General features: G+C 35.8%; 3 protein-coding genes and 2 pseudogenes across 3 annotated transcripts; 3 read left to right on the top strand and 2 right to left on the bottom strand.

Annotated features, from left to right (window-relative positions):
* Positions 1 to 20,758: 20,758 nt before the first annotated feature.
* GNG11 (G protein subunit gamma 11) lies at positions 20,759 to 25,484 on the bottom strand. Its single transcript, XM_016160873.2, has 2 exons — positions 24,949 to 25,484; positions 20,759 to 21,203 (listed from the first exon to the last, which is right to left on the bottom strand). The coding sequence occupies exons 1-2, from the start codon at positions 25,042 to 25,044 to the stop codon at positions 21,078 to 21,080; spliced, it is 222 nt and encodes a 73-aa protein (XP_016016359.1). The 5' UTR covers positions 25,045 to 25,484; the 3' UTR covers positions 20,759 to 21,077.
* Positions 21,349 to 21,467, top strand: LOC118610975 (annotated as a pseudogene).
* Positions 25,485 to 29,622: 4,138 nt separating the features above from the next.
* LOC118611004 lies at positions 29,623 to 29,741 on the top strand (annotated as a pseudogene).
* Positions 29,742 to 31,652: 1,911 nt separating this feature from the next.
* GNGT1 (G protein subunit gamma transducin 1) lies at positions 31,653 to 35,180 on the bottom strand. The gene is made up of 3 exons (XM_016160839.2): positions 35,139 to 35,180; positions 34,941 to 35,043; positions 31,653 to 31,781 (listed from the first exon to the last, which is right to left on the bottom strand). The coding sequence occupies exons 2-3, from the start codon at positions 35,034 to 35,036 to the stop codon at positions 31,653 to 31,655; spliced, it is 225 nt and encodes a 74-aa protein (XP_016016325.1). The 5' UTR covers positions 35,037 to 35,043; positions 35,139 to 35,180.
* Positions 35,181 to 47,611: 12,431 nt separating this feature from the next.
* Positions 47,612 to 51,839, top strand: TFPI2 (tissue factor pathway inhibitor 2). The gene is made up of 5 exons (XM_016160874.2): positions 47,612 to 47,854; positions 48,122 to 48,304; positions 49,240 to 49,419; positions 50,647 to 50,817; positions 51,166 to 51,839. The coding sequence occupies exons 1-5, from the start codon at positions 47,767 to 47,769 to the stop codon at positions 51,246 to 51,248; spliced, it is 705 nt and encodes a 234-aa protein (XP_016016360.2). The 5' UTR covers positions 47,612 to 47,766; the 3' UTR covers positions 51,249 to 51,839.
* The last annotated feature ends 20,250 nt before the right edge of the window (positions 51,840 to 72,089 follow it).

Genomic DNA, 72,089 nt, shown 5'->3' with positions numbered 1-72,089 from the left:
CACCTACCGAAAATCAAGCAAATAGACAATTTATTTAAGATTTGAACTTGGACTATTCTGACTCCAGATCTTTTCCTCATCCCTTTTATAGCACACCGTACCAACTCTTCTTCAGAAATCTGAAAACCTCCAGAAAATTAATGGAAAGCACAAAAGCACTAGGGGGAATTTATCCCTTTGAGGAATTTATATTAAATCACTTTTGTCCCGAAGTCTTTATAAAAAGATGTAGGTATTCAATATCACCTACTGGTGATGGCAGTGGCCTGGAGGTACCTAACGATGATGATGATTCTTATGATGAAAAATTAGTCTTAGTACCAAAAACAACAACAAAAAAGGAAGCCAAAGTTCTACTCCAACAATATAATATTGTTCACCTCAGTTCATTATACATTGTATATGCAAACTTCAGTGTGTTCTGTAAAACAGATCTGCTACTTTAATGGTCAAGCATTATCTGGGCAAGTGAAAAATTTATTCAATTTAGTAATAAAACATCAGATATTGATTCAGTGCTGTCATTAAAGTAACACTATACAATCTAGTAATTTGTTTAAAAGTTGTTTGTAACTTTTTACTTATTTATTTTTTAGGCGAGGCAACCCTTGGTCGATTACACAGATTACAAAGACCTTTTCAGCTTACAATCCCTTATTATTTTTTTATTTTTTACACCTACAGCACCTGGGCTTCTTAGGTGGTCTCCCATCCAAGTACTAACCAGGCCCCACTCTGCTTAGCTTCCAAGGTCAGACAAGATCAAGCTTGTTCAGGGTATCATGGCCATAGACAACTTTTTACTTTGACATTGAATGAAATATCCTTAAACAAGAAAAAGGTAAAATAAATTTAACTTAAGGTAGATATACTGAACCGAAAGATATCAATGCAGTCATAGTAGAAAATATAAAGGAAATAAATCATATTTATTTATGTTCTTTATAGACTCAGAGGTAAAAATGAAAACATTTATATTTTAACAGATGGCTAATTATTAGTCTAATAGGAACAGCATTTATGTCACCAGCATCAAAGTCAGGAAGCCATTATCTTAACAGCAATGTCCAGTGTTGTTCTGTCCTGTTACACCCAGTAGTTTTTATTTTTTCTTAACAAAGGAAACTAAAAAGGAATTAGAAAAGCAGCTATTGCTCCCAAGGGTGGCTGCAGGCATAGCCACAGGGTCTACTCATGGAAATGGTGGTCTGCTGCTGTCCAGACAAGCTGACGACTCATTCTCAGACTTGCCCTCTGGATAAAATCGTAATTACTGAAAAACCTCACGATTTCTGCCTATGCTGTGAATAATAAGAAAGCACAAATGTATGTTTAATGAACAAATAAAAATTTGTTTTGCTGGTTGGAGTAACCTAATCTAATGCTTCAATCTTTTGATCAACAAAAGATTAAAATACCTTCCACTAACTCTTTAAGTAGCAAGGAAAGGAAATGATACTGGTAAGATATGTGTTGACAGCAAGCTTTGAATAAAGGCCAAACTAAGGTATATTGTCCTTACTTTTCCTTCTTTTTTCCTTCCCTACTTGCCTTATTCATTCGTTTAACAAAATCTTTTGAGCACCTATCAGGCGCAAGGCTAAGTCTGACTAAGTGCACACTTCCAGAGGCTAGGGCACTATATTGAAATAGGTGACTAAAAGTAGGGGAAATTATTCCAGATACTGAAAATGTCAAAACAAAGGCACAAATTCATAAAAAAAAAAGATCAAGGCAAATATGGTAATCAAGAAATAATCCATTTGTCATGAGCCCAAGCTTTAAAAACAGACTGAACCAGGGGTGTGGAGGCATTTGGCTGTCAGATAAGGAGCCCAGTGCCCACCAAATCAATAATGGTCATCTCGTGATGTTAAACAGGCGATGGATAGTATCAAAACAGTGGTTCTCAGGACCTTATGCAAAGTGCTTTTTTTGGAAAGAAAACTATAGCAGCTGAAACATGAAGTTGAATAAAACTATTTTAGGCTTCCTGTTTTGGGGTAAAAAAAAGACCTTAAGCAAGATAACAATGAGAGCTGGACGAAAGAATGGGCCCAGGAAACAAAGTGAAAGACTGCAAATAAATTTGACATGCAGGATATGCAGCAGATGGAAGTTAAGGCTAAGAAGTCTCTTGAAGGTTGAAAGTAATTGGAAAAAGAGTCACTAATTAATGTTCAGAAGGGGATTTAAAATGTGAAACTAGCATCTAGGACAGAAAAACCTGGTATGTTCATATTAATTTAAAAGTCATACTCAAAGAGATGATAGCTAAAATTTTCAAAGCTGAGTTTTCCAAAGAGAAGAATATAAAGAGAAGAAAAGAAGGTCAAGGATAAGCCCTTAGGAGGGATATACAATGTTAAGGAAGGAAACAAACAAAAGACAAGCAGAGACTTAATTTTCAATTTTAATTTGGCCAGAGATGCATGTCAAGAATGCTTCTGAGAGGACAAGGAAAGTGGAAAGCATTTGGCAAATTCTGAGGGTTTTTCATTTCTTGCAAGGGATTTAAAAGAGGTTGATGAAAAGAGCTCAGTCTCTGAAGAACTGTGGTTAAAGGGAAACAAAGTTATAAGATGTTAGTTTAAGGAGGAAGTGGAATTCGTGAAAAGTTTGTGTATTTGCTTATTTTAGACAAGAAAAACCTAACAGCATATTTATATAGTGTGGAGGGGCAATTATTGGAGAGAGGAGACATAATATACTAAAGAAATAATTAAATGGTAAACATTTGGAGGATGGAAGAAAGTAAAGAAATTTAAGAAACAGGGTAAGTTAAGCTACTAGAAATAAAAGGAAGGACTTCTTGTCCTTCTAACCATTGCTAAAAATTGGTCAGTTGTGAGGGCTTGAGAATGATGTGCTCAAAAGTCTATTCAAAATGGATAAGATAAAGTTTTAGGGCACCGTTGGAAAAGAAAGATAAGGGAGGAATCAGATCACCTGCAGTTATGCATCTCCTAAAATGGCTATGAACAAAATAGAATAAAAGGGCTGCCAAGATAGTTTCTCAGCATTCCTTTTGAAAAGAGATTAATGACAAGTTTTGTCCAAATGATTGCTGTATCTGTTATATTTATAAAATCCTAAACCTAAGAAGGCAAATAGGTTTAGTCTGTCATGTCAACTCCAATTGATTAGTAAACCTGCAGTGCTACTGAATTCTGAAGCCTGTTCAGGAAGAGAGCACCCTGTGATTGATTAGCAATGCCTACTTTGCACCAAGCATAGAACGTTGATAGATTTGTTAAGTCTGAAACCATAATTATAAATTCTTTAGTTTAATCTTCTGATATACGGATGGGAAGTAAGACATCATTTGAACATTTGTCACAGGTTTATGTGAAAGTGGAAACGGCAAGCACAGCAAACCTCCTTTAAGATTCCTTAACTGAAAGATCTGGACTTTGAAACCCGGGTTTTGAAACCTATAGCATTCAAAAAACCTATCGCAGAAATACCAGACGCCACTTATTTCTTTAAATGGTTTTCAAATTTCAGATTTACTCTTTCCTTTCAAGTTCATCTGAGACCAGTTCGTAAGCACATTTCAACCTTATGTTTAAAAAATATAACCAAAATTTGCACCACTATCCAAGACTGGCTGTCCGATATTCTTTTCGGTAGAAAGGAAAGCTATTCTGGATCAATAAGTTGTCAAAACGTACTTTTTGTTTGTTTGTTTGTTTGTTTGTTTGTTTGTTTAGTGGAGAAAGTGAGAGAAGATGGGAGGAATGGCAGAGAGCAGTGATATCTCTACACGCAGAGAAGTCTTGGCAGATGAGGCAGGGGAGATGAAATCACTGTGACAAAACACCTTCTATAGTGTCAGCCTCTATCAATGAACCTAATGTTGTTGGTCAATGGGCCTGGGAAGAAGGCAGCATGTGGGTAGGTGCAGGAGTCCTCTTCATTTGCTTCAATACCTCAATTTAAACTGGAAATAGAAATTAGCTACAGGAAAGAAAATCAGAGGGTCCATCATTTATTAAAAATATTTGACAAAGAATAGAAATGCTGATATATTTCTTGAGTGTAGTTAACTTTTTGATTAACGTTGTCGAAACAAATGTATGTATTTAATAGTTGCATTCTTGTTTTCTACACTTGTGCTATAAAATTCCTCTGCTATTATGTAGTGCATTGTTCGTGTGAAGCTGTTTTTAAAGGAAACACAGTTTTGTCTTGATAACTATCAGGAAACTGCCAGATGTTTCCTACTGTCTAAGCCAAACCAGTCAACAGTATGATCATGTTTTCACAGACGCAGCCATGAACCATATACCACTCATAGCCTCCCCTATAATACAGAATCCAGTGCTTTAGCACACAGCAAAATGTGCTATTTAAATAGTCAGAAACAAACAAACAAACAAATAAAAAACAACGAAGAACATCATTCTAGTATTTTACCTTTCTTACTAAAAAAAAAAAAATGCAGTAGTCATATTCAAACTCTTAATCCAAAATAGGAACAGTCTTGCTTTCTAATATCATGTGACGCTTCCATAAATAGAACAAAATTTACATTTTTTTCTCTTCTGAAAGTGAAGGATAACTTAAAATATTAAGAGAAAATAAGTTAGCTTGCTGTTTAAGTTCAATGTGTTAATGTTTATGGTATTTATTGTACACAAAAGTTATTTTTTAATTAGTCAGTCTTACTAATCTCTGTCTTTGGTATTTACACTTAGAAATATATTTCTTATTCCAAGATTATTTAAAAAATAAAAAAAGAATAATATATTAAGAAAGGATAGTTGTTAAGCAAGTTTCTTATTCTAATAACCCGGAAGTGGTTGTAGTGCCCTTGCTCAGTGTGCATTTGAGCCTCAAAGCCACCTGGATAGGGGGTGAGGTGGGAAGGAAGACAGAGTTTCAGAGTAAATGGCATATGCAATGCAATGATTGGGAGGAAGAAAAGCTTAAGACTTACTTAGCTATCAGCCCGCAGTTCCCGGGATGGTATATATAGAAGAACAATGGGAGAAAAGTCTAACAAGGTAGATTCAAAACGTGGCGTATGGAACCTTGAAGCCAATCTGGGTAGTTTACACTTGTATCTGTACACAGGCAAAATAAGGCCATTGATGTTTTCTGAAAGGAGAAGTGTATTATCAGATCTATAGTGACTCCTCACTCAGGGAGTAAAGAGAGGAGTGTGAAGGGCAGGGGTCATGGCATGTCTGTGTGGAGAGCCTGGAAAGAGTTGCTACCAAACAAGTTAGAAAGCTCCAAGAAACAGGGACAGGCAGAGAAGTATGGTGGGCGAGGTTTCAAAGTCAAGGGAGAAAAAGGCCTTGAGAAAAAAGCAGCTTCCAATGATACAGAAGGTCACAAATGAATGAGAATTTAAATGCACTAGATTTGTCAGTTAGAAAGTCATGTGGAAAAAGTTGGTAGTGAAAATGGACGTGAGATGGTAAGATCTAATGGAATGGAGTCAGGCCAACGATGCAGAAAATGCTTAAAAACCAGAGGAAAAATTGAATAAAAGTATGCAGGGTATTGCTCTTACAGGAAGGAGGAAAAGGGAAAGTTTCTCCTTTTGTTTTATTATTATAATTATAATTATCGATTTGAGTAGAGAGTGCAAGTCACATTTGAGGCAGAAAAAGAGGAAAACGATCAAGGGTGGGGATTAGAAAATTTAAGTAACATGGCATAACTTGTTGACTTTTGGACATTCAAAAAGATCCAAGGATACTATGGCTCAAGAAGATAGGCTTAGCAAAAAAAAGAATATGCTTGCTTCCCTATCAAAAAAAGAGCGGGACCAAGAAAAAAAAAGATGAACATTTGACACATTCTTATGCAGGATGAAGAAAAAGCAGGGAAGCGTGCATGTGACGTTTCAAACTTTTTTACTGAATAGAAGGGTAGGACATTTGCCAGTGAGATGGCAGGCCGAAGCAAAGCTGGGCTCTTGAAGAGAAGAAAGGTGATAACTAAGGCAGTGGAGAATTCAAGCGAGAAGTAAAAGATAGGGAAAAGTGACAAGGAAATCAGCTCCAATGCAGCAAATGACCTAGGTGAGGTTAGTCGGGTTTTCCGCATTCCTAATCAACATCCTGGAAACAGATGACACTCAAATTTACAAAAGTGGAAAGACCGATTTTCATTAAAAATTAACTGAAAGTTGGTGGTGAAATAGAACGAAAAATAGAGGTTGGAGAAAATAAATGTTGGAGGAGGACTGGTTAGCAAGGCTTGGAGAGAAGGATGGCAGAAAGACAGTACTAGCGATACCTGATTCTCGACTTGAGGTTGTTTCCTCTTTTATCTTGTAAACTTCTCTTCACTTAAGTTATGAACAATATTTGCTACCTCATTCAGATATGCCTTGTGAGAACAGTTTTGCAGAAATGAAGAAAAGACTCAGAGAAGTGAATAGTGGCAGGAGGTGAAATGTGAATGGGCTGGAGGAAGTTGTATAGAATTGAGAACCAGAGGTGACCTTGAAAAAGAAAGTCTCAGGAATTCAAACACATGGGCCTTGACTTTCCACAGCCCATAGAACAGGAGAGCTGAGTGAGTTTCATTAAACTCTTCAGGGGACAGTGGGGAATTATTTGACATTGAACTGATATAAGTATGAGGTTAAAATTCTGACTACCTGGTCCAAGCTGGATAGAGGCAAAGAAACTTGAAATGTGGAAAAACATCAGAAAAAATAGAGGGACAAACATCAGGATTTATATAAGGGGAAGGGAGAGATGAAGCACAAGTTTGGAATTGAAGATGAAAGAGTTTTAAGATAAAACAGTGTTGACAAAAGTAAAGAGGAAAAGAAGATAATGAAACAAAATAGCAACTGCAATACCAAAGCAAAAAGACAATACTGATATTTTGATATTTAAGTTGGCAATTTATTGTAGCACAGGATGTGGTCGTCGTTATATTCTACATTCTGTCCAAGGTGCTGCTCCCCCTGAAAGAGGGTCAGGGTCCAGGCCTGAAGTGCCTTTGACCTTCTGGCTCAAATGATTGAGGGAAAAAGTCCTGGTTTAAATAAATTATCTAAGAGCACCAGAGGTCAGGCCCCTGACAATTTGTCAAGCTTAGAATAAGAAGCGAAGGAGAGTGAAGTGCATCAGTAATCAGCCTGCAGAGATGGTCTGGGACTTGGACAAGGTAATGACCTCTGACCTTTTATTGCTGTTTTCTACTCCCACAATCCCCCTGCCATACACTCTCTTATTCTCCATTGTCCCTCCCCCAACAATTTTTAAGATCCCATCATGGATCTCAGAAAGTACAGGATAAACTGGCTTAGGGGGAACTACAAATGACTAAAACATAAGATGCTCAACTCATTAGTAACCCGAAAAACTAGAATTAAAACAAAATTGATATCAGTTGACAGCTTCAGAGGACATAAAAGAAGTCAGAATATTTTCTATGTGATAGCAAAAAGTGTACATATCATATGAGCATATAGCACAAAGAATTTTCACAGAGCGAACACAATTGTGTAATTAGGGACTTCACCCAATACCAAAACATTACCAACTTCCCAGAAACCCCCTTCCTATTCTGCTTTATCACAACACACACCTAAGAGCAACCACAATCTTGACTTCTAGATTTGTTTTGCATTAAAAAGTTCACTTTCATTTTGTCCATATATTTAATACTCTTTGGTTATAGCTCAAGAGAGAAATTATTAATATCTCAAACTGGTAATATACCAACAGAAATACTAGTATTTTAACACTTCAAATAGCTCAGCATAAAATAGCACAGTATAATGGCACAGCAGAATGTGCGAAACCAGTATTATAATCACCTGGATTAAGGAGATTGAGAAACTCTAAGGTTGAAGTTTTAAAAGGGTTATCTCGTCATCTTAGAAGTTGGCAGATTAGGAGGAAAGGAGGAGTCTAGGCCTCTGATGTCATCAAGGAAGCAGCGAGATTAGCAGATGACTGCATCCCAGGAGACTGGATGGCAAAGGCAAGCAGTGTGAACATCAGATGTTAATAATTGAAGGTGGTCGGCTTATGGCAGTGGGAGCCCTCAAGTTCATGTAGGAAAATTAATAAAAGAAGGAGCAGCCCATTTGACTGATTGTGATAATGGGAAAAGCTAATAGATGAAAGCAGTCGGAAAGATGGGTCAGTTTGATTAGTGGGGAACGGAAGGCAGACGGGGCACAGTGCAGGACACACAAGGCTCTGAGCTCCAAGTCTCCTGGAAGTCCTGAATACAGTGAAACAATAATGTGGTCTAAATGAAAAGCCCACAGCAACTCCTTTCATCTGAGTGATTTAGGTAACTTCTCTTGTAAGGAAAAGGATCCTGACCATTTTTGCCTTATTGACACTTGTAAAATGAAAATAGTAGATTGCCTTACCAATGTTGGGGGAGGAATATACACATATTTTAAATTAAATTTCAGAAGGTTAACTGACTCCTAAAACTCATTCACATATGCTCATGTACAATACAGGTTAAGAATTCTTGGTTTATGGAATATGTGTATTTAAAAAAAAAATAGCATGCCAACTAAGGATATTTATTTAAACAGAGTAGAGACACTGTGTAGTGGAAAGAACTTTGAACTTAAACTCAGAAATCCTCACTAGATGTCTGATCTTGGGAAATCCTTTAACTCCTGGGCTTAATTTTCTCATCTCTAGGATGAAAATAAGTCATGGAGTCCTCTGGTGTTTTGAGACCAATTTCAACTTTGTGTTATGAATGGTGGGTGGAGGAGTCCCCATACAACATCAATTTTCAGATACCACCTAGGTGTCTGGGAATTCACCTCAATTCTGACACTACATACCTGGAGATAGCTTCAGATCCCATGGATTTAGGGGCAGTTCTGTAAGACGACCTCCCCTACCACTTCGGATGCCAGTTTCAAGCCTAGGTTTGTTATCTGTACTTCTGCCCAACTAGCTACACATCAGAAGTTCCCACAGTCTCTTATTTGGGTTTGATCAATTTGCTAGAGCAGCTTACAGAACTCAGACAATCATTTTACTTATTAAATTATTGGTTTATTATAAAAGGTTATAACTCAGGAATACCCAGGTAGAAAAGATGCATAGGGCAAGGCATGAGGAAGGGGCACGGAGATCCCATGCTCTCTGAGCTCAACACACTCCCCGAAGCTTGTGTTTACCAACCTGGAAGTTCTCTAAACCCAGTTATTTTGGGGTTTTATGGGGGATTCATTACATGGGCATGACTGATTAAGTCATTAGCCACTGGTAATTAATGCAATCTCCAGCCCTTCTCTCTTCTCCACAGGTCAGGGGGTAGAATTGAAAGTGCCATCCTTCTAATCACAAGGTTGGTTCTCCAGCCCCCAACCTTAGATACCCTCTAAACATCATCTCAGTGACATAACAAAAGACTCCTTTGTGGCTCTTCTCACTTAGGAAATTCCTAAGGTTTTAGGATCTCTGTGCCAGAAATGGGGATGAAGATCAAATACATACTTATTATGTCACAATATCGCATGGGGTTTAATACTCATATTGCCTACCTCTCAGGATCAAAGGAAATAATGTATGGGGCACAGAAAACATCAAAAGGGCATACAAATGGAATTCACTGTTAGTTTTATGATTATCTATTACTTGTTGGTTTATTCATCCTCAAGAATCCAGCAATCCAGCTTTTCCTAGAATACTGAACACATGAGGAACAGAAGAACATCCTTCTTGTTCCCACTGGTAGGTAAGTGAGTGACTCTTTTTATCTATAGAATGACTTGTTGAACTGACTGAAAGCTGTTATACTCACTGTTACAGCCTGTTACAGCTAAATGAGACAGATTAAAATCAGCCAAGGGAAGTGATGCATGGGGCTGAGTCCAGGAAACTTGCAAGGACGCGGTTTTCAATGGCCCTCTCCCAGTGGAATCATGGACAACACCATTCTCTCGGAAACAATGTGTGACCATATGCATGGAGTTTTGACAAGCAGAGAAACTCACTGAAGACTTGGTAACCAGAGTATTTACTGGGGCTCCATGCTCAACTGCCCACATAGCTGGCCTGTCTCCAGCCTCTATGGAAATCAAGCTGATACCACACAACTCACAGACTTACCACAAGTCACTGTGTTATACCTTCTGGCATGGCCCAAAGTCCCCAGGTGAAGAAAGACACTCTAATTAGACAGGGCATTCAAAGGGCTTAGAGGTTGCCCCTCAGAGATAGATAGGGAAGGCCAGACTTCTCTTTGGACAAAGTTAAATTCCTTTTTTTTTTTTTTGGTTTGGATTAACTTTAATTCACCACTATAGGCTAAAATATATTTCCATTTTTCTTAAATATACTGTTTATTTTCAAGATTGAGATTTTAAAAAAATTATTTATTTATTTTCAATTATGGTTGACATTTAATGTTATTTTATATTAGTTTCAGGTGTACAAAGCAGTAATTAGATAATTATATAATTTGTGAAATGATCCCACCTGGCACTATACATAGTTATTATAATATTATTGACTATATTCCCTATGCTGTACTTTACATCCCCTTGACTACTTCATAACTATCAACTTGTACTTCTTAATCTATTCAATTTTTTTCACCCAGGCCCCCAACCCCTCTCCCATCTGAAAACTATCAGTTTATTTTCCACATCTATAAGTCTATTTCTGTTTCCTTTGTTTATTTTATTCTTTAGGTTCCACATATAAGTGAACTGATATGGTATGGTATTTGTCTTTCTCTATTTGGCTTTTTTATTTTACTTGGCACAATACCTTCCAGGTCTATCCATGTTGTTGCAAAGGGTAAGATTTCATTCTTTTTTATGCCAAGTAATATTCCATTGTATGTACATACCACATCTGCTTTATCCAATTTTGTCTATTGATGGACATTTGGTTGCTTCTATATCTTGGCTATCGTAAATAATGCTGCAACAAACAAAGGGGTGTTTCTCTCTTTTTTAATTAGTATTTTGGATTTCTTCTGATAAATACCCAGAAGTGGAATTGCTGGGTCATAAGGTAGTTGTATTTTTAATTTTTTGAGGAACTTCTATACTATTTTTCTATAGTGGCTGCACCAGTTTGCAATTCCAACAGTGGACGAGGGTTCCCTTTTCTCCACATTCATGCTAACACTTGTTTTTTGTTGATTTATTGATGATGGCCATTCTGACAGGTGTGAGGTGATATCTCGTTGTGGTTTTAATTTGCATTCCTCTGATAACTGGTGATGTTGAGCAGCTTTTCATATGTCTATTGGCCATCTGTATGTCTGAAAATTCTTTACTATATCCTATCGAGAGTTGGACTTCTAGCTCTAACACTAGACCAGCAGCCTTTAAACTTTAATTGACTGATACCTACAAAAAATACATTTTACATATTGACTTGAACATATGTAGGTTTTATTAAAAAGATACCCTTTTACTGGAATATATTCTGGTATATTATATGGAATATTATATGGAATATATTCTGATATTTTAGTTTATTTGATTTGACTTTATAAAAATATCGGTAATATTCCAATATATTGACCACTAATGGGTCCTAATAAGCAGTTTGGCAAATACTGATCTAGAATAGGACCCTGTGGGCCAAATTCAGCCTGCTGTTTGTTTCTATAAGAAAATGGTTTTATTGGAATACAGCTATATCCATTTGTTAATGTATTTTATTGTCTGTGGCTGCTTTCATATTGAAGTAGTCGCCACAGACATAGTACAGCCTGCAAAGGCTAAAATATTTACTATCTGGCTCTTTACAGAAAAAGTTCAAGGACCCCTGATCTAGTGTATCATTATGATTTATGACCTCAGCAAAATACATTTATAACTTACCTTACATCCCTTCCAATTTATGACAAATACATAACCTTACGCCCATTTTTTTTTAAATTTATACAAATGCATGATAATGACACAAATTTTAGATTCCAGGCTCCCAATTAAATTTTGTGAAGGAGACCCTCTAGTATTATTCTGGGAAATATCTGCCATTTGGGGATATATCTGTCTAAAAAGGATGAAAAACCCTATATTACTTGGGTTAGCTAACAAGTCAATGTACGGCATCGAGGTTGTGTAACCCTTTAAGTTCACGATATGTGTGCCCTCAAACTTGTGATTTTGTTACTCATCAATCAAAAAAGTGTTCGCAAACTCCTTCCCTCCCAGATAAGCTGCATTTGTTCAACTACTGCAAAGTATGAGGAATCGTGAGAAACGTTTGACGTAGTAAAAGAAATCAGAAGCCTGAGAAACTGTGATTGAAATGAAAGAGAAAGGGAAATGTATTATGCCAAGAAAAAAATTCCAGCACAGACATACAGGCAAAGAAATATCAATAGGAGTCACTCTAAAATCCAAACTCAGACAGAATGTTCAGAGGAATTAAAACAAGAGCAATTTGGGAGGTGAGGAATAAGTTAAATAGCAAGCCCAAATTCTCTGGACATCTCCCGCACCTCAGCCATCTAAGACTGAGTATTAGAAAAGTCTAGAAAGAAATGCAGCCTGCCCTAGAGGGTGAGCTAGAAGCAGCGCAATATTATCAGTCTCTGAAATATTGGCAGAATTGACTTATTATAGCCTTTACCTTCACCAGACTGACCAATCAGTGTTGGGAATAGAAATAAAAGCTTGTAACTTCAAGGCATTTGGCTCTATTAAAAATGAGTTCTTCTGCATAAAGAGGTTACCCAGTTGCAAGAATTTGTTCTATTTTTATAAGATGTGAAAAAGACATAATCAGAACCTGCAGTCTTCTGCTTTCCAGAAATTGAGGTGTCCATAAACTAAGTTAGAAAATTAATTTTCAAGAGACTGCTCCTTTTCTCTGAGGTGCAGTTTGGCTTTGCCAAACTAGCTGTGAGGGCTTGTCAGATTACTGAAACTCTCTTAAATTCGTTTTGATACTGCTTTCTCACAACAGATTTCTCATCTTTCCCTCTCACCTTTTTGAATTACTATCTGAGTATATGCCTTGACCATCCGTATAGTTTGCCTTGAGCATCAAAGTCTCCTGGTTAATCCTAATGGAACTTCTCTTCTCACTTATCCACGGGTTATTCCTGCCGGCTTCCTGCCCAAGGTTGAGATTAACAGCCTCATCCAATGAGGTGGATGGATTGCAAAATGTCCCCAATTTTTCACCCTTCTTTGTTTATCTATCCCCTTTCCCATGTGACTTTGCAGCTCCCTCACTCAAGAACGGGCATCTGTTTTCCTTCTCTTTGAATCATGTGTCTTGCTTTGTACAATTGAGTGTAGCGGAAGTGATGGTGTGCTCATCATTCCCAAGTCTTGCAGATCCGTTTTATACTTCCACTCTCTTCTTAGAATCCTGCCAGGCTATGACAATAAGTCCAGATAAGTCTGTTAAAGGATGAAAAAGATATAATGCAGTCGCTAACTTTGCCCCAGGCAACTCCTAACCAACACCCAGCTAACCAGTAAGCTCCCAGCTAATCCATCAGGGGACTGGAGAAGAATCGGTGAAATCAGCCAAGCTCAGTAAAGCCAAGCCTAGATATACTGACTGGCAGACTCATAAGCAGTAATAAATGCGTTGTTCTGAATCATTCAATTTGGGGTAGTCTGTTACCCACAACAGCTAAAACAGCATTTAAAAGATTTTTTACTAATGATAGTATACCCCTTTGACTATAGGGTCCTTTAACTCTTGTCATATAAATTTGATAAATGCTTTCTTGGTCTGGCAAGCTGCTCTTAATGAGTGAAAATTTCCCCTCTTAGCTTAATATTTTACAAATTCTTTTCCTTTACATAAACTACTGTGTCTCCTTCCATAAAGTATCCCCCCCAAAAGGTAGAAAATCTCCTAGTTTTATTCAAATCATTCACTTATTAACCCATTTTTTTTCAAACACTTAATCCACTTTCACTTTGTACCTAAAATTGGTTTAATTTTAATTGAACTTGATAAATGTCATTACCATTCGTTTTGACTGCCAATTCCTAGAATGCAGGGAAAATATTGGCTGAACTTGTCCATAGCCTGTCATGTGTACAGGTCCTTAGTCCATTTGCCAAATCAAATGAAAACAAATGGTTTTTAAATGTCGAAATTACTTCCTGCCTCAAATTGAAAAGCTCAAATATTAATAAAGATTCATTTATTCTACCTTACATCTGCGTCTATATTAAAATAACATATGTAAATAAAAATCAGTTGAAAACTCAATTGCATACAATCTTTCAAAAATTAATTTAAAAAAAAGAGAAAAAGCAAGTCTGGATATTGGTAATTAAAGATCACACATATCCATGTTTGATGTTCCTCATTAATACATGAATTTAGTTATAAAGAGGAAACATGTAGCAATAATGGCCTTTGAATTGTTTTGTCTTTAGTGAATTACATCAATATATTTATCAGAGTTTTCAGATTGTTTTTGAATTATTGAGTATAGGTTTATATGTTTCTTTCTTCTTCATTCTTTCTCTCTTAGATTGAGACACATACAGGTTTTAATACTATTTCAAAACACTGAAGAAGGCAAGACCAATTCCCTTTCCTTTCTTCCCTACACAGTACTAAACAGAGCTGTGAAAGTTTAGTGAACACACCCATTCTGGAGAATAGACATATTTTTTATATATTTACATCTAATCTTATTACTTCCAAAAGGGATTTGAAAGTGTTTACTGATAAATACCGATCAATGCCAATACATGAGGATTTAAGGAGCTCTACTTATAGCCTAGATAATCAGGTCCATTAATTCCCAAACTAACTCTGTGAAGTAGGTCATTAACAACATCTGCCTCAAGTTGGCTTAAGAAAAGACTGAGCTGACACTAGCAAATTCTATAGCAACCTTTATTACAGAAAACATACAAATTTTTGTACTGAGTTTGATCACTTCTTAGAAAAGATTTTTCGATACCTATAGGCATTTCTCTAGGGCTGACTGACAGTCAATTAATTTGATATTTTCAAGACAGTCCTTACAGAGTCTGATTTATTTTTTTTAAGCCCTCTCCCATCATTCAGGCAGCTTCTATTAAATAAATTCTGGTATTAGACTGAATGATTATATTATTCAACAAATAAGCAAAAACTCTTTGATATATAACTAGAGTTTGTCAGTGTTATAATAATTTAGAGCTGTGATATAACCTTTATTAAGAAAGCAAAATGTACACATTTTGTATAAGTTAATATTATATTAGGCAGAGATTACAGAAAATCAACCAACCAATCAACCAACAAACAAACAAACAAATAAAAGCAACTAAAATAGGCTACCATAAAATTCTATGTCATACTCCAGAGCTAAAAATTTCTGAGGCTATCCTAGCTGTCTATACCTATGCTAAAAGCCACTCAGAAAACTATGAGCTAATAGTTCTTTTCACTTTGCATATGTGTTGGCTTGTAAGAGAGGTAGTGTTGCATAATATTTAAGGCATATTCTCTGTTTTGCCAATTACACTAGCCATATGACTTTGTGTGAATTATTTACCAATACATAAGGCACTTGTGAGAGTTAAAAGACACAATCTATGTAAAAAGCTTACTCCAGTACCAAATATTAAGCACTTCAGATGTATAAGCTATCATCACCATCACCACTATCATTTATCATCAGCATTATCATTTAAAAATATAAGAAACAGTTTCCTATTTTTCCTAACTTATACATCATAATATACTCTGTAATTTCCACTAATATCTGATTAATTATAATTTCTGTAAATTCCATGATGTTAAGGACCTCGTCTAATTTACTATTATATCCTTTAGGCCTAAACCAATGACTAGTACATACAGGGACTCCAAATATTTTTACTGTTGAATAGATAAATGCATACATATATTTATATTTATGTGTCGATATAAATTATTTTTCATGACTGGAATTTTACAAGAATCTTTTTTCTTAATTTTAAGTATAACTTTTATACAATAACTTTGGGTCCAATTTTCATGTCCAATGAAATTATGCACTCTTTAATATCAGTTTTTTTCTTTTCTTTTTTTAAGAACAGGAGGTCATCATTTAATGTGTGTATGACCAAAAGGAGAAAAGAAGAATGGCATCAATAAGTCCTACGTTCTCCCCAAACTGGCCCATGGTTTTTAATGGTCTATGGATTCATCTCTTCAGACTGAACACAGCTCAGATGAAAAGGGTGCTAATGACACCCTGGTCTTTCCTGGTTAGGCTAGCCCAATGCACCGAGTAGGACATCGGGGTCCATCTTAACAGGAGAGCTCTCACAGCATTTTGCTTCTGTGACCATCTCATTCCTCTCTATTAAATCGAAGACTTCTTCTCATTAGTCCCTGCTCTCTTAGACTGTTACATTAGAAATAGGGGCTGGTTTCTCCTTGACTATCATCCTAAGACTCAGAGAAGTGTGAAATATAACTATTACTGACTCAATAGCTTTGTTTTACTTGGTAGTATAAGCTTAATAGATCAAAGTATACTATTTGTCAAATCATGTTGACTATACATACATTTCTGATTCACAGGACATTAATACCAAAATATACTTACTCTCCAGAGCCTAAACATAGCAATATGAATTTTGATTGTATTTTATTAATTTTACTTTTTAAATAATATAATACGTTCACAGTGCCCAAAATAAGAACTTTATAGAAAAATGTACAGTGAGTAGTTTCGATCTCATTCTTTTCCACCTGGCTATACCTAACATTTACCCTAACAGGTAGCAATTTTTATTAGTTTCCTATATAACTTTTCAATGTTTCTGTAAATAAATAAAAACAGATGCAAATAGGTACACGAAAAGGTACTCAGCATCACTAATCATTAGGGAAATGCAAATCAAGACCACAATGAGACATCACCTCACACCCATTAGAATAACTATTATTAAAAAGGTAAGAAATAACAAGTATTAGTGAGAATTTGGAGAAAAGGGAACTGTTGTGCACTGTTGGAGGGAACATAAATTAGTGCAGCCATTATGGAAAACAGTACGGAGTTTCCTCAAAAAATTAAGATTAGAACTACCATATGACTCAGCAATTTCATTTCTGAGCATTTATTAGGAGAAAATGAAAACACTAATTCTAAAAGATATATGCACCCCCATGTTCACTGCAGCATTATTTACAATAGCCAAGAGATGGGAACAATCTAAGCGTTCTTTCATGGATGAATGGATAAAGAAAATGTGTGTGTGTGTATATACACACAGAATGGAATGTGTATATATATGTGTATATATATGTATATACATATATATATGTATATACACACACACACACATACACACACACACTGAAATGGCACATGCGTGTGCGTGCACACACACCCTGAAATATTATTCAGCCATAACAAAGAAGGAAATCTTGTCATTGCAACAATACAGATGGTCCTTGAGGGCATTATGCTGAGTCAAGTCAGACAGTGAAAGACAAATACTGTGAGATCTCACGAATGTGTGAAACCTAAAAAAGAAGAAGAAAAAGGAGGAAGAGGAGGAGGAGGAAGAGAAGGAGAAGGAAAAGGAGAAGAAAAATAAAAACAAAAGCAAACTCACTCATAGATACAGAGTTGTGCTTGCCAAGGTGTGAAGTTGGGGCAGATGAAATGCGTGAAGGTGGACAAAAGGTACATAAAAATCTGACTGTAAAATCACAAGAAATCAAAGAAATGCAAATTTAAACAATAATACCAGTTTGTATCCAATATACAGAACAAACTTTCTTAAAATACCAAGTATACTGAGCTTATAATGTACATGCTGCCTAGAAATAGAAAAGCCATTTTGCTAATTTAATACGAATTCATAGAATCTAAGTCCCATCCACAAAGCATAGTAACTAATCAAACACCAAATGATTGCGTAACTACTGTATATACTTGGGAAAAAATGAACACAATTTAAATTCTATCTAACAAATTCCCACTCAAAAAGGTTACTTTTATAACATATTCAAATATACAGTTGCCATATTTTTCATTTTCTTCATAATGCGAGCTATTAAGTTTTTAGCAGATCAAGAGAATTTTATTATACTTCTGTAAGTTTGCTGAGTTACTATGATGAAAATTTAGTGAGAAAAAAAGAATTCGATTTTGCATCTACAAGATTGGATATTTATTAAGGAAAAATGTGAAGTGGGCTAATTTGTTGAATGATTGAAAGCACATAAAAAGCAAAAACTAGGACTTGGAGGTACCCATGAACGGGTAACTAAATGTGGCTAATAGAAATTCAGGGTACAGTCTTATAATCTACAATTCTCAAGAAGTTAAATGTACTCGCTTGGCCCTCCATGAAGGAAACACATCATTTAATCTGCTTTACCAAGAACCAGAATTGATATTTGCTTTATTGTACAACAGAAAAAAACTTTATGACTTGAAAGAAATAAAACGGCTTATTAAAATAAAACTTAGAATGTACCAAGTTACTAAAATTCCATGCCACCTTAAATGTTAAATGACTAATAATAGCAACACATCCCAAATACAAATTGTTCTATGGCCGTTGGAAAAAAATTACTTACCTGGCTGTTCTTAAACCTCACCTTGGAGTAGAAGATGCGTTGGGCTAAAATTATCCTTGGGCTCATCAGTATTTGGAACAAGGCAGGAAACTGAAGGAGATAGTCCCTGCTCTTGGTTTGCTGTAATCTACTGTTTCAAAAGCTGGGTGTCCTCTTTTGTAGAGGGAGAAAGGAAAGTAATTTTGGAGTGAGGGTGCAGATATACTTTAGGAAGCTGCTGGAGGTCACAGGCACCACTCTGGCTTGGTAAAGTATACGTATGCATCTAAGCAAGAGAAGAGATCTAATCGAGGAGAAACCTCGGCTTCTGCTTCTACGTGTAAAATTTCAGGGCAAATTAGTAACTAAGCCCATTGAGCTAAAGTTAACCTGTAAGGTCTTTGTCTTCTAGTTCAAACATGGAGCAATTTGCATCCAAAGAAAAAACAGAGAAATAAGGAAAGTTTCCTTCCTTTGAGTCCCAAGCTACAGTTACATAGTTAAAGGCCAGAGCAGGCCACATACTCTGGTGGGTGGCATTCAAGGGCTAAAATGGCGGCAGCTTTTCACAACAGTGATCCTGCTGTAAAAATTTACTCCAGAGAGGAAGAGATGGTATTGGCCACACCTGTCACTGACAAAGAACGAATGGCCAGAATATATGAAGAGTTCCTACAATCAGTGAGATAAAAAAAAAAAAAAAAAAAAAAAAGCCTAATTTTAGAAATGAGCAGATTAACTAGTCCCTTTGGAGGAGAAGGAAAAGAAGCATGCTTACATTTGCAACAACATGGATAGACCTAGAGGTATTGTGCTAAGTGAAATAAAACAGAGAAAGACAAATACTGTATGATTTCACTTATATATGGAATCTAAAAAACAAAATAAATTAACAAAACAGAAACAAGTTCATGATACAGAGAACATTTTGATGGTCCACAAATAGAAGAGGGGTTAGGGGGCATGGGAGAAAAAGATGAAAGGGTTTAAGATGTACTAACTGCCAGTTATAAAAAGTATTGGATTTATAAAGTACAGCATAGAGAATATAGTTGATAATATTATAATAACTGTGTACGGTGTCCGGTGGGAACTACACTTCATAAGGCATAAAAACATCTAATCCCTATACTGTATACCCGAAACTGACATAGGGAAGATGCTTGAGAACTATATAAGTTGACTTAATGTTAAACCAGGTTTCATTCAAGCCTACAACATGTTCCTGCTAGACTACAGGAAACCTATAGAACAAAGGACAATTTCTGCTTGGATTACTAAGAAACTATTTACCTGTACAATGAACGGAAAAAAGGAGAAGTCTTTAAATCGTACCCTACACAGAAGAAACTGACCCATTCATTCCCTAGGCCAGACCTTGGGGAACCCATAGAACAAAGACTGAGATTACTAGCACGCCCTTCTTGCTGCATACTCTTACTATCAAAGAAAAATGGGAAAGAATCACATATAAACCCACTTCCTCAAATGCTCGGGGACTCATTCTCTGTCTCAGAGAGGAGACCACATTCTGTCTACAGAGCATTATTCCTTCCCTAATAAACTTTCCTTTTGTCTCTAACTCTGGCATGTACTTGCTTTCCTGGGTTCCTTCAAAGACCCTCTTCTCTCTCAGTGCAGACTTCGGTCTCCACTTGGGGTGATTTGTCCTGGCCTGCATCAAAATTAATATAATATTATATGCTAACTATAAAAAATAAATTTTAAAATATAGTAATCTGAAAAAAAAGAAAAGAATTTAAAAAAGAGAAAGGCGTACTTGTCCAGGCCTTCTGGAAAAGGCTTGCGGTAGTGGGTGCAGAGCCAAGAGTCTACAGTGCCACAGAACTGGAGGGTCACCACCCCCAAGACCTGGGAATCCCGTGGGAGATACAGCTCCCTGGAGAACAGACAGAGCTGGCCCGGGAAGTGCTGTTCCTCATCCCCAACCCCACCTTTCCCAAGGTCACCAAGGCTGCAACACTTTGAACAAAATCTGTGATGATAAACTGGGGAAGTCCTAATGTAGACGTGGCTTGGCCTGGTTACAGACTCAAATAATTTGTCTCCAGTCAGCATCAGGGATTTTTACTCACTCAGTTCCCCAATAGTTAGAGCGAAAAAAATTCCAGAAGTCAGAACTGGGCACTGTAAACCTCCTGAGAGGTTTGAAGCAGAGAGAGCTGGATCAGAGACCTGATCTATCAAACCACTCAGTCTTTTGGTACATGTTTCAAACGCTCAAAAGGTTATGGGGAGAAATATAACAGTGAAGGCAAAAAAAGAAACCTTTCTTAAATCGCCAACACTTATTTTCCAGAGATAAAACTTTATTTGAGGCATGAAGCAATATACTGAAAGAGGTGAGTCATGCACAAATAATGTCCTTATATTCATAATTTACATTTGATACTCTCTGCCTTCTTAAAAACGGTGAGTAGTGAGCAAAGATGAGAAGCAAATAGCTTTTACACAAATCATATCTATATAAGTGCTTAAGAAAGTCCCCTTTACATCTAGTTTTTCCTTCTTTAAAAGGCGTGTCAAATTTATTTCAGAAAACTAAAACAAGCTAGTTCTTCCACTGAAGATGAAGTTTCTCCCCAGAGTTATTTATGAAATAATACAGCTGCCTTTTTCTTTAAAGGGATTCTTGTCTTCTGGAATTCCTTTCACAAGAGGATCCTCTCCAGAACGTTCTTCAATGTAGTTCTTTATTTCTTCAGAACATTTAGAGACCTTAATAAAAAAAATGAGTTAGGTTAAGATTGTTCAAACTTTGTCACCACCTTTTAGTGAAGTTAATGTAATTGGATATAATCAGCATTTCAAACAAATGACAGAGAATAAAAATAATTGTAAAATATAATTTAAAAATAATTCTGTCTACCGCCATGCCACCCTGAACGTGCCCGATCCTGTCTGATCTCAGCAGCTAAGCAGGGTCAGGCCTGGTTAGTCCCTGGATGGGAGACCACCTAGGAAGACCAGGTGCTGTAGGCATAAAAAATAAAAAAAAAAAGAAGAAACTGTAAGCTGACAAGGTCCTTGCAATCTGTGAGGTCAACCAAGGGTTGCCTCGCCTAAAAATAAATAAATAAATAAATATTTAAAAATAAATAAATAAAAGAGACTAAAAATTAGAGTGCAGTATAAAGTATATATGATATAGTGAATGGTACAATCTATGGAAAATGTATTTCTTGCTATGATCAGGGTCAAAAGTTTGAAAGTCACTGTATTAAATAGACCATCCCCAGCAATTTCTATCCATTGTGCCTCATGTGATTTCCTTCCTCTGCTAAAACACAGAAATGACATCTCCACAATATTTGAGGAACTAAAACATTTCCCGCTCTCATTAGCATGAGGTCTTTCCATGCTAATGAAAAATTGCAGCAGTAAATTTCCAAATGCTTTGGGGTGCGTCCTGCCAAAATTCTCACTTATTATGGGTATGTGCCATGTTCTGCAATTTCACAAAATGAAAGAAGCCCTGGAGAAAGTCTGACTCTGAATGGCTGCCCTTGCCGAGTCTCCATTCAGAATTCCTTCCCGTTAGTTGCTTATGGGCAGTGATCATAATAAGACTTACAAGGCCTATTATGCTAATCTAAGACTCTCATGTATGTATAATTTCATTTTAAACTTTATCTGCAATGGAGAAAGGATTAAATAGTTTCTTCAAAAAGTCAATCTTTAGGAGATAGGTTGCAAGAGTGAGTAAAAGGAAAAAGACTAAAAAGAAAAGGGGGGAAAAAAAAGGATTTGTGTCTTAATGAAGGCCTGCATCACTAGTAAGAAATTAGAAGTAAAAATTATAGAAGTTCCAGCAAATTCCAATGGAGACGTCTTAAAACTAGGCAAATGTTACCAAGTTTATAATCTAGATTAGTAATCTTCGACTTGTTTTAATGGTGACCACTAAAACATGTTTGCATGTGTATCATGAAATGTATATAATGATTACTTATAAATAAGTGCAGATATTACTGTTAATACATTATGCATAATTATAAAATGTAACTTGGAAATTATTTTTAAAATGAAATTTAGAACTAATCCAAAATAGAAATTTTAATACTTTATTCCCACACCCCAAAGATTCGTTGCACACCATTGTGGAGGTCATTGATCTTACATTTAAAATGAGATGGTGCAGTTATCTGGCTTGAAATGCGGCAAAATAAAACCTGTTAAAAGTACCATTCTCTCAGGTAACACCTGCTCTCCATTTCTGCTGATACTTGTAGTTTGTGCACTTTAAGTGAATTCTCAGAAGTGATGATGCAAGTGTCGAGAACATGGGTTTGTGGCCACAGAGAAATTTATGAATAAGATTCAAGTTCATCTAAATTGTATCTGTTCTTAGATTTCTTCATCAGGTTTCCAAAAAGATCTGTAACCTACAAAGGGAAAAAGTACTCCTCTGATGCATTTCCTTCTGTGATAAAGAGGATATGTTTGAACGACAATTAGCTGGGGCCAGAACTCAGCCTGGAGCCATAATTCAGCCTGTGAATTTTGTGTCCTTGGTCTGAGCAGAACACAGGGCTCAGACACAAACAACTGACTGACAGAATAATGGACTCAGTATCATAAGATTTGTGTTTTAGTAATTGCCCTATCATGATCTCTGGGGTCTCAAACAAGGAGCTAGTTAGCCTCCTTGGAATTCAGTTTTTTTATCCCTACAAGTATGAGGGTTGAATGATCTCTAAGAGCCATAGTGTTTGCAGCACTAATGTTTTATAACTCAAAGTGCATACTAAAATATGTTTGAATATTATTATTAGGACTTGATGCCTCTCCCTCTCTCTCCCAAGGCTATCTCTGAAATTTTCTCTCCTTTTGGCATATACTGGAGTTTCTGAAGTTGGAAAGCTGATCCAGCAGGGTGTGTCCTAGACAGGGAGGCTGGAGAGCTGGCAGGGAGGACCTGCTAATAAATGATACCTTAATTTCCACACAGTCAGCTGCATCCAGGTCCTGCCCAATTTCTAATTTGAAGTTTTAAATTATTTGAAGACACTCGTCTTTTTTTCTCCTATACTTTCTGCAAACTGATACCAGATATTAAGATATTCCAACTTTGCAAACACTATTTCTTTTCAGTATATTCAGTATATGGAACTTTAATATGTAACCTCAGAGGTTCACTGTGCACACGCAGTACTGTGGACTTTGCCATACACAAAATGGGTCTCTTAAAGTTTCAAAAAATGAGCTTATTTGTTGGGTCCCATAACTCCTCCCCTGTTCCTTAAACACAGAAGAATTTTTAAAGATACAAAAACTCTCAACATGGATAGAAAGGACTTTGTACTCCAAAATTTAGGAAGAGTAGGGATTTGGAAGTGAAAGGTTAAATTTGAGAAAGCAATATGTAAAGAGTAAAACTCAAAAAAGCCTGCGTCTTCCAAACATCGCTCAAAATGTGCATCTTGAGTAACAAGATTCTTGTCATGAACAGATTCACTATCACTGGAATAGGAAGGTTAAGTGAGCATATTTACCATACCTGCTTAATTTCCATTGTTTTTCTTAATTTTTTTTTTTGGTAATTAAACTATAGAGAAATAAATCAATTTAAATTTTTCTTGCTGTGGAGAAAGGACTAGATCTTTTACTTTAAAAAATAAAAGATATCTATCCAAAAATCTATTCTCTTACTGCAGGTGGCCTAATTGAGGGAAGAAAGAAAGAAATGAAGGATCCTAATACCAGTAAGAAATTGAAGTAAAATCACAAACTCTCCAACGAATTTCACTGGAGATTTCCAAACATGGGCATATATTTGCACTGAATTTGTAATTCGGTTTGGAAATGTATAAAAATTTTTCATCATGATCACTAAAAAGAATTTTCATATGCACCTCAATATATGTATAATAATTTATAAGTAAATATAGATACTACTGTATTAGTTCATTAAGCCTACTTATGAAACGTAAACTGGAAATTATAAAGGGATGAGAATAACAAATAACTAAAGATAGCAATTCTAACGTTTCATTTCCAAGCCCCAATGGAGTGCTCATTGCATACTTTTGAAAGCCCTGGCGAAATTGAAAACTAGGTTATCTCAGATTTTAAATTGTGATTTTTAGAAAAACTTTTCAAATATCATTCTTTCTCATAATTAAAAAGGTCAAGGAACTAAGTAACCATCTGCCTTTTCCCTACTGCTTGAGTTTTTACAACCAACAGCAGGCAAAATTTCTTGTCTGTTTCCCCAATTCTAGGTTCCTCAGATGTTCAGACATTTGGCTTTGCTCATCTGATCCCTGCTCCCTCCTCCACCTCCTATGATTTCCCCACACCAAGCGGCAGTTCCCAGGCACCACTTCAAGAAGAAGCCCTACTGCAGGGAAAGGCGCAGAAACAAAAACAAAAACAAAAACACTTTGTTTTGCTGTAACAAACCAGGAAAAGGTGACTGGTTCATTTCAGAGGAAGAAGTATTCTGGGACAGCCAATTTACCTGTTGTCTCTGCAACTTCACTTCTTTGCGAAGCTGCTCGACCTCCATCTTCAGCTTTTCCTTTTCTGGCAAATCTTCGATGTGAAGGGCCGGCATCTTCACCCCAGAACTGGGCTTGGGGACTGCTCTGCAAGTGGAGCGACTGGAAGTGCTTGCAAACCAGGGCGCCTCCCAAAATAACTGCTGTGCCTGCGCACCCCGCCCGCCCGCGCCTGTCGGGACCGCCTTCCTGCGCGGTGGTCCCAGCGCCCCGAGGGCTCAGCTGCCTCCGGCCAGTGCCCTCACACCAGCTGCCCAGCGGCCTAAAATCTTAAAACCCCTGGTTTCTCGCTCTCTCTCTCACTCTCTCTTCTCAGGTCTCCACAACCCTGGGAGGCCTGTCCCACGGATCCTGGGGTGGGGTTTCAGTTCGATAGGCGTCCCAAGGACCTTGAAAAGCTTCGCGCTGCAGGGTCTCTCGTGGGGACGTTGGCCTGGGGCCTGACCCCGCCACACCCGCGGGGGACCGGCCTGGGCTGGGGCCCAAGGGTTAGGGTTGCATTAGCCCACTTTCCTGGAGAAACAACAAAAGTTTTACTTTTTGTTCCTTTTTTTTTTTTTTTTTTCGTTCCCAAGTCATATCCGGGTTTTGTTTGTAAAGCAAGAAAAGGAGGACACAACCACGCAGGAAATAACGGCCCTTCACCTTTCCAAGAGTTTCAAAAATATACAGCAAGTAACTTTCCCCCAGTTATATACGATTATTGTGGGAACTGTGGACGCCTAAATCCCAAGAGGAAAATGAAACTGAGCTGAGATCTCAGAAACATCCACCACATCTGTTTATGTCTGTCCATCCAGTGTGCTAAATGCTTGGGAAAGAGTTACACATTTGTGGATTAAAAGGGATTGGGATGTGAATATCCTTTACAATTTGCAGGACCATTGTCTGGCATTAAACAGTCATCTACATCCTCAACAGCAGAATTTGTAGTCTTTTTTTCAGGGGTGGTTTTTTTTTTTTTTTATTAAATGATTGGCTAATGAGTGATGATACTAGAGAAGACAGAGCAGGAATCTTAACATTCTTACCAGATTTTCTCCGCTCCTCATCTGCCAAAGTTTGAGTGACACTTGATACCAAGGGTTTTGAATTCCTGGCTGGAGCACCTTTTTTGCATGAAGGCAGTGGATTCATGTAGCATTGATTTCTCCATTTTCTGGAAAGCAATATTCATCTAGCTGCCACTTTGTAAAACTAGGAAAAGTGTCTGATGTGAAAAACTAAAGCCCTGTTAATGATGCTTAAAAGACTAGGAGAAAAATAAAGCACGAATTTAAGAAACATTCCCCAAGCAGTGAGGTGTTTCTCTTTCTCTCCTGGGCTTACCTGCTGCCTATAGAGTCAAATTTAAGAGTGGAGACATTAGCTCAATATTTCAGGATATCTGGCCTTAGATACCCATAGTCCCCGTTTTGTAAGCAGAGGTTTTGTTTGTCAAAAAAACAATGAGCTACTTGATGAGTACTCCTGGGTGCTGGTCCCCACTCTGACACACTGGCCATCACTGGAAAAGTCACTTTTTTCTGGATTTTGGTTTTCTAAATTGTAAAATATGTGATGGGGCAAGGGAGGGGTGAATTAGCTAAGGTATATTTAGATTCTCATTGTATTTATGTATCTACATCTGATAAATCACTTTCACAAAGAAAAATGTTTAGGAGGCTCTTCTTCTGTATTAGAAATTATACACATCCCCAGATCTCCCAGACTCAGGAAGTTGGATCATATGCTGTTTTCTCTGTTCATCAGTGGTGAACCAAGACAAAAGCTCACATCTGTCTCTAGAACCCTTGAATTTTTTTTTGATTCCCCATAGCTTAAATTTAAAAGGTTGGTTAAAAATAGCTTAAGTGAGTTAGCGAAAGTACTTACTGTGGCCTAAATTAAATAAGCTCAGTATTCAAATTAAATAAGTTGGTTAAATAAATTAATGAGAGATATTCCAAATCATAAAAATAGAATTATTTTGGTCTGGAAATTTCTTCCCTGTGAAATCATCTAGTCACGTGCAGTGAAAAATATTTATAAATCCATAATGGTTCTTTAACTTCTTACACAGTATTATGAGACTTAGAGGTGAAATACATGTCTATTTTTTTTTTTAAGTTTTATTCTTAAAATATAATGCATGTGCTAATATTATATTAAGTAAATCAATTAAACTCCAATGAATTGGGAAATGCTAAAATCTCATGATGACACAGCATTCTGAAAAATGTTTTGTTTTTGTTTGGTTTTAAATGATAAAATGATGAAAACACAACACACACACACACACACACACGCACATGCACGCACACACATGTAGTCCACTATCCCTACGCGTGGCATTTACTGCCCGGAGAGCAACTATGGTAAGCAACCGCTCATACATTCTTGCAGAAATATTTTATCAACAAAACTTTTCGGATAAAGAAATTTAAAAATCCCTATCAGTTGTATCCAAATGTTAGCTTTTTATATATATTTTATATACTACCTATAATAAAAGTTATTATGCAAAATAGTACGGGTAGAAACCATTCTGCAGTGAAAATGACGAGTGTAATGAGAAATTAACTTTTATCATCCCATCGTCTTTTGAAATTGACAGTTATAAAAACAGTCACAGCATATAAAGTACAGCATAGGAAATATAGTCAATAATATCGTAATAAGTATATATGATGTCAGATGGATGTTAGCCTTATCAAGGTAATCACTTTTTAGGTTATATAAATGGCTAATCACTATGTTGTATACCTGAAATTAATATATTGTATGTCAACTGTAAGTGAAAAAAATATATAAATCATTGGTTACATTTTAAAAATAAAAAAAAGAAATCTGCTTAATAAAAATAAAATTAACATGTGGTTATTTTCACTTTTAAAGTATAGAAAGCAAAGACCATGAATAGTTACCTTAGCATATAAAACAAGAAAAAACAATTCTTTGATAATTTTTTTGATGTATGAAGTAAGTTATTAAAAATCTATATAAAGAAAACTCTAAGAAAATTTTGAGAGCAGTCATACTGGAGTTGATTTAATACTAACACAATCTCAAAAAACACCAGGATTCTGCTTTTATTTTATCTAGTGATTTTTGCAAGACATGGATTCTCCTTATCTTTATTTTGTTGGTGTAAATAAACTAAGTTACCTCCCAAAATCTGCTTCTATAAAATGTATAAAATAAATGGTGACTTTTTAAGGCTATTTTAATAATGTTTTCTTTAAGGAAAATATTTAGCACACATCTCATGTATTCTTGTTTCATTTTATATCTGGTTCAATTTATTACAACGTGGAAACTTTCACAAACTCCTCCATTCCCTGTAACTATGTACATAAGATTCCTTTTTTGATGGAGTTAATGTGAAGTCACAAGGTGACCTATATCTTATTCTCTGGTTTACTTAAACAACTAATAATTCATGGTATCAAAATGATTTATCAAATCTGTTCATAAAAGACTTTAACTTCCATCACATCTAATTGGTCATTCTCATTACTCGGTTCATTATTTTCCTCATGTTAATACATGTAACTAAAATCAAATTAACCCAAATGAAAATAACTGTGAGTTTTTTTTCTTGCTAAAGCTTAAAGTCACCTATGTATACCAAACACCCTCAAAGTGCATGTGTCTCTAATGATATAGTTGGTATACTTTACCCATTCTTACTAATGATATCAGAAAGTTTTGTTGAAGAGCCAAATGCTAAGGTAATGCCTGGAGTATTTTTTTGTTTCCCTGTAGTTTTTATCTCATTCTATTTACCCTAGTAATCTGTGGTCCTGAAATAACTTCTGGGGGAAAAAACAGGGTCACTCGCTGCCACTTGTAGTTGTACAGGCTGTGGGACAGTTATGATTTCATTTCCTTCTTCATGGATCATCTTTCTCTATACTTCCTTCCTATGATTTTTATCTTACTCAAAATTCTGCAGACAAGCTGTATTTTTAAGCAAAAGGAATTGTAGCCTACTGTTGATTTAATTAATAAGCCAATAAGATTTCTGAATTATCCAATATAAAAAGTGCTGTCTTTGCTTTTAATTGAATTAAACACTTATTAAGTCGATTAAATTGTGGAGACAATTAATTAGTTGTAATGGCAGTTTCAAAGATGAACAAAACTTTTGGCTTAGGAAATTTACAATATAACATTGAGATTAAGACAACCATACAAATATAATAACAGAAAGTAAAGTAATGTTTAAGAGATAGACAAAATACTCGGTTGGAATGAGGGACAGAAGAGATTGTTTTTTAGTGAGCCTCAGAAGAGGAGTGGAATTTCAAAAGGCTGAAACGAGATGAAATGAAGGGACATTTCAGGCGAAGAGATCGGTATGACTATACTCCAGAAGGTGGGAAGATGAGGCTTCATGTCAGGGATTTTTTTTTAACACTTAAGCTTTTTGACTATAGGAAGTCTACAAGGTTTATAATAATAGAGAACATTTATTAGGTTTTCTTCCATATGCTCACCTTTGATCTAAGTGATTTTTAGTATTCATATAATAGTTCATCCTAACCACCCTTTTATGCATGAAAAAACTGAGGTTTAAAGAGTTGAAATTACTCATCCAAAATCCTCAACTAGAAAGCAGAAGAATCAGGGTATTAATTCAAAATTGTCTAGTCTACACTCATGCCACCCTGAACGTGCCCGATCTTGTCTGATCTTGGAAGCTAAGCAGGGTGAGGCCTGGTTAGTACTTGGATGGGAGACCACTTAGGAAGATCAGGTGCTGTAGGTGTTAAAAAAAAAAAAATACAGAATTATCTGACTCCAAAATCTATTTCCAGTTGTTAGATGAAAGCTAGGGATGTTGGTCAAGACTATACGTATTATTAAATGCCATAGTCAAGACTTTGTAATTTTTTTTAAATCAGAAACAAAATGATATATGGAATACTTAATAAACACTAATTGCACATGGAAAACCCCTGGAGACAGACCACAATTAAACAAACAAACAAAATATATATTATGCCAGATGGTGATAGGTACTATGGAGGAAAATAGAGTGGGAAAAGGAGATAGGTAGAGCTGGGGATGGTTAGAGAGGGTTTTTGTAATTTTAAACAGAGAGAAATCAGCTTCTGAGGAAAAAGAACTAAGAGATTCCAGTAGTGTGTCTTGGAACCTCTTAAAACCCAAAGCACATTTGGTACGTGGTAGAGTGGTAGAGTTGATAACCATTCAGCCGGAGATCCAGAGTCCAGACCTGAGAAATTTTCCAATTCACTTATGAGCCTTAATTTTCTCAAAATGGGGACAAGGGGTTAGACAAGAGTCAGTAGATCTTTACTGAGCACTTACTCTGGCCGGGGTGGGAGGGCACTGCGCCAGGAGCCAAACTTGAGAAGATCTTTAGATTGTCTTCTGGACCAAATAATAGATAACTCTTATTTTGTTTTTAAAAAGATCACAATCAATTAGCATTTCTAATCACTAATATATCCCAAATTTGTACTGTGAATGTGAGAGAGCAACAAGAAGACACTAACAACAAAAATAGTTCTCAAGTTGAGATAACTAACATTGGTTACTTATTACAGAAGCAGAGGCAAGTTATCTCTTGGTTATTAGCACAAAGATAGTGAAATCTAGCTTACACAAACTCAATAAGATGCCAGGAAGATACTGATTAGCAGGCCGATATAGGTAATAACTATTTTTCTATCTTTTTACCTTTAAACTGCTACAGAAAAAAGGACTGTACTGGTAAGAATCATCATGGAGATGGGGTAGAATAGCACATGTCTTATTAAATGATTCTTGATATTTTGTATAGTTTCTTTCCCAGTAATAATACTAATGAACACTTATTAGATCTTACTATATGCCAAGCAATATGCTAAGTGCTATAATCACCTTTACATAATATTTAATTCCCACAAAACAGGAGACAGAACCATTATTATCCCTACCATACAGTAAAAGAAACTAAGATTTAGAAACATTAAGTAATTTGTCTGAAGTCAGGCAATAAAGTGCCAAAGCCAGAACTCTCTGGCTCCTCAGAACCTTTATTCTAGTGTTGGTTAAATTTACTGTGCTCTGCGACCATAAACTGAACCATAATCCAGTTGGCATTCTGAGAAAAGTTCACATTATTGGTGACAAGTAGATGGGTAAGAATTTAGGAAGAGGTTATGTTAAAACTATCACCACTGACTGGGTGTTAAGAGTGAAAAGGAAACAAAACATCAGTAACAAAAATCTTCACAGCACATATTTTGCTAAGACAGGTCTTTCATGATTAAAAATAGACTTCCTAATCTATAAGTAAGACAAAAGTTGGGAAAAATATGTCTAACCATGAAATTTCCAGGTAGAGTATTATGAGTGTTTGAAGAGAAGTAAAGAAACATAAAACATTGACTGTATTCTGGCAAACAAAATAATATAGACTTATTCATAAAACATAGTAATTATTCTTAAAGAAAGGGGCCAATCAATATTTATTATCAATTATGTGTTAAAATCCTGTGCTAAATCCTTAAAAAAAAAAAACAGACATGCATTATTACATTCCAATTTTTATTAAAAGTTTGTGTTTATAAATTTAAAAATTCATGTATATGCTCAATAATATTATTACACATGACCAAAAGTTAATATTGTCATTAAAGCTCAAGATATTCCAAGGATTTTTTTTTTCTTATGAAATCACGCAGCCTCCTTTAAGCTCTTTGAAAGGATTTTTGTCTTCAGGGACACCCTTTACTAGGGGATCCTCCCCAGATCTTTCTTCAACGTAATCCCTTACTTCTTCACAACATTTGGATACCTTAAAGGAAAGGAGAAAGAGATGACTCATTTGGTTTAATATAGAAACTTCAGGATCCAAGAATGTATTTATTATAATAATTTTTTGTGTTTTATATTTTTAACGTGATTCTGATTCCTGATAATGCACATGTACTTTCTAGGAGAAAAGACAAACTAGCTGTTCCCTCCCCTGTCCTCCTGGATATCTCCAGGCAAAGGATAAACAGTCGGCCACACTCCCGCTAAGAGTTCCCAGCAGATACTGCCTCCAGCTTCTTAAAAGGAGACAGGATCCAGGGATCAAAACACAGCTGGCAACACAAGTCAAGAATATCACCAGAGGGAACATTAATTAAACCTTTTCCCTCATTCCAAAAATGTGACCTGTAAAGGTGGAAGAGAATGAATAATTGTTAAGTTCCAGGCTTATCACCACTCCTGGATTCTCGGTAGTATACACATGTAGTTTTATTTTAAACTAGACTACAATGATCGATTATGATAGTGCACTAGAAGATGAGTGCCAGAGGGTTAGGGACCTTTGGCTGATTTGTTCACGGGTATCCCAGGCATCTAGAACAGAGCCTGCATTTAGTTGGTGCTCAGTAATAAATACTTGCTCACTCGTCTATACCATTATAGTAATGACTTAGTGAAAAATCAGGCTTTAGTATTTTAAGGGACTTAGCCAGAGCCTATTAATGTATATTCTATACATATATAAATATCAGTGTAAAAGTTTCATTCAGGGTTACATGGCATGGTGGAAAGCATCAACACTGGATTCAGGACACTCCAGGTTTGAATTTTGGCTCTGCCCACTGACCAGTTATGTTTTAGTTAAGATAGCTCATCTAAGGTTTAGTTGCTTCATCTGTGAAATAGCAAGAGCAACACTGGCTGAATTGAGTACCTTACATACAAAGATGCACAATCGAATGGTAACTATTTTTAGCTACTATTCCAATGATTGTCTTTGTCTTTGCCTATTACATTGACTTCCAGTTGTTGCAAATCTATCTGCCAGCTTTAGAGACTGCATGCAAAGAGATGTTTTACTCTGACAATAGTACTGCCTTGACAGCAAAATAAATTGAGACATATTATGAACCAGTCTAGCTCATAAATATTAATAATATTTTAAAAAATAATGGTACAAAGCACTTGCTATGTGCTAGACATTGTTCTTAGAGCTTTGTATATATCATTTATTTATTCCTCACAATTGCCTTCTGCATTAGATATTGTTACTATGCCTGTTTTAGAGAAGAGGAAACAGGCACAGATATGTTAGATAACTTATATGAGTGTTACATGTGGAGAAGATTGTGGAGCCAGATTCTATAACAGAGCTATGGTTCCAGAGTCTGAGATCAATTTAGTTTGGCTTCCCAGAGCAAGGAGATGTTGAGTAATAGAGAAAAGGAACCCAAAAACCTGAAAGATGGTGACACATATAATGTTTACCCAAGGTAAATATTACCAGGTGAACTTACCACAAGTAAATAATAAACACATGAAGACAACCAAATTGCCCGCAAAACAACAATCCTGAGTATATAAATTATAAAAACAATTTTTAGATGTTTCAAGAAGAAAAATTAACTCTTCTTTATCCCAAAGTTATATTTTATTTTCCACAAATTCTAAAGATTTAAACTTTTCTGGTTGTGTGGTCTAAGTTTTTTTGCTATTTATAAATTTAAATTTTATCTTTATAGCAAAACATGTTTTGCCTATATGAAAAGGGCAATGGGGAAGTCTGAGACGTTTATAAACATAAAAGAAGCCAAAATTCCTATTTTTATTGGGAGTAAGAGTTTTCAGCAAAGTATGAAGATAATACAAACTCCCTTTTTTGCTTTGGCCAGATAAAATAAGATTTAAAAAAAATTAATATACTTTTATCTCTTGTGGAGGAAACTTTGTTTCTACTAACTTTCCTAAACAAACAAAAAAAAATCTAAAATACTTATCTATGTTTCCCAAGGTTCAGTCAGTGTTTGTTCAGTAGAAACTTTTTTTCTTGTGCCATTTCTACTCCTTCCAATGACAAAGAACTCTTGGCAATCATTTCCAAGAACTGTCAGATATATTTAAGAGGAACCAATGAGTTCTTCTACTTGAACTCTTTTATTTGCAAAGAAGGGATAGAATGTACTCATTCATTACTGGCCATGACAGTGCTGGAGTGGGTGAGGTCTTGGCTAAAAGTATTTGAACAATATCAAAGTATTGTATTAAATAAAGAAAAGTTTATCATTTTAGAAAGGTAAAAACAAAATGCCTATATATATTGCTTCATTTTATTGCTTAGCAATAACATGGTCTCTTGTCTCATATTCTATATCTTATTTTTCCTTTTTTCCTTTTAAACAACTCTAAAAATGTAAAAACATTTTTAGTTTAATGATCAGACAAAAACAGACTAAGGTTTAGATTTGGCCCATGGCAAATAGTTTGTTAAACCATTGACAGAGTCTGCATCAAGAGACAATTATGATTATTAATTTTCTTAATCTCTGATGAAGTTTTACCTGAAAATTTTATTTTTAACTACATTGAGTCTCTTCTGTGAATGGTGTGGAGCAGGAAAAATAATTTTCCCTCTACTTTTCTAGGTTCTTGGCTGAGAATCCCTTGTAATAAAAGAGCGGATTAACAGGAGAAAAACAAACAGAAATTTTAAGACATATATACCCTCTCTATACATGGGAGATAACAAGGAAAACTAAAAAACTCCTTGAAAAGACCCAGGACACTCCTTAAAAACCATTGCCAGGGAAACACAAAAGAAAGATGGGGAGGGGGTGAGGGACATTTATTAGAGGTTCCCAGGCAAAGCACAGAGAACAATGGTAAGGCTGTTAAGCAAGTTTTAGTCCTTTGCCTTTCCCACTGATAAGAGTTTCTAGAGATTTAGTCATTCTCTTCCTGGTACAGAGAGGGATTTCCCTTATAAATATAAATATCTTTTACAAAAGGGTAACTCCTGATTGGTTTTCAGAGCTTCTCCAGCATCTGCTGTATCTTAAAAGTAATCAGCCTAAAATAATTCTTATATCAAAGAGACATGTTTTGGGGTAGCGAATTCTGCATCCTTTCAATTGTTTCTAATCTGGTAAATCCTACAATATCTCTAGTGTAAAATAAAATTCAAAAGAAAGCAGCAGTTTACCAGCATTCTTTCCAGTGTCACTTCTTTTTTGAGCTGATCAACTTCCATTTTCAATTTGTCCTTTTCTGTCAGATCTTCAATATTGATCACGGGCATTTTTTGCCTGATGAAAAGGTAGAAAATTAGTTCGCACACCAAAATTCCTGGGCTTGGCTTCAAGTCAATGATAGCCAACACTTTCCTCAGCTCAGAACTTACTAAGTGAACTGTTTCTTTCTTGTGTGTTTGTTTTAACTTCCTGTGATAACCGATTTCTCACAAATGCTCTCTGAAAACTTCTAGCATTGATCATTAGCCTTGGGATTTTAAAGCTTCTTTATAATCTTCACTAATATGATTAAACCAAGCACTTGACTCAAAACACCTGCTAGGTTTATGGAGGAGGTCAGTTTAGTCAGTAGATAATCTTAAATACCCAAAGCCCCTCTTTTTCCTGTTTATTTTATTTTATTTATTTTTTTTGCTATGTAAAACTTTGGATTTCTAACCCTCATCTCTAACTCCAAACCCCTCCACCATATGATTTATACCATTTAAGTTAGTTTGAGGTCATTTTGAGGACTGCCCATTAATCCCCTAAATTGCTAGAGTATTTAATCTGGTATTAACAGGGAAACATACAAAAGGTGTCATTATAAATTCTTTATAAGTAATGGATTGAAATATGCAATGATTGAATGGAAAAACAGCAAACAAACGATTTTGTTCATCAGAAATTACTAGCATATTACTTCAAAGTGTTTTTCCAAACAATACCTGTAATTCGTATATAACTCCCAGCGAACTGGCTATCAGTGATACTCAAATGTAGCGGGTTAAAGGAGACATGGTGAGTCTGATTTACCAATGTACATTATAAAAGTATAGATTCTACTGCACTCTTAACAATTGCTTCGCCTTAATTAGATCAGTGGGAAATGGGAAAGACGGCACAGTACCCAGTAGTATTCTATGAAATTTCCTGGAAAATATTTCATTATAGCCAAGTGGTATCATGTTTATAATCTCTACTTTTTTGATCCCCTTTTTTCTCTTTTGTCTCTCTGGTCTAATTTTTATAATGACATTTTATGAAATTAATCATATTCAGGTCTCATGCTATTTCAGAGGACAACTTATCATACGTCAACATAAAAATACTCTGACCAAATACCAGCAATTAACTTATTTCCTTGTATTCATATTAATGTTTTCATTCCCAAAACCTTTGAGGAAATATTATTTATCTTCCCAATTTTATGAAATCCTGTTCTTCTCTGAAAAAGAGGAAGTTTAGCATATTTTTAGGGATAAATGCCTACACAGGCCAGCACAGAAGTAAAAAAGAACACCCTATCGGTACCCAAAGCCAATGTTTCCTATACTTTTCATTTTTTCTATTCTGTTCTTATTTTCAAAAAACAATGTGACAACAATTCTTCCTGTATAATTCATGTTTGATATTCTAGAGCCTATTCTCATCTTCTTTCTCATTCCTCTCAGATGCTCTACAAAAATTCACAACCACATCTATTTTCTGCTGATCATTTTTACCTGTTGACATTATCCTTTGCACTTTTCTCTGTCTTGGAAAGCTTATTCCACTTGGCAATGGTTCTGAAACTCCAATGTGTATAAGAATAACTTTAGGAAGTTGTTGAAATATGAGCCCAATCAAAGAGGTTTTTGATTTGGGGTAGGGCTTAGAATTTCATTTTCTCTGTTCCAGAGAAGCCCTACCATATTATTGCCAATGAAATGGTCATCTACTGTCACTTGCTAGCTGTGTGACTAAGACAAAGTTACTTAATTTCTCTGTGTCTCAGTTTACTAGGAAATAGTAGCAATATTACCTACATTGCAGATTTCTTGAGAAGAATAAAGATTGCAAAACAATGCATAGCACAGAGCAAGCAATACGCTTTAGCTGGGTTACTCTCACTTGTACCCCTGGACTTTCAGACTGTGCTGTCTTATATGTCACTTACTGATAGTTGGCTTTTTAAGTGCTTTTAAAAGATATCATGTGTATATGATTTCTCTCCTTTAATACCTATAGTAGATACTCTTGGTGCCCTGTCCAAATCTCCCTGTCCAGAGTGGGTATTCATCCTCTCAGCAGCACAAGTGTTGATTGCCAAAGGCAAACCTTCTGTATAAGTTTGTCCTTGGCTGGTGGGAAACACTTCAACCAGTGATGTCTGAGAGATTATGGCCCCAGCTGATCTCTGTAGATGACCTGCAGCAAATGGCTGGTTGAAGTGGGATCCTAATAGCCCAGACCACTTACCTCTGGGCTGAAAAAGCTTGGTGTAATCAAAAACCTTCCAGAGATCCCCAATGGTTCAAGATAAAGCTAGACTTCTGAAACCACACATTTGCCTAACTTTTTCTGCTTCATCCTGCTTTCCTCCTTCCTTCAGATGTTTCTCCTGAGAGCTCACCCTGGATAAATCATTAGGACAAAGATCCTTGTCTTCGCTCTGCCTCTAAGAAATCTAAGATGATATGGATTGTAAGGACCTTTACAAGAGTGTCCATATCTTTAACTTTTATATCCTTACTACTGCCTATTGTTCTGTATATCGTTCAGTATACAGAAGAGAATCATGAATTGGTGATAAATCACTTGCAACTTCTGTCATTAATATTCATCTAGACATAGAGAATGGTGCAAGGTATCTAACTTCACTTTATTAACAAATGATTTCTTAACTTTAAAATGCTGTGATTCACCATGTTTAATAATATTTTAAGCAAAACATACTTCATTTGGTGGAGGTGAATCCTAGAGGTTTCAAGAATGCTTGCCAAATTCAATGCCACAGGTCTTGCATGAAAAAATTTAAAGTGAGGATTAAAACCCTCACCTTCCTCAAGGACACCCAGACATACAGAGAAGGGAAGTGTATATTGACCACATGAAAAGTCCAAATGATCAGTTGTACTGAGGTCAAGAGTTTAGAAGGATTCCAACATCTTTTAATTTACTCTCTATCTCATTTTACATCTGAAACAAAGGTGGTCCAGAGAATTAAAATGTCTCAAATCACACAATGGGTGGTGACAGAGCTGGGGTTATCTGGTGTTCCAATGTTGATTTTTCGGCCTGGGGCGTTTACCACTCCAGCACATTTCTTTCAATTACCCTTCTTCAAACTAGTGTAAAAGAGTAGATTTGTTTTTCCATACTCCAGAATTACATAGAAAAAACGCATCCCCTCAACTCCCCATCACCCATTCTTACCTAGCTACATGAGCTGCTCATTTCTAAGCTTTTGGGATGGGTCGCCTCTCTGTGTAAGTCCCAAGTCGGCCTAGATCAGATTATTGGCCCTATTACCAGGCATCTCCACCCTCATCTTCACCAGAATATAAAGTGAGGACTGAAAACTTATAGACCAACAAGCTAAGGTAGCAATGACCGCTAACCCAGGGGAGAAGAATGCTGCCATAGAAGACATTTGCCTTTTACTTCTTCCTCCATCTTGTACTACCATTAGAGAAGCTAAGCTCCAAAACAGAAGAGGAGGGACAGGATGCATCTCACAGTGGTACCCTATCCATGGAGCGGTGATTCTCGACGGGGGCAATACTGCCCCCTAGGGGGACTTTTGAAAATAAGTCAGGTTTATGGTTTACACTGGTTTTTGTGGGTTTGGGTGAGGGGTGTTGGGAGGCTAGAACTATGTAGAACAGTTTGTCTTACCAATGTTTTTCAGAGTTTCCATTAGGTTTCTCACTAATTTATTTTAGAATTAAAACTGTCTATTATGAAGCTCAGAGGGTGCTTGTTTTCTTTTTTAAAATAGATAAGCACATTTTGAAGTAAGAAAACTTGACAAATAAAATATCTAACTTATAAGGGTTACATTAGGGAAAATTTATTTAAATTATTTTTAAAAGTCTTTTCTTTTATACAGAGGATCGGTCATAGATTCTTTGAAATAGAAATGTTGCTAGCACACTTTAAATATTTTGAGTTTATAAACATTCAGTTTGACACATTTTTCAGAAACAAATCTGCAACTTGTAATCATACGGGTATAAATTTTCTTATCTTCTACTATTCTTTTTCATCCTGAATTTATTCTTAAGATTATAACTAATAACAGCTAACATTTTATTTATTCATTTAACAAATATTGAGTGCTAGTATGTGTCAGACACCATTCTAGGTAGAGAAAAGAAAAAATTTAGAAAACTTTGCCCACAAGGAAAATATATTCCAATGAAAGAGACAAGGCAAGGAACATGATAAAAGAATAAACATACCATATATCGGATTGTGATGTGCTAAGGAGCAAAACAAAACAGGGAAAGAGGAGGAATAGGAAGAGTCAAGAGAAGTGTTTCAGTCACTGAGTGGCCAGAGAAGGCTTCTCTGAGACAATGCTAATTGCATGAAGTCCTTCAGGAAATAAAGGAATGTACCATGCTCAAATGAGAAGACTGTTCCAAGAAACAATAAGTGCAAAGGGAGCAGTGAGCAAGAATGAATGAGGAGAGTGAAGCGAATATGGGGGAAGGATAATATATGATATCAGTGAGCACGTAGGTCTTGTGGGCCATTGTAAAGACTCTGGCTTTACTCAGAGTGACTTAGGGAACATTGGAGGGTTTTGAGTAATAGAGTGACATTATCTCCATAAATAGACTCAGACATTTTGGAAGGCTAGGACAGGTAATGAGAGTCTGAATATATTTTAAAAGAAGAGATAATAGGATGTGCCGAGAGACCAGACATAGAATGAATAAGAAACAGAAAAGTCAAGATAACTCCAATGATTTGGGCCTGAATAACTGGAAGAAGGAATTTGCTATTTTCTGAGATTAGGGAGACAGTGAGAAGAGGAATCCCAGTTTGAGATACCCATTAGACAGTTATCTGAATGGGTAATCTGGAGTTTAGAGGAGAGGCCAGAGCTTAGGCGAGAGCCATGAAGACAAATGAGAAAAACCAGTGTAAATAGGAACAAGAAAACAAAGGCCTAAATGCTGGAAAATTCTAAAGAGAAAAAGATGAGATAAAATTAACAAAGGAGAATGAGTTTGCTGTGATTAAAATTAAATGAGATAATATTAGCTAACAACTTTTGAGCATTTACTGTGTGCCAGACACTGATAAACATATTTACGTAATCCCTTTATCACTTTATACCTATGTACCTACTCTCTCCTTTTGTCTTTCTACTAGGGCCAATAAAGTGATACCAGATAACAAGTATTCATTTATTCATCAAATATTTATTGAGTAACTACCATGAGCCAGGTATTCTTCTGATTGCTAGGGGTTACAGCAGCAAATAAAATCAGCTTTCTTATTTCTTACTTCATCACTTTATAATTCATTCTTTCCAGTCGAGTTTTTTTTCTGTCACATCGAAGGTAGTTTGTATATCTGTTTTTGTGAATCTGATCTTAGGTTGATCACACATTTTTATCATATTTAGTTTTTGAAAGCCAGTTGCTTTTGTATCTGTTGCTTTTTTATTACAGAAATACTATTTTCTCTCAACCTGTTAGCTTATCTTAAAGTACAGGTGACTTATAGACATTCGAATGTACTCTATGATAACTCACTTTCTTCCCCAAAACAATTGTTTCTCTGTTTCTACTGAGCAAGTTGGGTTCTATAGATACTTGAAAAGAAGAGGGGTAGTGGTAATAATAAGTAATCTGTTCATTCCACAGGCATTTATGAGATCCTACTTTCCAGGTCTTTTTTTTAACACTGGGATACAATGGTGAATACAACAGGTAAGTTCCCTGCTGTCACAGAGCTTATATAATAGTGAGAAGATCAAACAGGTAAAATAAAACTAATTAAAATATTGATTTCAAATGATAAATGCTATGAAGATAGTTTATGAAACCATAAAGTCATAAGGAGTCACTGGGATGTGGAGTAGCATCATATAGACTGATCAGAGGTGGTGAAACCAAGACCCAACTGCCAAGGAGACAGTGAAGTGAACATCAAGAGATGAGCATTTCATGAAAAGGGAAGAGCTAAGTAGAGGGAACAGTTCATGGAAAGGCCCTGAGGTGAGAATAAACTTTTTACATCAAGAGAATAGAAAACACAGTGTAACCGGAGTATAGTAAGATCAAGGAAAAGTAATGGGATGAGGTAAGTAAGGGTGACAGGGATCAGATTACATAGGGTTAGAGTGTGTGATCTTGCATGGTGAGGAACAAAATGAGAATCTAGTGGATATGTCAAAGATACTCTGCTGTGCGGGGTTGAGTGGGGAACAAAAATGGAAAGTGAGAGTTTCAGTAAGAATCTAATGTAACGGTCCTTTAAGAATAAGTAGATTTGAGTTATATTGGTGGCCATGGATATTAAGAGATATAGGAAGATTAAAAATGTAATTTGGAGGTAGAATTGACAGGACTATTGATGAACTGGCAATGTAGGAATAGGAGGTGTTAAGAATGATTTCAAAATTTTTGGCTTGAGAATCTAAGTAGAAGTATCATTTGTAGAAAGGAGAAAGATTGGAAGTACATGACCAAGACTTCAGTTTAGTACAAATAATGTTTGAGATGTCTATTAGACATCAGGTGTAGATGTTAAGTAGATATAAGTGTTTGGAATTCAGAGGCGAGATCAAGACTACACATAAACATATTTAAGTGTATTGATGTGTGTGTGTGTGTAAAGTTTATATGTGTATATACTTAAAATCACATAAGAAGAGAGTACAATTAGAAAGGTTGAACATTGAGTCAACTCAACCTTTAATGGGCAGGCATAGGAGAAGGACAGATTGATTGAAAAGTAGTAGTCAACTAAGCAGGAGAAAACCAGAAGAATGTGTTATAAAGAATTAAAGAAAAGCGTTTCAAGAATGAAGAAGTCTTTGAAATTGTTGAATACTGCTGAGAGGTTAGACAAAATGGAAATGGGAAAGTGTGGTCTTTGGTGACTTATGGAAAGCTGCTTTGGGTGTCAGATGTATTGAGAAGTCTAGTAAGATGTGGCAACATGATGAGTTGCCCTTGACAAGAACACTTCCTGTTCTTCCTCTTCCTAATATGGAAGTTTAACTGGAGCAGAATGCGGAAAAAGAGGAGATGAGGAAATGGAGGCTGATAGTGAAGATAACATTTCTGATAAGTTTTACTGGAAAAGGAGTCCCAATAGGAAAGGCACATAGAGTCAAATGTGAACTTTAAGTATGAGAAGAAAAAAAAAAATCAGAGATAGATCACTTCAAATAGAAACTATTAAAACCCGGGTGCTGAAGAACAAGAGGACCAGAGCTGATGTTGCAAGAGAATGAAAGGAGTGAAGTCCACGAGAAGGCAAGTGGGGAATGGACCCAGAGGAGGAGCCAAAGGGTTCACCTCTGACTGGAGCACAGCGGGACGTCCATTGTAAGAGAAAGGAAGATAGAGAGTACAGGAGATTCAGCTGGCCTGTAAGAACAAGTCTCCCTTCTCGGCCTGGTTTGATATATCTTGGATAATGTACTCAACTCTCCTCTAATACAGCTCAATTCAGTTCAACTCTGTTTTTCCTAATAGTCAATAAGAGAAAATATAGTGAGAGTCCTAGGAGCTGTATGCCCCTTTCGAACTGCAGCTATTATTGCCTCTCCCTGCCCCCAAAGGGCAACTTGTCTCTCCCATGTGAATTAAGATACAAAAACTTTTTCACATAGAGCTAGAACAAACGAATGTTTAGCAGGCTTATGGCAAGTTAGTAAGTAACATAACTAATGTAAGATTGGGTTATAGTATAAAAATGACAATATTTTTGCAAGAAAGGGTGTTTTTATACTTGGAAAGGTCAAGGTCCATTAATTTCTGCTAAATATAACCCTGAAAATAAGGACTTCAGTGATTAACCTAATCCTCTAATCTGATTATCAACTTTGGCAGATGTTCCCTTTAGAGCATTATAGCAATGTATTTAAATTGTACTTATCTGTTCTCAATGATAAACTTTGTGTTTGGGTAAAAAGGAAATCTGAGAGGGAGCTGGCTAGGAACTGAAGCAGGGTCATGAGCACATGTTATGTATAACAAGCCTGACTTCGGTCCCTGCTAATGTAGAAGAAAAGGATGTATGCACAGTGAGTGGGATCAGAGGCTCAGGATTCAGACTGCCTGTGCTAGCTTCATAGTTTTAGCCAAGTCACATATCTAAAGCTTCAGTTTCCTCATTTGCAGGGTGGGGAGAATAAAGTATTACCCTCAAGTGGTTTTTATGGGTATTTAATGAGCTAATGAGTGCAAAATACAATGAAAACTCTCAATAAACATTATACCCATTATTCTAGTTACTGCTATTGAGGTTCCCACCTGGTATACAGGAATTGGAGGACGTTTTCTCTTCTTTCCCCCATTTTTGACATGCCACTCTCTACTTGCTTGGTGACCCAGGCTAGAATTCTGCATAGTGATGAGGCTTCATTGTGCAGAAAAGGTCTTGGGTGAAACAGTCTAAAATTTGTTCCTATCTTCTGGATGCCCTACATAGTTAAATATGCAACAACCTAAGTGAGAGAAAAGATGCCCAGCATCCTAAGCGGGCAAGACATTTGAGAGAACATACATCTAGGAAGAAGATGTATGAGGGAGGACGAGAATAATAAAATTAGACATAGAGAATGTCTCATCCTTTTATGTGGAATCACCTTATTACATAACACTCACAAATGATCTGAGTCCAACAGAGGGCGTATTAGAGTAAACACATCCTACAAGACCTAACTTGCTAGAAAAAATGCCGGGTTGGTGAAGCAGTTGCCTAAACTTTAACAAAACCCTCATGACCCCTAATCTTTCAGAAGAGATTAACTGGCTTTCTTAGCAGATGTGTAAACTCCTCGTTGGTGCCAGCTGGACTCATTTCAGAATTTATCTTGACAGAGCTTAAAGTAACAGGAAGCAAGAACTTTTTTAAAGGCATTGTCAGTGTTACTCCTTAAGCAACTGTGTTTTATATAATAAGTATCCCTGAATCACTGGGCTTAATTAATTCTCCTTATTCACTCATGAGCTAGACATGACACGTCACTCTAAGGTGTCTGACAGAGAGGAAGAGCTTCTGCCTCAATTCTTTCCTTAAATTCATGGTTACCTTCCATGTCCATGGGGCTCTCAGAGGATTGCTATAGGCTATAGGCTTGGGGATTCTAGAAGCAAATGTGTTCCAGATCAACTTTATATCCATTTGTTATGGGGTCCAGGGATATGTGAAAAAGAGTAGGGTCAGAAATCTGACACATGCACTGTAGCTTTTGTGTGTTTTAATTCTATATTTCTATGTTCTCCCCTAAGGTCTTGGTAGACTAGAGCCCAGGTCTAGGTATATTAGAAAGAATATAGAGTCGAGTATAAAGAACTTGGGTTCTAGTTTCAGCTCTGCCAATAACTTTGGCAAATAGACATGACTGGCCATTTTACCTTGCTAGGTCTCAATTTTGTAACTCTGTAAAATGAAAATACTGGAACAGATGGTATTTATAGTTTCTCTCAGCATTCTAATTGTAAGAAATTCATGCCTATTTTAAAGAACTCCAATATATTTTGAGCCTCTGTCTTTAGCCACATCTACTCAAACCATCACTTGGTATTGCAATGACAAATCAATCTGGGTGACTGTTCTTCCCAGTTCCCTCCACTCTTGCATTTCCTGTTGACTTTGGATAAAGGAATTGTCTTCCTCAGTTATGTGGTAACCTTTGGCTTAGAGACTGGTTTAGGGGATAGAAGTACAATGACTTCCCTGTGGAGACCGATGGCGGTAGTCACAATGGCTCCTTCCACATGGTCCTAATGATTAATTCCGTAATTTAAAGTAGTCTGAGGACTTTTAGATCCCCCTTAGATTGGAAGATATTTTTTTCATGGATATAAAAATACATGTTTCACAATTTAATTTCCTTCCTGATGTTTTTGCTTGACAATCTTAAATTCCTAACTACTCCACTTGCTCATTTTCTTTCTTCCCTATCTCTGCTGTGTACTCACAGAGATGGTAGAGATGCACCCTATTTGGCATAGAACAAGGAAAGGAAACTAACATTTCTAGAGTACCTCTGGATGTGAATTTCAGCTGGTACCTACAACTCTGAACCACAGAGGGGTGACAAGCCTGGTGTGGGTTCCTTCCCTCTGGGCCCTTTCCTCACCCACCCCTCCTGCTGTGTGTTACACAGCGGGCCTGAGTAGACAGTGTACTCTGCTCCGGCTGAGAGAACCCCGAAGCTCCTTCCCCCAGAAGAGATCATTACGAAGTGATGTCTAATTGTGTGACACCTTTCTTGGCAGAGAGGTGGCTTCCAAGTTCAGCCAAAGAGAAGAGCTGATGGGTGCCAAGTCACAGATTTCAGTCCCATAGGGGCAGATCACATGGTTCTGTTTTCTGATTGTGGCTGACACTTCAACTTAAAATTTTGTACCAAAGCACAAGGGGACCTAGGACATGGGGCAATCTGAGTGGATTCTGTGCCTGCGTGTGAAGAGCTGAAGCACATCTCTTTGAGTGCCTAGGCACTTTGCCTTTAATTCTCATAATACACATCTAAGGTACAGTTATTACATCTGTTTTACAGATAAGGAAGACAAGTCTCAGAGAGTTTGTATCACTTGTCCAAAGGAGCAAAGAATAAAATCCAGATCTCCTCTGACTCCCATTTTCCCATTACATTATGCAATTTCCCAAAATAATCTGCCCTAACTCAAAAGATTCCTCTTATTACATGAAGCAAAAAACGATCAAAAAGCACCAGCAACTGAGAACAAAGAGCAAAAGTGATGACAATCAATGCTGAATAAGTTTGACTCAGTATCTGTCCTTTAATTTATTTCAGCCCATTTGGAAGATATATTTAATCATATTCAGAAGAATAGAAATAGGTAAGTTTGAAATTGAATTAAATGTTCTTCTAAACATGATCCTGGCTAGGTGTTTGGTAAAAAATTTGCCTCCCCTAATAATAAGTAGGAGAAACTGGGAGGGTCCAATCTGATTCGCCTATAAATGTGTTTTTCTAAAACCAGCTGGCCATCTCAGTGGTTGGTATGCTGGAGCTGCTCACACTGGCTCTGGCAAACTGATTGAATCCATCTATTTCCACCTCTGGTAGCCTGAAATTGGCCCTAGTGGGAGCACCTACACCATGGAAATCAGTAAACTGTACAAACCAGACCCGCCCCCCTTTTTTTCCTCCTGCAGAACTGGTGGTTAAACATTTACCCTTATATCTCTGTCATTCTTAATCATAGATATCTGGTAATGACAGCATAAGTGACACTGAGTATTTCCAGCCAAGGCTAAATTTCCTAGCAATATGATTCTATGCCTCAACATCAGCAGAATTGAAAACTGACACAAGGGAGTATAGTGTGCAAAATATGCCAGACAATTAACCCACTGTGAACATTGGGAATGTCAGAAACTTGGAGAACTCCCGTAAACTCCCTCCAGTATCCTCAGGAGAAGCCAGGAATAATTATTCCCTTAAGAATATTGAATAGAGCAAGAGGAAAAGGGGGAGAAAAGGAAGACACATTCATCAAGAGAACTCATGAAAATGTTCTCCAAAAAAGATTTTTAAAATTTCATGTAAAATCCCAATATAGATCACTTGTTTGGTATAAATAAAATGTTAGACTCAGGCTAATATGTGGAAGGAGCAATGAACTTTATTAGATGCACCGACATTATGATATATGTGGGAAGGAGCTGATCTGCTCAAAGCTTTAGGACCCCGCACCTCCCAAGGCCACCCCTCTGTGGACATTTATGTTCCTACTCATAAAACGTAGCTACAACTCTCACATATGGCTGATGGGGGTGTAAAATGATCTAATCATTTTGGAAGATTGTTTGGCAGTTTCTCATATTTCTAAATATTTTAACCAAGAGTAGTAAAAGTTGTATGTACACACAAAGCAGCTTTATTCTTAATAACCCCAAACTAGAACAACAGGATGTTTGTGGTATAATTGTACACTGGAAGACTCCTCAGCATTTAAAAGGAACAAACTATACGACAACATGGGTGTGTCTCTAAAACAGAAGTGGAGCAAAAGAAGTACAAAACAGTACTTACTCTATCATTCTATGTGCATGGACGTCAAGCACAGGCAATACCTATCTGTGGTGATCAGAAGAGTGGTCGCCCCTGGCCTGGGGAAGGCTATGAGAAAATGGACTGGGCGTGACCGGAGTGGTGATTACAAGGGTGTGCATAACTGTGAAAACTTCATGAAACTGTACACTTACGATGTATTATGAGCCCTTTATTAAATGTAAAGTTGACCTCGACTGAAATATGTATGAATGGAAATAAATACACATATACTTAAATTTCCAACTTAATTAAAGGGTCTATCGCAATGAGCTTCGGCCCTGTGAATTTTACACTTTCTTTCCACCCTTCAAAAACGTGAACTTTGTGCTTCAAAATGTAGAATCAGTCTTCAGGGTGATGCTCCAAGTTGGAATCTTGTGCAATCATTTCCTTCTAGTTTGCCGATTTCCCATCACTGACACAAAATGCCCATCTGGTCATTCTCGCCTGGCTGAAGGAGAAAGTTGGGGACACAGGTTCGACGTGGAGGGGAATTCCTCTCCCCGGCACACACTTTCCAGTGCCAGGACAGCGCGGGGTCACAGCCGCCGGGCGTGAATCAGCCTCCCCGCCAGGCTCCGCACAGGCACGCCCCGCCCCGGCCCGGTCGGCAGTGTGCTCGCTCTACAAAAAGCGGACACCCACCACCGGCACCCAGGCCAGGTCACTTTGAGGCTAGACTCTGCGCACCCTTCTGCCGGCGCATTCTGGAGACTCCTCGCCTTGCGGGCCGCTGGAACCTGGACACCATGGACCCTACTTGTACCCTTGGGCTGTTGCTTCTGCCGTTGCTCATAACGGGGACCGCGCTGGGCAATGCTGTTCAGGATTTGCCAGGTATCGCCCCACGCAGGAACCCCCACCCCCGCTTCAGTCCAGGCTTCCTCCCGTTGAGGCAGCTGGGGCGCCCTGCACCCGCTGTCTCTCTGCCCACGTTCCGCAGGCGCCCCCCACCCCCCGTGGGGAGGGGCAGTTGCGCCCCAGTTTGCACTTTCTCCCTCTCTGGAGGCCCCTCTGCTCTGAAGCAACGGGGACAGAACTCCCTGGGAAAACCAAACCCTCCCTCCCCGGGGATGTGGCTGACCCCTCTTCGACTCTCCGTAGGCAACAACGCGGAGAGCTGCCTCCTGCCCCCAGATGTAGGGCCCTGCCGGGCCCGGATCCCCAGTTTTTACTACGACAGGTACACGCAGAGCTGCCGCCAGTTCATGTATGGGGGTTGCGAGGGCAACGCCAACAACTTCGAAACTCTGGAGGCCTGTGATGAAGCTTGCGGTTGGATAGAGAGTAAGTTGTCGCAGCACACTCAGAAAATCCCTGACCACTCCTTGCACAGAAGGGCCGGCAGTAACTTAGCTAACTTTCCAGGTCCCATTTTCCAGAGTAAGTTTGAGCCTGAATTTTCTCAAATATTAAGCACGGGTCACTGGTTTTCAGTTCCCTGAACGTCATCAGAAGTTTATAATGACTAACATATTTTCTCTCCTCTCCTAACAAGCATTTATCATAGTTCTGAGCCTGTGCAGACTCGGAAAGATTTCACTTTAGGGCAAAATAGTGCAAGGGTATTATATTAGATGCAACATAAGTGCTTTTCTCTATCATTATCTCTAAACCTATGGTTTTATGCTTTTTTGAGAACACCGTGGCAACTAGCCATCGATCTGAAATACTTTTAGTGGATTTCATTATTTAACTGTGACATAGCTAATTGTAACCTTACTTTGGTCTCCTGATACCCAAACACGTCTTTGTTAGAATAGGGATATAGTGGAAATTCGGGATACTATTTTCTATTTTATGTTAATTATGTTTTTACATCTGTAAGGCCTGTCACACAGAACATGGGGCTTCACCATTCAAGGAACTGAGCCAGGGGAAAATGTGTGTTTCTGTGGATAAGTTACTTAATTTCATATGTAGGGACAATCATAACAGCCTGAGAGAACAGAATTTTTCTACTAAATTTGAAAGATTTATTCTGGCTCAATCAGATCTGGAGACACTGTTTTTTTTTGTTTTTTTTTTGTTTTTTTGTTTTTTTTTTTTTTTTAAAGCTAAATAACTAGTTTAATGAGCAGTCTCTGGGGATTTGCTATCCCAGGTCTAAATATGATGCCTCCCCCAACCCCAGTTGTTTCTGAAAATACAGTAAAGTTTTGAAAGTAACACTAAGAAGGCTGATTTTTGACTAACACTGTTTTTTGTCTTCCTTTTTATAGAAGTTCCCAAAATTTGCCGGTTGGAAGTCACTGAGAGGCAGTGTGGTGAGCCCAGAGAAGAGTATTTCTTCAATTTAAGTACCATGACATGTGAAAAATTCATGTCTGGCGGGTGTTACCATGGTGGGAACCAGTTCCCTGATGAAGCTACTTGCAGGGGCTTCTGTTCACCAAAGAAAGGTAAGTACTATTTTTATGGTGTTTCTGTTTTATTTCTTTAAGATTTTAAGGTGAAAACATCAATTCGATGTGGAATTAACATGGTTTGCGTTTTGGTGATTTCATATATAATATGATATCAATCTTCATACTGTTACTTTGTGAAGGAGTATTATTATTCGCATTTTTACATATGAGAGTACAAGATAGAAGTTAATAACTTGCTAAGTTCTCAGGGCTACAAAGCAAGAAAGCCACGATTCAAGTTTTTGTTTCCTCTTCTGCACAGTTTCTCTAGAACTATTTCTCATCTATTTAATTTACACATAAAATATTATAGTATGTATTCATTAATGGATGCCATGACCTGAGGTTTGTATGGAATCAATTGTATATGTGAAATAATGGACTATACATAGACTCAAGATGGTGAAACTTGAAAATTTCTTTCTAAAGTTTTTGGTTAGATGTGTGTATCCTTTAGTAATTGCAAACTGCAGCACAAAGAGATCTGTATTTCTTTTTTCTCTTCTCCATATTTCCCATCTACCTCTGGCTCCTATCACAGTCCCCGAATTGATAGGTTACTTGAGTAGTAGTTAATAGTTGTAGAGAGACTATACAGGCATTTTCCCTAGGCACAGCAGAGACACATAAATATAGATAAATAAATTCAATAAACAAGGAAAATTTCGCCTTGGCAGAGACTTTGATAAAGCTCTACAGCTACACTGTGTTGAGTATGCAAAATCTTGAATTAATGAGGAGATGGTTGTTGCTGGTGTTTTCTTAAGTTGTTTGTGTAAATGTAAATATTACAGTGGCTACCTGGGAATTAAATATACATATTCTTGATTAATAATAAAAGAGCTGATAAACATACTTAAAACTACCAACATAAGAAAGTTTATAAAGCATGTCATATATAATCACTTGAAATGTGGTATCTATCTTTTTTTACCTGACCATATCTATTTTTTGGGTTTCCTTTCTTTACACATTCAAATGATATGAGGATATAGCTTCAGAAGAAATTCTGTCTGGTTTATAAACATTTAGAATTAACAAAATATAGCATTTAAGCTTTCTTGAAATTTGAGGCACACTTTTTAAATGGTTTAGTTTGATATTTTGGATTCAGCATGAAGCTTCCAAGGGATTAGATTTTCTTCAGTTCCTTCAGTAATCATCAGTTTTATTAATTTTCATATTATTGCATTTCTAATTTTACTTTCTTTTTTTGTAAAGGTCCATCATACTGCTACAGTCCAAAAGATGAGGGACTATGCTCTGCTAATGTGACTCGCTATCATTTTAATCCGAGACACAAAACCTGTGAGGCCTTCACCTATACTGGCTGTGGGGGAAATGACAATAACTTTGTTAGCATGAAGGATTGCAAACGCGTTTGCATAAAAGGTAGTGAACTTTGCTTATTCAGTTTTTAAACTAACTTCATAAATAATTCATAAGCAGAATTATATTTTATGTGTCCATTTAACTAATAGCAAATTGCCATTTCTAGACCACTACATAAACAGCACTTCAGTACTGATCAGTTTTGTGAAAATGCTTATTCTGGCTAGCTAGAGTAGACAGTTTATTTTTTGTGTTTTAAAGATAGAATATTATTAACTGAATAGATAGCAAAACTACTTTGTAATCATTAAAAATTAAGTGGGGCATGTTTGTAAGAATATTGTAAACGGTGATTTATAGTGAGCCTACAGATTGATGTGATGTTTATTTTTATTTTGTTGATTTTAGCCTTGAAGAAGAAACAGAATAAGAAGATGCCAAAGCTTCTCTTTGTCAATAGAAACCTGAAAATTCAGAAGAAGCTTTTTTAACTTTTTTTTTTTTTTGTATGTCACCTTGTGAATGCTATTGCCTTTCCGGTTATAGCTGAAGAGTAATATGGTAACATGAGTAAATGAATCACTAGTGACTTATTCTTATTCACCAGTTTTTACTGATCCATGTTACTTTTTACATACATAAGTAGCTGCTACTCAAATGTGAATTTATTATTTGAATTTACTATTCAACTAATTTTTATGAGTTGACTTCTTGCTGTGCATCAGATAAAAAAGCAAATATGACTCACCCAGTTCTTGGGGTCGCTCTTCTGATTTTAGATGATATAGTAACTGAAAAACCTAAGACAATATAATCATGTTCCTTTAATATATATAGTCATAAAAAGGACCCGCAAATACATGTCATTTTGCATTTAAAAGTTGGATTATATTTTAGGACCAAAGTGACAAACTTGCAGATTTACCAACGGTTTAAAAAATTTTACAAGTGCTATTATATAGACACCACTAACTTACTTCCATTTCTGTTGTGTCATTTAAAAGATAAAATAAATTCTTGACTGAATGAAAAAAACTCATAAATTTATTAAAATCAGAAATATTCTCCTTGGGGAAAATTTTTTTATCTCTCTTTGCCTATTCATTTATCCATCCATCTCCACTAGCACATGTACATTTTTCTATACATACAGATAGCTTTTAATGGTTTTCCTGTTGTTACATTATTTCCTCAGACTTCGTAGATTGGAAACCACTAAAGTTGAATAAATTTTTAGACTGTTAAGGTGTTTATTTACCCATGTGAATTTAATAATTTAAATTTCACTAATTATTCTTGATAAATATGATCATTCCAGTTAAATAGTTTTCTCTTTTTCTGCAATAAAAAGATTATTTAAAATTCCTACATTTTCTTGGCAAGATAATGTGTTTAAAAGTATATCCCTGATCCAGCAAGATTATAAATGCACTTACCCTTTGCTTCAGCGAGCCTTCTTTTAAAATCTATCCCAAAAGTATTGTGACAAAAAAAAATGATATACGCCTGAGGACATTAAATTGGTGTATTATTTGGAAAAACTTTTTTGAAACAAACCAATTGCTCATCAATAGGAGATTGGTTGAAATTATGGATAGCAATGAGTAAATATCTATACATAAATATCATTTGGTCATCAGAATACACTAACATAAACAGGGTTTAGAACAATATGTATAAACACACACATACATGCAAATCACAGAAGATATAAAGATATTAAAAACAGTTGACCATGGGGGTAGAAGGAAACTGGATTGGACAGGTATGGAGATAAAATATATGACTGTACCTTGCTGTATAGTTTTGACCTTAGTCTGTGAATATTATACATAATTAAAAACCAAAATTAAATTTAAAAATAGCATTCCCTCTAAAATTGGAAACAAACCAAAGTAACTGTACCCGAATGAATATCAAATAGTGGCATAACTACACAAAGAATATACAATTATTTTCAATGACTTTCAAAATAAGTATTTTGACTATATTTTGGGGGATATACTCTAAGGGTCAAGTAAATTCTGAAGAAATATGAAAATAATAGGCTTCTTAGTAATATCGATATTGTTATATTGAAACTGTCATATATATTATACCACATATTCTGTAAGAAATTACATTTCTTTAGAAGTCAGATTTTCAGTGTTAAAAGAAATGTATGTATAAAATTAAGAAAAAGTTCTAACTTTGAATTGGAATTACAAATATTAGTATGAACTCAAAATTTATTTTCTTTCCAAAAAAAAATGTATTTTTCACTCTTCCATTGAAAAATTGTTGAAGCAATGACAATCCAGTAACAGTAAGTACACCAACTATTCAAATTGTGGCTTCTAAATATTATTTCTAAGAGGAACTAGGGCCAGGGCTCTTAGGAGAAATTGCTGAGTCTATTTTTGGAATAGAGACTATGTAAGATGAACCTGGGCAATGTTATTCCAGGGAAAGGAAGTTATCAAAAACTAATAAATCATGTTACAAAAACAGGGAAGCAGCATTAAGGGGCTCCCACTGACCTAAAATGAAATAATCTGAGCATCAAAACAAATAAGGACCATAATATATATAAGCACATTAATATGAATATAAAGGAGTTTATCATTACACACATACACACGCATCCTTCCTTGGTCACTTTTGGAGGTTACTAGAGTACTCTCATTACTTTGAAACTAAACAGAATAAAATTTATTTTTTTATGCTTTAAAAACTTTACCACAAGGAAATTAGTATATGCAAGAAAGTTACTAATAGAAGAATCCCACCTAATACATGTATTAAAATATAGAAGATACCTCTAACGTGCATCTAAGTATCGATTATCTGTGGATGCAGAAACAATGGCATGAAAAATTAATGGGAAACAGTATCATCGAGGAATCAGAATGTCTCTAAACCCATGGATAATTTTGATAACACTACAAGTGTGCCAACAGACATTATTTGCTGTCTAATAAGATGTAATAAGGAGTACACATACCCTCCCCATGAAGTAATCTTGAAGAAATAAATAAAAAATTGAATCTGAAATTAGTTAAGCCTCTAGATCCTATCATAATAGCAGATCATAAGGTAGTATTGGGGATAAAGGAAAAAGAAGAAACCAGGGGAAGTCAATCAGCCACATCCATAATGTTGGCCACTCTACAGGACAAACATTTAGTTTCTCCAACAATCCAACGAAAATTTTTTAAAAATCGAGGAGGAAACACTGCTTTTAGAGACAAAAAGCAACATGTCATTAAAAGGTTTTTGGTTGAATAAGGCCTGTATTTATGACTGTTTTTGGTGGTTTTTTAGAATGATTACAGTAGAAGGATCTTGTGCGTGCTGTGGGTCGTCAGATGAGTTACACAGAGACTTTGGGAATTTGGGGATTCCTAGCAATATGGGAAGCTTGATTTGGTGTTTGCTGCCTATAACCCCCCTGTAGCCAAAGGCTAAGCTTAGGGGACCATGGACCCCACTCGGCCTACAGCTGCAGCTCTCTGTTCAGCATGGGTAGAAAGTAAATCCTTTTGATACAACTGTTCTAAAACCCCAAACCTCTGCCATTTTATTTTAATGAAATAAACAAAGCTGTCGTAGGATATTCTGCTGTCGAAGGGAAATTCCTTTTTGCCACAATCAGCTTGAAGACAAGTCACTACTGTGGTTTCACCAGACAGTCTAATTAAAAGGAATGTCTCATTCCGTGACACAAAAAGACAAAAAAGGAATGGACCGGCTTTAAATAACACAATCTTTTATTGAAAAAAAAAGTTAATCTGAACTGCCACTCATCCCCCCTTCACGTATACACATTGTCACATGCTCGACCATAGAAACTGCAATGGAGCCTTCAAGATTGCTTGGATCACAATACCTCCAAGTATACATGCTATCTCCCCAACAGTCTTGCAGACATTTAGCTAACAATATTACCCAGTGAGGTAATAATGTTAGTTCCTGTATCGTAACAGTGCTGTAGAAATTCCAGCTGTGGTGCCTCCAGAGATAGATCTCTAGCATGTGTCCCCAGGGAGTGCAGCTAAAAAAATCAGCATCAGAAGAATGCTTATTGATCCTTCTTTGTACCTCTTATGATCTCGTGGACACCATTACAGTAGTAAGAACTTGCCTCTCCAAGCTTCATGTTTCTAGTAAAATATAGGTCTTGTGATAAAAATAAGGAAAAGTAGAAAAGTGCAGAGTTGTAGCTTTCAAATATTCTTTTTCTATATATTCTTTTATAAACTTAGAGGCAAGATGAAAATCAGAATGGTCCAAAATTAGTTCTTCTCCCTTCATACATATGTTTAATTAGTCACCAAGTGTATCTACTAAAGTCCGTTTCTAATCCTCCTTATCTTATTCTAGGAAAATTAAAACATTCTCTCAAATTTCCTTCCTGCTATGTCTGTCTGCTCCATAGCCAATCTTCCACACTGATGACAGAGTAAACTTTCTGAAAAAAAAAAAAAAAATCGTATCAGGTTATTCCTCTGCTTAAGAACTCTTTAGTGGTTTTCTATTGAATTTTCACATTACTATCCAAGCCCCTAGGGTGTCATTTAAGAATTCTCACAAGTAGATCATGTTATTCCTCTCCAGATTCATCTCTTCCATTTTATCATCACCTATAACCTACAATTTAGTTGGGCTAAATTGTATTTAGTTTCTAAAGCACATCATACCGCTTGAGTTTTCTATAAGGTGATTACCAAGTTTTGTGCATGAGAACAGTCTGGGGGAGCCAAGCACACTCAGCTCCCAGGCTGCAGGCACAGAGGTCTGTTTTAGTGGGTTTGAGTTGGTCCTGAAAGACGTACATTGCAAACAATGTTTCCAGATGATTAAGGTGTTGACTTGTACCACACTTTGAGGACCACTATTTTATACCTTAGAATAGGTTTTTGTTTTTGTTTTTTTGTTTCACTGCCACCCTAAGTAATGTCTTTCCAAGACTGCCACTTTCAGTTCTGTGGTTCTGAAACCTCCATATCTTTTCTCCTTTCCAATTCTCCAAGAGGCTTTGATCTACCAGGCCTCAGAATCCAGGTAGGGTAAAACGCTCTTTTTCTTAGGTTACCATTATCTGTATTTTACCAGATGTAGAGTCCAGCAACACTCTCCTGTGTTTTGAATAATCTTCACATTATTTCCCCGGTTACATGTAAATTGAAGATAGTGTGTCTCCTTTCTCTAAATTTGGCTCTAGATATAAGTATGGGTGGTTTTATTAGATCTCTTTATGGATCCATACAATCTTTGGAAATGTATGGAGGGATTACTATTTAAGTAATCAAATTATTCTAGGGAAATCTAAAGCCTCAAACATTACATTAAAACTAAAATAATATTTTAAGTTTTAAAAACTATAGATCAATTTTACTTCTGTTTTTTATCCTCCTTTGATTTTCATATTTCTTAATGCATACAGAATATAAATTCTATATCAACACCACCCTCAGAACATAATCTCCTTAACCCATTAATGTATTTGTAACCTTATCTTCTATATCATGCAAATAGATTCTTTAGCAAAGACACAAATTGATATGGTTCTAGACTAGCCGAGGCCAGCTGGCCCCCTCTGAAATTAAAATGGAGGTTAATCTTATTTTAATCTTGTATCTTTTGCTTAGACAGTTCTTTTGATATTTGATAATGAAGAGGTCTGCCCTCTGTTCTTAGCCATCCTCTCCTGGAGATTTTTCATCTGAATCACAGCACTGTAATTTTCATGGCATATTGATATACTGCATTATGTTTTAAAGTTAATCTTTTTAGATAACTTTTACTTGTTGAATACTTTTTTTTTTTTACATAGAGATGTTGTTCAGCTATAATTTTTAAGAATATATTCTCAGTTCTTTTTTGTTTCTTGAGTTTATTGGAGCTAGGTGAATGATGTTATATCATCAGTTTAATTATTACCTGCTAAAAACAAACTTTTGTTTCAAATATGGTCTATGATTTTAAGTGAACATTCAAAGCTATTTACAACTCTTTAACAAATATTGCTGTCTATAATAAAATGTAGCAAAATGTGATTTTCTAAATCAAACTTTTGTATGTAAATGTCATTTCTCATGACTAATAATCAGGGTGTGCCTGATCACAAGATTAAGTATTATGCTTCAAGGAGACAATTATCTTTAAAATCATGATATTTCTAAATTATAAGTTAATAGGTCTAATATATGTTAAAACAAACATTTAGCTACTATAGTCCAGGTATTTGCCCTTCTTAAAAAATAGACAAATGGTTATTTCTGGCCTTCCTTTTCTAAGGAATGCAATGATTTCTATAATGGTATCACAAAGTTTTATTTCTCCTTGAAAACAATTCCTTCACTATTTGTATACAGTTATTCTTCAAGTTAATTTTAAATGTTTTTCAAGTTAAAAATAATCCTAACCCATTAATCGGATTTACATAATATATACACTTTCATTTGCAATAAAATTATCACCTGTAATATAAGAAATTTATTAATAACACAAAGGATACCGTTAAGGTCATATTTCTACCTTCTTTATTTTATCAAATCATAGAATTTTTTTCTAGATTCTATCATTAAGACTTATGGAAATTCCAGTACTAAACTGAGAATTCTTTCACTTCACTTGGATAGTTTTAGATTATCGGAAGCCTGAAGGCTTCTTCAGTTGCAATTGACAGCTCTAAGACATTCATCTTATAGAGTCACAGAGAAGCCTCCTTTCTGACCATGTTCCCTATTTATCCTTCTATGGAACAGGATGCACCATCAGTGATCATCTGCATGTCTGCTTTGCTTCTCTGTGCTGTAATGGGGTTGTTTTGTTCAGTCACTGTCCAAATCAACTGATTCTGCAAAGGAATGTAGGCATACATTAAATCCATAATCTGTTTGCTAATTTTAGAGCCAGGGCTATTCCCCATTCAGGCACACCCAGGACTTACCAACTCACTCACAGCCACCTTCTCTGAAGGTGTTTCTTGGAGGTGCTGTGTGTGAAAGTAACCAGATATGTTTCAATCAGGACGTCTGTAACCCTAGCACTTTTGCCTGTGCCAGTAATTCCTCAGGATTCCGTGCTTTATTTATTAATCTTTATTGGGGGGGGGGGTAGGCCGATAAAACTCTCTTTCTTACAATAAAGTTAGGTCCAACATTCTAAGGACAGCTCTATAAATTTATGCATCTTACTCCCTTCTAGAGATGGCACCCCCAAACGCCTACTTGCTTCCTTCAAAGATGAGCTATTTTTACTGTCTCAAAGATGAAGAAAGGAGGGAAACACACAGGGCCCTCTCTGGTAAGGCACAATAACAAAAAAACAAAATATCGCAATAACAAAAAAACATTCTTTGGTACATCTTTATTTATTTAAATATTTTATATTTAAAGTTTATTTTTTATTTTTTTTTTAAGGTTTGCTGTTCATGTTTGTGAAACTGTTTTATAAATCACACATTCTACCTGCTAAAAGGGAATCTGATTTGCAGGGCAGTTATTTTGTGATTAATCAAATACCAAACCTTTCTTATTTGTTATAATACCATTTCAATTGATTTTTAAAGTTTTCCTACAGAGGGAGTCAGAATATTTTCAAATAGTAATTACATCTCCTTGTTGCTAATACCTGCTCTTTTTGCTTTGTCACATTGGATGAAATTTCCTGAAACGATGATACAAAATAATGAAGAAAGTTCATTTTTTTAATTTCTGAATCTTATCAACATATTTTTTTTTATGTCTGATAGTTAACAATGCCGTTGACTACAGGTTTGAAATGAATAGAATTTATCAGGTTAATGAAATATAATCATCTTCCCAATTACTAGGAGGATTTTCCTTATATCAAGAATAGATCATGGATCTAGTTAGATTTTCAGCACATAAATATGTTGGTATTTTTCTCCTTTGATATTTTGCTATGACAAATTATTTAACAGATATATCAATATGGGCTTATCTATACAAAAAATAAACCTTATATGAACATTAAAACTTTTAATATAATGCTGAATTAAATTTGATAATTTTTAGAGGAATTGGTCTAAAATCTGTAGTTTTTCTCTAATACTCGGTCAAATTTGTCATTAGTGTATGCTTATCTACAAATAAGTATATTCTAAAATAGCCCATCTTTTCTATACTCTGGACTTTATAATATAGTATATTTATTTATTTGGCTTTTCAAGGGTTTTAATAACCCACATGTTTAATGGTTTGAGCCTAGCACTCTTTTAGAGGAAGATTTCTGATAACTTTTTCTATTTTATTTATGACTTTTAATTTATTCAGGTGTTCTATATCTTCTTGGGTTGATTTTAGTAGTAAATCTTTTCTTTTATTTTGATAGAGGCTTTCAAAGATATTAGCATTGAATTTTACATATCTTTTTAAGAATTTTTTATTATTTTATCTCTGAATATAGCTTTGTCTCCTTATTAGACATTTATATGAACAAATATTCAATTAAACATGGTTCCACTGTTTTTATGTGTTATAAATTAATTTTTGCTTTTATCCATATTAATTCCACTATTTTGTTTTTGTAAGTATATGTTTTTGTTTTTTTTCTTGTTGATTATGGTTTTACATGGAAGATTTGAAATGTCATAATAAATGTAATAATAAATGAACTAAAAAAGTTGAAATCTGTGGCTAAAGTCAAATAAAACTATACAAAAAATCAATAATACTAATTTTTGAGGGGGTTAAAATATGATAGAATTACATTGAAAAATTAAGTTTAAGTGGAAGAGAAACTGAATGCAATTAAAATATTTCAGGAAAGTAAGAGTATTTACTGATATTTTATTTTATTAGGTTAAATATGATCACTAAAAAAATAAAGATATAGTATGTGGTTTCCAAATTACTAAAGAGAAAAAACGAAATTAGAAACATAATCAATTTGAATGAGGGTAAAAGAGGAGCAAAAGAGAGTCAAAAGATACAAAATCCAGGACAAATAGAAAGCACAATATAAGCCAAAAGAAATAAATTTAACAGTAACTACATTAACCCCACTTGGAAGAACTTCTAAAGACAAAGATTATCTTCCTGGAATAAATAATAAATTCCAGTTCTTTGCTGTCCGAAAGAGACAATCTAAAACATAAACAGAAAGACTGACTATAAAAGAATTGAAATGCATACTAGGCAAATACCAATCAAAAAACTTAGTATATTTCTATTCATATAATGCTAAAATTTCATCCAATATTCAAACTTTAAAAATCAATTTACTGGTAAAATGTAACTATTCTAAACTTCTATGCACCTAAGAACTGATTGTCTATTTATAACAAAAATGCAAAGCTTAAAAGAATTATAAGGGTAAATAAATAAATATACCACTGTAGTGGGAAATTTTGATACACTTTTCTCAGTAATTAAAAGATCAAGACAGAAAAAAATCACTAAGGATATAGAGGCTATTTAAACAATTCAAAGTTAATACAATATCATTATAGTGTAAAAGCAGCCATAGACCATACATAAATAAATGAACGTGGTTGTGTTCCAGTAAAACTTCATTGACAGAAATGAGTGGCTGGCTATAGTGTGCTGATCCCTGTTCCTAAGTATCTACTGAACATTAACAAAAATTACCGCCTAACCATAAAGCAAGACTCAACTGATTTCAAGGTATTGGTATATAAGCCACAAAAGCAATACAGTTAAGTTAGTTATCACCAATAAACAATTAACTAGAAAATCACTTTGGAAATTTAGAAAAACCCTCATGGGTCAGAAAGAAATAGTTGGAAATTAGAAAATTTTTGAATTGAATAATAATAAAAATATTACCTATCAAAATTTGTTAGGCAGCTAAGAAGGTACTTGGAGAAAAATGTTAGCATTTAAGGAATGTATCACAAACTATGAAAGGCTTAAATTAATGAACTGAATATCCAAGTTAAGAATTGAGATTTAAAAAAGAGAATTGAATTGTCAAATAAGACTCATACAAATAAGAGATCAAGCTTTCTTAATCATATCAAAAATGCGAATAATAAAAGCACAGTCAGATCAGAGAGGCCTAGCATTTCTAGCTGGGCATTCTCAGGTCTTTTTTAAAAAAACTGTATTGGAAATTCTCCAGCCCAGAACAATCATACCGAAAGAGCCATTTATGACATAACTATCTCTGCTTTATATTTACATGGTTATACCTTACATGATATTTTCCAGGCAATCATGTCCTATAAATCTATAGATTCCAGGTTTTTAAACAATTATAAATAACCAGGTGCACCCTGCTAAAAGCTTTTCAAAAATTAAGACTTCTCTTTCTATAAAACCATTCATTTCGTTTCTTTGTTATGAAGTCTGTCATGAATATGTTTGCCCTCTTTTCCGGGGGCATCATCTCCTCCAGCCAGGAGACTAAATACATTGCAAAACTGGTGGTGTAATCATTTATTTCCCAAGAAAAAGAAAAATGAAATAAAGTTAAAAACAAAACTCCCCCAAACCAGAAAGCATAAAACTATAGAAAGATTAAGTAGAAACAAAGATAAATGGACAGAATAAACAATGCCAAACAAACAAGCAAACTCTGATTAATTGGCAGTATCAGTAAAATGGATCAACTTTTGATGAGATTAACAAAACAAAATCAAAGACAAGAGACAAAAAATAATAAATATTGATAAATATAACTGTGAATAGAGATGACAAGGATAAGAGCATATTTGCCACAATTTTTATGACAACAAAGCAGAAATTTTAAATTGAATGGACACAATCCTAGAAGAGAAGCTGCTGCCGAGCAAGTAATGGCAGAGAAACATGCAGGAAAAGATTGTTGGGAGCTATGAATGTTAATAATGGTAGAGCTGAAACTAAAGAAAAGGTGGGAATAGAAGTAACAGTCTGGAATGATTCTGATGTATTCTCAGTCAATGTAGAAACGAAATAACAAAAATTAGTAGGCAAATGACAAGGTGGAAAACAGAATCAGCTGTGATCGCTGGGAGTCAAGGGATAGCACTAAAAGCTGAGAAATCAAGTAGTTGGTATATTAACATTTTCACAGATACAAATACTAATATCATACTTTTGACTAAAATTATACAGTTAAACTACCAGTGGCGGGTACATGATATGAGTTAATTTTACTATATTTCATAGTAGGGAACAGATAGGTAGAAGTGAGAAAAAGGAAATTGAGAGCATTTTATAAAAGTAAAACTCCAAAGGAGACAGTAGAAAAGAAATACAAAACTTCTGAAATATCATAGAGCTGGAATAAAAAGTAAAGAAATAAAACATATAGTGAAATATACATATTTATAAAAACAAAAGAGACTTCCCTTTCCAGACTGGCTTATGAAAAGGTTAGGAGTTATCAGTCTGTCCCCACTAGAAAAAAGCTGAACAAACTGAAATTCAACAACTCTTCATAGATAGATCAGAAAATTGATGCCCCCCTAAAATTGAAAAGAAAGGTGAATACAGAGAATCATAGCCTACCAGAAGCAGAGGCCCAAGAGCAGAAGCACACAGCTGAAGCAAGCAATTAGTAGAACACTTAAATAGAAATTGACTAATTGCTGGAGCCTGAGCATGGGTTAATTTGAGAGATTAAAAACTCCTGGGGGCCTGGCCTCCTAAAGTTGAACATAGTCTTATCATATGATCCAGCATTCATGCTCCTAGTTATTTACCCAATGAGTTGAAAATTTACGTCCACACAAGAACCTGCATGTAAATCTTTATAGGAGCTTTATTTATATACTAAAAATTGGAAGCTACCAAGACAGCCTTCAATAGATGAATTGATAAACATATTGGTCTCAGACCTTCTATTATGTTTGACTTTCTCTTAACTTGGCTCTTGAACAGGACCATACTTAACATTTCTTTCTGTCTACCTGGAATTTTAAAAAAACAAAAACAAAAACAAAACCCTAAAAGGCAGAACCTACCCTAGCTTTATTACGTAATAGGATCTAGGAAGAGGGAAGATAACCAAATCTAACACTATTAAGGTCTTTATTCATCTCATACCTTCAGAAGGTAGAGTATATCTGGGATACATTATTTATTTATTTTTTTCATGAAAGTTTACATCACTGGTATATTTTCTGAAAAAATTAGAATGCCTTTCTTTGTCTTTGTATATGAAGAACATGGCTGGGATACCATTCCCCTCCAATTCATACAGACATTATTTAATTGCTTTTGTCATTTAGTGTCTCAGGGAAGAATTCTGTGTATGTCTAGCTCTGTTCTTTAATATCATAGCAATCTATGATCCTTTTCCATCTACATACTTAGGAAGGCTTATTTTTTTATTTTTAGTTTTTTATTTTTTAATTCTTCCACATCGGAAGGTTTATTTTTGTTTTTTGATTTTTTTTTTTTTTGCCATGAACATACCTACAATTCTTGTTTATCTATTCACTCTGTTTTCTTTATTTCTTTTTTTACTTGTTATCTAGGAAAGGCTTATATAGCTCATCCTCTATTCATCTTATTTTGTCAGTTTCCATTCTACTTTTCTCTTCCTCCAGATTTCACCAGAATTCTGATATTTCATTTTTAATTTTCTTAATAATCTTATCTCTTATCTCTCTCTTTTAATTGGATTCTTCTCATTATGCTTTGTGCAATCTATTTACATTTCTTCTTTTTTTCAGAAAAGCTATGTATTGGCATTCTATTTTCTACATATTTTTTTCCGTGGTAAATCATTTTTTGCTATTTGTTTTTACTTTGAGTTTTTAAAAATATATTCCTTACATGAATTTACAGTGTGGTTTCATAGATCCCATGTGCTAGTTTTATACTTAGACTTTTAGTATGAGAAGAAATCAATATAACCCATTAAGATATTGTATGTAGATAGATCTCCCTTGGTCCTATTTATTGCCACTCTCTTTACTGACCAGACCACAACCTCAGAAATGCAGCTAGAGATAGGTCTACATACAGAGAACAATCATTAGAGATTAGCAGATAATAAAGTGATGCAGATTTGCTAGATTGATATAAGGCATTCTTATGTTCCCACTTTAAGATGCTTTCTGAAATTGTGACCTGGGGGGAAAAAAGACAAATCAGAAAACCTTATGCAGTGTGTTTCTTTCACTCTCAGGCTTGTCAATAGCATGTATTGAAAAACCATAACTTCCTAGATGCAATATTCTATGGTCATCCCTCTTCTTCCTTCCCTATTTCTTTCTGCATTATTTGCTGGCTGTCACAAGCACTAACTGGCTACACATAGAAAGAATGCTACTGATGAGGGATTGTGATATCCTGCTTTGGAGGTAGCCAGCCCCAGTACTGCCTGTTTCCTGGTATTCACCCCCTTGTCCTTTCCCACACTGCATCAGGCTTAATATTACGACAGAAATGATGGGATGTAACTTCTGGGGTAACAAAAGATTCTATCTTGTGAGTTCTCTCACTCTTCTTTCTCTTTACTGGGTCACTCATTCTGGGCGAGACCAGTTTCCACATCTTACAGACACTCAGGTAGCACACGGAGAGAACCATTTGGTGAGGAATAGAAGCCTGTCAACAACAACACAAGTGAGCCTAGAAGTGAATTCTCCAGCACCAGTCAAGCTTTGAGGTGACAGATTCCTTGGCTGCCAACCTGACTGTAATCTTATGAGATACAGAGCCAAAAACACCCAGATGAGCTGCTCTCAGATTCCCCGACACTCAGAAACTGCATGAGATATGAAATGATTGTTTTAAGCTTCTCAATTTTGAGATGATTTGTTATGAAGCAATAGATAACTAACATAGGAGTGAAGTAAAATATTTTCGCTTATCTCAAAAATTAGTGCTCACAAAATATGTGGATGGTTGACAAGTTTTTGTGGTGGTTTAGCCAAAAAATGTTTTGTTTTTTTTCCCCTAAGTTAGGAAAGAAAATAAGATCTTTTATTCAAAAAGGGGACTTTTCTCTTTTCTAGCATGGTTGCACAGTGGGGGTGGTGAGTTTGTTTTTTAATCCAGTTCTTTTAGTGCAAATGTCTTTCAGACCCTAATAACAGGTTTTCTAGCAAATGTAGTTTTCAGCATCATTAGTTTTATTTTTCTGTATCTTCATGGATAGTTTCGTGACCATCTGGAAAAAAGCTAGAATAGGATTTATTAAGCCAATTCAATTGGATCAGAATTTCTTTAATAAAATTAAATAGATATGATTTTAGTCATTCTAAATTTACCGATGTTCTTCTCATGGGTCAGGATATGGTATCTTGGTGAATGCCCTCCAACTATGATTGCTACTTTTTCTGTTTCTTTTTTTGGTCCACCTGTTTTTGCTCCATTTATTTTGAGACTTTTTTATTTGGTGTGCATACAGTTGGCATCATTACATATACCTGGTGAATAGATCCTTTTGTATAAAAAAATAATGTTTAAGTGATATATCTTTTATCTTTTTACTTTCAACTTACCTATGTCATTGAATTTGAAATATGAGTTTTGTGTAAACTGTATATAGTTGGGTCATTTTTAAAAATCCACACTGTCTTTTACTCAGTGTATTTAGACTATTTACATTTAAGGTATCGGCGTGTTACAACCAATCTGTCATTTTATTTTTTGTTTTCTGTTTGTTTCTTCTTGTTTTTGTTTATTTCTTTTTTTCTTACTTTCTGTGTGATATTCAACACTTTTTAGGATTCCCTCTTGATTTATTTAAGATGTTTTTGAGTGTATCTTTTTGTCTAACTTTCATGATGGTTGCTTTGAGTATTTCAATATACACATGTGACACCAGTCTACTGGCATGAACATTCTACTACTTCAAGCAATATGTGGAATGCTAATTTCCAATAGAGTGTCTTTACCTCCTCACTTTTAAACGTAATTGTCTTGTGTATCAGATGGTATTATAATTTTTGCTTCGATCATCAAATATGATTTACAAAACTGATGAGAAAAAGGATAGTCTATTTTATATACCTTTATTTATTCTCTCTCTCTCTCTTTTTTTTTTAATAATTTCCTTTAGATCTAAAGTACTTGCTTTTTAGCCAGTCTTGAAGGATAGTTCTGCTAGCAAAAAATTCTTTTAACATTCATTCATCTGAGATGTCTTTATTTCTCTTTAATTCCTAAAGGATAATTTTGCTGGATGTGGAATTTCCAGTTGAAAGTCATTTTCTTTCGGCACTTGAAAAATGCCTGACTTCCTTCTGGTCTCCATAGTTTTAACCAAGACATTCTCTGTCGCACAAATAGATATTCCCTACGGCAATAGTTCTTTTTTTTTTCCTGATTGTTTTCAAATGTTTTCTTTGTTTTGGACCTACAGATCTCTGAGGCTTTCTTTCTTCTCCATCTTCTCTTTCTGCTTCTCTTTCTGCTTCTTCCTTTGCTCTGCTTCTGCTTCTTCACTAATTTTCTCTCTGTTTTTCTGATTAAGTAAATTATATTAATTTATTCTCAAGTTTACTGATTCTATGCTCTGTGATCTCCACTAGACTACTGAGTCCATTCAGTGAGTTATTCGTTCCTGTTATAATATTTTTCAATTCTCCAATTTTTCTAGAAGCCACTCATAGTTGGCTGATCAATTTACCTTGTTGGTGGTGTCAGACTTACCTGATGTCAAAGCTATTTCCATTAAATCCCACAGAGAAATGAATCTACCTGGGCTACCTTCTGTTGCTAGGTTGGAGGTCAGGAAATAGTGGGTCTGGTTTGTCTGTTCAGTGGAAAGGACATGAGACTCCCTGTGGTTTAGTCCTGGCTTCCCAAATCTGTTCACCTTCTTATCACCTTTCAGTTTTCTTTTAGTTGCCTCATGTTATTTTTGGGGATTGTATTTGTGCTTCACGTAGAGGAGAAGGGAGAAATGAGTCTATTCAATCTTATCTGGTTGATTAGTCTCATTCACCTACTCTTGATCTGACAGACTGCCTTGGTCCCTGATATGATTACTCATTAGTCTGTGTTTGATTCTTTAGAAGATTGCCACAAGTGGTGTTGCCACAATCCTCAACACTTGGCTTTACAGTGGTCTCGGTGAAGAATCAAAGTAACTCCATTTTGTGGCAGGCCTCCATTTTAGCCAGTTACTGGAAATTATTGTTTGACTATCACTATAGGAATGCTAGCCCCTCCCCCCCCCCCATACCAGATGTAGTCGACCAGTAGGAATGGCCCTGGAATTCCCCTTCTATTGTTTGCTAGTTAGACCTCCCCTGCCCACCAATGTCTGTAAAGGCCAAATTTGACTTACCAATCCTGCAACTCCAGGACCAGCCACCCCAGCCTGTGGTTTTTCCCTTTAAATATGTCTGTAAGATTAAGGAAGGGGCCCTTCTCCTTCACACTGCTTTGGCTGTGCGTAGAGTTAGGTCCGAGCTCGCTAAGAAACTCCCTTGTGTGATTACATGGGCAGTTGTTTCCTTCGCGGCTCGTGGGGTTCTGAATCAGGGCATAACATCGGAAAGGATCATGAGGAAGATAATGGATCGCCACTTTGGCTTGGAAATGACACTCATAGCTTCTGTTCACATTCTATTGGTCAAAATGAATCGCAAGATCTAAACTAGATGCAAGGAAGCTAGGAAATTCTCGTCCCTAGTCCAACAACCTTACACTATGGAAAGAGAGCATAGCATGTATCTGTAGTGGTTCTGTTAGTGGGTTCTGCTACAATGAGATTGTAAAGTGTGCTTAGGTTTAATTTTGCATAATAATTACCATTTGTTTTCTAAAAAGTGACAACAATTTGCACTCCCACTAGCAGTGTAGGAATTCCAGTTGCTCTGTGTCTTTATCTATCATCCAAGCTACTTCATCAGACAATTAAATATACAAATTACTGATTAGTAAATTATTTTTTCAAAAATACAAATTTGTATCAGACTTTTCTTAAGTAAATAAGTTAACTGCTTTACAATGAAGGAAATGAAACAAAATATAGAAATCTATTAAGGTCAGGCCAGTAGTGCCCAGACTTTATTCTCTACAGCTTATCCACCTTCTCTGAGATTTTAGTAATTTCAGATGGATTTAGTGACACTTTTTAATTTTTTCCCCTGTAGGTTTCAATGCTTAGCACTTTAAAAAGTGCCTTTTAAATTATTGACAATTAATAGCTATCCTTTGAAAGAACAAATAAATGAATTTCAAAGAAGCAATCACATTTCAAACTTCATCATATGCTTGTATTATAGTATCCTTCTATTTGAAGTTGGACGCATTGGTTTGTAAAGAGAACTTGAAAATCACTTTTTTTGTTGATTTTTTTTTTTTTTTTTGCAATTACCTAATCATATAAGTGGTCAATTTTTCCGTCCTTGGGAATAAAAAGCAGAAATTAATTTGTGTCAGACTGTGTTGCTTCTTGTTTAATCACCATAATTATCTACTGTGAACAAGAAATAACTTGTGTGGTTTCCTTTACCTGCCATGTTTCCATTTTTACCTAGAAATTAATCACTACCTAGACCACAGAGACTTGTGTGAACAGCACTTGTTCACTGTGAAACTTATAGATCAAACTATGCAAACATTCTTCATTTCTTAGAGAAATCAAAAGCAGGAAATGCTAAGTTCAGGGAAAAGTGATACTTTCTTCAACAGAGTGAGCCAGTAGATCAGTTTAAATTTTACAGGGTTCTATTACTTTTAGATAAAAGTATATAGAAAGAAGGAAGTTAAAAAATAAGAGTTAGCATACAATAGTAATTACTTTTTGCATTTTCTTATTAAAGCTTTTCCTAGGTTGTGAATAGTAGATGATTACAAACAGATACTTTGATTTTCTACAGAAATTGCAAAACTACATTTGGTAAGGGAAAAAATTAACTTGAATAACCTCACATTTATTCTTACGTTGAAAAGAAGCTGGAGAAAATAACTTTTCCTTCCTTTTAATGGCAAGTGTAATTAAAGAGATCTGGATTGCTTAATGTTGAGATATACTCCCTAGTACATAAATCACGTCTTGTAGAGAAGTGAGTTGTGTACTGTTCAATGGTGAAGTAGCATTATCGCCTCAGATCAGTTTGTTCAGCTTGCAAGGCCAAGGGTTCACACATCATGGAGCAGTCAGTTTTTGCTCAGTTGCAAAACAAACCTATGGCCTGAGATGGGTAGGGCCGAAGGGGAGCGGCTGCTGTACCCACCCTCCCAGGAAAAAAGGCAGAGAGAGGGCACGGCAAGGGATATTTTAAGGCATAGTGAGCGGTTCTGTTTTACAAAGTCCTGGGTCCAAGACTCTCCAGTGTTATAGGGTGGTAGATTTGAATACTTTTACAGGAATGGCTAGATGCTGTCCTGGTAAAGGCAGTACTTTAGAAATAAATGCAGAAGCTTCTTCAAAACATGCTGGCTTAGAATCAGGGAGAGCTAAAGCTGAAGGAAGACGTGTGGATATGAATATACATGAATTAATTTCTCTCAGTCAGTTCCTGGTGAAGGGATTGTCTTGTGTCCTCCCGTAAGGGAAGGGGAAGAGCCTTTAATATTTGCCATACTGCTTAGAAGGGAGACCACCAAGGACAGCACAGTAATCATCAAATGCTTCCTAAGCAAGGGAATCTGGAAAGCATCCCACCTGGGGCATCCTTCTGCCTCTGCCAGGCAGAGACAGACCTCCTATAGGGACAGGTCTCGCTTCTGGTTAGATGCAGCAGCATTGTGGTGGGAGGGTGGCAAGAGCAGCTCCCCAGGGGTAACAGAGAGTTTTAGGTAGTTACATATGAAGCAGACTAATGCCAAATAGAAAATTGCCCTTGAAGAGGTGGAGAGTGTGAGAAAAAGCATGTTTATAGGGAAGGACCCTTTGGAAGTCTCAAGCTAGGGCAGTGAGGCACACTTTCCTCAGCTCAGATAGATTGACTTCTGGGGCAATGCACACTTCTTGATCCACAGCCTTCTCTGATTGGTCTGTAATCCACTGGGCTCATGTGAAACATGCTGGAATGTCACTCCTGGCTAGCAGGAAGAGAGACTGGACCAGAACTGGGGGAAGGGAATGAGCCTATGAAGAATAACTTGGGATAATCTGTGGATCTCTTTTCCACCATAGACCTACTACAGGTAGAAGGTCTATAGTGCCAGCATGATTGGAGAAGACAGGACTGAACGCCTAAGAGAAAAACTTCTCACTCTTCCAATTTCTCACTAGGGAATATGCCCCTAAAAATAGATTGTTAGAAAAATGAATACTAAAGGTTAACCTCTCATAATTGAATAATTCAAACACCTGGCCCTACTCCTAGAAAGGTCTGAATTGTTTCTTTATTTAAGAAAGCACAGGTGAATGAATGCACATAGGTACTTGCCAAGATTTTTTGCTGCTATTTCATAAAAAGATTTTATTCACAGTCTCTTCACATCCACAAAATCAATTCAAAGAGTGTTTCGAATTATATCATTTTCACTTCTGTCTTTGAATTCATGGTTGGTGTGGTCACTGGATGTTTTATCTTAAGCTACAGACACCCATTTGCACAGCATCATGGAAGTTTTTTCCCCCATTTATCTGATAGGTACACGTTTATTATCTTCACAATATGGCATACTCTTCTATTTCATTGTTTATTTAATTTTTGTTTTCAGATTTTTTCAAGGTAAAATTTATATATCATAAAATGCCCGGGCTAACTTTAGAGTATAATAAAATTAATTTTGGTAAATCTATTCAACCATGTATTTCATGACCCTTTCAAGATAAAAATATTTCCATCATCCTAAAATATTCCTTCATAGACTTTTCAACACAATTACATCCTCCCCATAGATATCAATTTTCTGGTACTTTTCCTCTAGTTTACTTTGCCTCTTTCCGAACTTCATGAAATGAAACCATCCAATGTGTGATCTTTTGTGTTCAGCTTCTTTCACGTAATATAACATCTGTGAGAGAATGTGTATCCAGTTGTCCTTTCTTTTTTATTACCAAGTAGTATTCCATCATATGAATATTTCACAATTTATCCGCTTCCTTGTTGATTAACATTTATATTTTTCCAATGTTTGGCTATTATGAATAATGCAGACTTTATAAGAGTGTGTTTTTATTTCTCTTGGGAAAACGGTAGGAGTGGAATTGCCAAACAGTTCTCCAAAATGGTTTTTATCATTTTACACACACACTAGCAACACAGAGAAGTTCTAGTGTCTTCACATTCTTAGGATTGTCACATTTGAATTCACATACTAATTCTTCATGTTTAGGGTTGTCAGCCTTTTAAATTTTAGTCCTAGTAATGATATCTTACTGTGCCTTTAACTGGCATTTCCCTAATGACTATTGTTAGAGCAACTTTTGTCTATTTTTCCTTGTAAAGTGTTTGTTCTTTTGCCTGTTATTATTATTATTATCATTATTATGGTAACATTGGTTAACAAAATCCAGTAAGTTTCAAGTATACAATTTAACAGTAAATCATAAATATATCTCTTGCATTATGTTTTCATCACCCATAGATTTCTTTGTCAAAACATATTTGACTTTTGTCTGTTTTTTAATTAAGTTGTTAGTCTTCTTATTGTTAAGTTGTAAGAATTCTTCATATACTTTAGATGTAACTCCATTGCAAGATATAAGCTGTGCATGTGTCTCCTCTCAGTCTGTGGCTTACTGTTCAATTTTATAGTAGTGTTGTCAGGGAAGGGGAGAATTCCCCTCTTTGCCTTTCTTTAGTTATTATAGCTGAACTAATAATAAAACAATAAAATTGACACAAGACTAGATTACCAGGAGAAAAAACAATTTAATACATGTGCATGGGAGAACCATAATATGATGCTCAGAAAATAGAAATGAGGCTCAACGAAATAATCAAACCAGGCACCTTTTATACTTTTAGACAAAAAAGCAATATATTTGTGAGAAATTGACAGTACAGAGCAAGTCAGTGCTCATTAGAAAGGAATTCAAACAAGGTTTGAATATTTGTTAGTGAGGGATCTAAACAGAATAAATTAGAAAAGAGCCAATAAAATTTGATTATACAGACTTTTCAGCTCTGAGTTGTTTACTGATAAGGGATGTCTTCCAGGTATGGGGAGGACAACTTTCATGTGGGTGATTTATTTCCTGTATCCAAGGAGACAAGAGAGAATCAAGGTGCCCTTTTGTCCTTGGTGGCTTGTCAGTAACTTTAATTCAAAATAATCAGTTTGACCTTGTGAGATATTTGGGGGCTGCCTGTTGTGGGTCCCAACAATGTTTTCTGATGAGTAAAAGTTTTAATGTTAATTAAGTTCAATTTATCAGGTTTTTTTTTTTTTTTCCCCATGTGTTTTGATTTCTATTTCAGGATTAAGAAATTTTGGCGTGCCCAGATAGCAATGACTGTCTCCAACATTTCGTTGAGAATATTTTTGGCTATTCCTTCTTGAGTG

The sequence above is a fragment of the Rousettus aegyptiacus genome, unplaced genomic scaffold (genome assembly GCF_014176215.1).
Source record: "Rousettus aegyptiacus isolate mRouAeg1 unplaced genomic scaffold, mRouAeg1.p scaffold_m13_p_13, whole genome shotgun sequence".
Classification (NCBI taxonomy): domain Eukaryota; kingdom Metazoa; phylum Chordata; class Mammalia; order Chiroptera; family Pteropodidae; genus Rousettus; species Rousettus aegyptiacus.
The sequence above is the reverse complement of the archived record's forward strand: the minus strand, read 5'-3'. Positions and strand labels throughout refer to the sequence as shown.

Excerpts from the sequence above, each read along its gene's own strand:
- GNG11 (XM_016160873.2), bottom strand. The coding sequence starts at position 25,044 with ATGCCGGCCCTTCACATCGAAGATTTGCCAGAAAAGGAAAAGCTGAAG. Across the intron at positions 21,204-24,948 it reads TGAAGTTGCAGAGACAACAG|GTCTCTAAATGTTCTGAAGA; the intron begins GTAAATTGGCTG and ends TTTTTTATTAAG.
- GNGT1 (XM_016160839.2), bottom strand. The coding sequence starts at position 35,036 with ATGCCCGTGATCAATATTGAAGATCTGACAGAAAAGGACAAATTGAAA. Across the intron at positions 31,782-34,940 it reads TGACACTGGAAAGAATGCTG|GTATCCAAATGTTGTGAAGA; the intron begins GTAAACTGCTGC and ends CTTTCCTTTAAG.
- TFPI2 (XM_016160874.2), top strand. The coding sequence starts at position 47,767 with ATGGACCCTACTTGTACCCTTGGGCTGTTGCTTCTGCCGTTGCTCATA. Across the intron at positions 47,855-48,121 it reads TGCTGTTCAGGATTTGCCAG|GCAACAACGCGGAGAGCTGC; the intron begins GTATCGCCCCAC and ends GACTCTCCGTAG. Across the intron at positions 50,818-51,165 it reads CAAACGCGTTTGCATAAAAG|CCTTGAAGAAGAAACAGAAT; the intron begins GTAGTGAACTTT and ends TGTTGATTTTAG.